A 72,089-nucleotide genomic window follows, 5' to 3' on the forward strand; every position below is an offset into this window, starting at 1 on the left:
TTGCAGAGATAAATTCTTCTGGAATTGATCTGGATAATTGATAACTGGACAAATATAAATCAATTTTGTTTGCCTCAGTTTCCTTGGCTACAAAATGATCTGGACAAGGGAATTGCAAACTAGTCTAGCTGGAATCTATTTTAGCTCCAAAATGATACAATTTTGTGGCACAATAGCCACAATGTATGAATCTACCTGTATACAAATGTATCTTTAAACTAACAGTTAGGAAGAAGCTTGTATTCTTATTGTCCAAAATCCCATGTGAAAATACTATCACCTGCTCTGAACCTCAGCTATTCCCTGTCTAAGAGCAAGGATGAATTGGCCCTGGAAGGACTATTTATACACGAGTGTGCCAGCCAGTATCACAACACAAGCAGTATGGGAAACTGCCCAGGTTAACCAAAATTCACATTGCCTCTGGTCTCCAGCTGATCAGTATTTGCAGGGAGTCCTTAACCACTCCACAACCTCCATATGTTTCAGCTCTTTCACCTTTTCTTCCGCCTGTGACAATGAGAATATTAAAATCAATAGTTCTCTCTCTAAGCTACAAACACTCAAACACTTTAAAATGAAGAATATTTCAGAAGAAAACATACACCAAGCAGAGTATTTGGAAGGTCAATTTTCTAACATCTAAAGCTTTCAGTATAAGTGTAGAGAAATCCTAGTAATCTTATGCTGCAGCAATACATCAATCAAACAGGTAATTTATGATCATCTTTATATAAATAACTCACATTTACATAGCATTTTAAGACCTATAAAGTGTTTTCCTCATAATAACCCTACAAGGGATGAAGTCTAATTATCATTAACCCCAATTTACATGAGGAGAAATCAGCCCAGAGATGTTAAATAACTAGTTTAGATCCGTATTACGTTGATAACTAACTTATTTTAAGTAACTCGTGAATCATAGAAGCAGGGTTCAAATCTTGCCTTGTGACCTTGAAAAAAATTCCACTCTCTTCAGATCTCAATTTCTTCAGATAAAAATGAGGGTATTGGACAAGATGCCCTTTGAGATACCGTCCAGTACTAAATTTATGATCTGACTCATTTCTAAGTAGTGAAAAAGGTTTATCAGAACAAAGAATTGGTCCCAAGTCCCCTCTCCAAATCCTGTGCTCTTTCCTTATTGGTATTCTTACCTACCCCTGAAAAATTCCCAAGTGTAATGGTGTTCATTTGTAATGATGTTTCTTGCACACCATGGATAAAACATGTGTTTGCATTGAATTTCCAGTAGAGGTGACAGATTTATTCTGATCCTTACATTGTCTTTTACTTAGTCCCTGCTGAGATCAGTAGCATTATTAACCTTTATGATAACTGATTCTAGGTTTATAGTAGTGAGATTCTAGAAAAGAATAAAATAACTAGGACTTACAGGTAGCAAACTCATCACTGTGATTCTATTGTCTCAATCTCCATTGGCCATTTTGAATAAGGGAAATCCCTTTATTATCATGTGCAACATAAAAGCAGAATACTTCTATTTTCAGGGAAGAGTGTGAGTGAGAGTGGATGGAATACAGCACTTGGTATAGACAAGCCTGTAATCCAATCCATTAGATTGTGAGTACCTTGACACAGTTTGGCTTTGTGATCTCGCATAAATCACTAAATTTAACTGAACAACCCAAACTCTCTCCCATGCTCCCACTCGCATCAACTTCAAAAATGAGAAGTCACCACAACTTGGAAAAGGGAAGACTAAATCTTGTCTCAAGCTGAGTCATGGCTCACAAGGCTAAAATCAGTTAAAATCATAAGCTCCTTTGCAAAATATTGCAATAGAAAATAAATAAAAGACTAGTCTTCAGCATCATTTCACAGAACAGTATAGAACAGCCAAGAAAATAAGAGAGAATGGCTTAAGATCTGAATAATCCCAAGAGCCTTGCAAATACAGTCAAAAGAAGCACAACAGATGGAATTGAAATGGAACCAATCAGGCCAGCATTTTTCTAGTTTCTTCTTTTGGTAATGCCAGTAACTTTCGAGCATTTATACTAAAGTGCAAGACCAACCTGACCAGAGATGGAAAAAAATCTAAGCTAAAGGTGAGAATTTTTAAGGCATTCCAAGTCCATTTTCAAAATATTTCAGAGGGAAAGATTCCAAAAGAATGGAAAAATATCACAGACTGTGCTTTTCTTTGCCCTTTACAAACTGATTAGTGATTTACAAACTGAATAACAAGATGCTGGAAATATCTAAACAAAAGGAACAAGGTTTTAAGGAATGATATCATTATTATTGGAGAATGCACTGTACCAAATGGAAATCAGCAGCCCTATGACCCCTGCCCATTAGCCCTGAAGTGACACGCTACTACCTCGACATTCAGCACAGCTGACCTCCTGCCTCAGCTTCCTGTACTCTGAGATATGCTGCAGACCCAGCTCATCAAAGGTACATGGCAGCAAGCAGACATTTCCCTGATGCTGAGAGGTCTAAAAATCCCTGGGGCAGAAAAGATTTCATACCCCTTGGGAGCCAAATGAAAAAGTACTAATAGAACTGGTCTCTCTCTCTCTCTCTTTTTTTTTTTTTTTTTTTTTTTTTGCTGAGACTAGTTCACAAAAAATAAGGAAATATACCCAAATCTTTGATTCTGAGCTATGGGTTTGACCACTGGTTCAAAATGGTTCCCCAAGTTGACTTTGTACAGGACATCTACAAAAGTGTTTAGGAAAAACTGGGAGAATATTATTTCTGAAAAACTGAAACAACCTACAAAGCAAGATTCAAGGACTTTTCTCATCTCTAAAGGAAGAGGAGAGGGACAGAAGAAGAAATACAGAATGCATGATAGTTGATGACAGGATAAAATGTAAAACACAATTCCTGAAAAAAATGTAAATTCTATGAGAGCAGGATTTGTTACTCCTTCCCTTCCTTCCTTCCTTCCTTCCTTCCTTCCTTCCTTCCTTCCTTCCTTCCTTCCTTCCTTCCTTCCTTCCTTCCTTCCTTTCTTCCTTTCTTCCTTCTTTCCTTCCTTCCTTCCTTCCTTTCTTCTTTCCTTCCTTCCTTTCTTCCTTTTTCTTCCTTCCATCCTTTCCTTCTTTTCTTCTTCCCAAATATTGTGCATGTCTAACATGTAACCTGTGTTTAAATAAATGTTTGTTGGTTGATTTATTGCTTGTTTATCAAGAATTAGCTATTTCCTTCAAAAAGTATCCACCAAAAAGAATCAATCAAAAAGACATCAGCATCTTGCTTTTTCCTCTTTATAAATTGATGGAATGGTCTTTGTGCTAGGTTCAAATTTGAAGAGAAGAAAGGAGGCATGTAGGATCATAGAACTAGGGATAGAAGGAACTTCTGAGATCATCTAGTCCAAATCTTTTCATTTATAAATAATTTGACTCAATAAGAATTTAATAAGCACTTACTATATATCAGACCCTGTACCAGCCACTAGGGATATAAAGAGGGGATATTCCCTGCCATAAGGAATATGATATGATAACATAGGATAATATTATATAGTACAATATAATGTAATATAATATAACATTATATATCCTATGATAACATAGGATAATATTATATAGCACAATATAATGTAATATAATATAATATTATACCAAAGTGCATTACATGAGAGAATGTCAAGGACACTTAAAGTATGAAGGCATTTATAGTTTTAGAGGGAAATTAAGCAAATTGTCCAGGGTAACATAGGTATTAATAGCAGAGGTAGGATGTTAAACTCACATTTTCTTGAATCCACAAGGCAAGCTCTCTATCTATCTCCTCCTCCCCTCATCATCTCCAATGTTTATATATCTTTCAAATTTGTAAAACATTATATAGTTCATCACTTTTGAGCTTACAACAACCTTAGATGCTAGATATATCATGATCCCCATTTTACAGATGAAGAATCTAAAAATGAGTTTAAGTGACTTTCCAACACCCTATAGATAGTACCAGAGGAGACTGACTTCAAGTCCAGATCTCTAACCATAATACCACAGATAAGAATCATCTGAGCTACACCCATTATGAATGTAACCATGTGATAAAACCATTGATTCAGATTGTCACTCTAAAGTTCTTAAGACAATAAATATAAAACTATAAGGTATAGGTATTATTAGAAGAATTCAAAGATATAAAGAAATAGAGAAAAATGAAATTGTTTTTCCAAGCATATGATGTCAGAAACAAATAATATTGGGAATTATTTTGCTCTGTATAGGGAATAATAATAACAATAATAATTAAATATCACTTATGTTGTTCTTTATGGTTTATAAAGTACTTTACATACATTTTCTCATTTGATTTTTACAATGCCTCTATGGAGTAGGTATTTGTATGGTTTCCTTTTTACAGATGAGGAAACTGAGACCAAATTAAGACCATACCCAGAAAGTATATGTAGGAGGGATTTGAACACATATTTTCCAGGTCCAAGTCCAGCACTCTATGCACTGTCCCACTTAGCTTATCTTGTATACCTCTTAAGAGTTAGAAAGTCACATTCTTAAGGGACCAAGCAACCACTCTTGCCAGATAAGCAAAATCTGTGAATACTTTAAACAGCTGAAATTTCTCCAGGAGCTCTGTTGTTACATGTGGCTGATTTTACTGCTGGAGAGAAAACAGACTTAAAATGCAGAATCAGACACACATTTTGTACATGGACAATGTGGGGATTTGTTTTACTGAATTATCAATATTTCTGATATGAGTTTTCTTTTTTCTTTTCTGATCTCCAAAATAAAGAATCTCCTAAGTGCAAAACCAGATCTCGTTGTGATACCTCTTCTCCAAGGTATCTAAGAGAACATTAGGATAAATGGATCCCTTAGTAGTGACTAATGGATGGACATCTCTGAGAGTGAATTCCGCTTCCATCGTTCCCCAAAGCTAATAAGATATGAACTTTAAGGATTGGTCTTTTTGTACAAAATGCAATGGGTCATATTCCTTGATTTGTGTTCATGCTGTGGTTCCTATTCCATTTATTCATAAACTCACTGAGAGCAGGGACTCTCATTTTTTCATCATTGTACCTCTAGTGCCTTGTACTGAGTAGGCTAATGGTTCAATTGAATTAATTTAAACAATTATTCATTGTTTACTATATTATAGGTACTATACTAACCATGGAGGGGAAAGAAAGATACAAATAAAACAGACCTTATCCTCAAGGAATTTATCTTCTAATGGAAAATAAGATTTAAACAGCAAAACTAATGCAAAATACACACAAGGTAAATATTAAACAATTGCAGAATTTGAGAAAAATTAAAATTAGAGAAATTAGTGGAGCTTTAAAGGGAATTAAGAGTTATAGGAGGGAGAAAATTGAAGGGAGGGAATTTCAGGCATGGGTTATGTTAAGGGACAGATCAATTCTCCAAGAGCCTCCACAGCTGTGGATCATAACATCTGAAGGAGATGCACGGCAGCCTTTGCTGACCCGGGTATTGTGGACTGGGAAATGAGATAAACTGGAGGCAGGGGAAAGAGGAGAGAGGTCAGACAATGCAACAGCCTCTCAGTCACAGAGGTCAGAAAACAACGACTGCCTCTGAGTCATCTTGTGTCATCCTCTCACAAGAGAAGATCCATTCTGGGTTGGACTTCCAGCAGCCACAGTCAGGTGGCTCCCGTATATTCCAACAGCTCTCCCGTGTATTCCAACAGGTAGCAGTGTGATAAGACATGAAGCTGGAAGATGAAATGTCACATATATGGAACTATCAAACAATAAGCATGTATTAAATATCTACTGTGTGCACTATACTATTTGCTATGGATACCAATACAGAGAAAGATATAATCCTTACTCTCAAGATCTTTATATTCCAAAGGAGGAAATAAGTATATGCATAAATATATACAAAATACGTTAAATAGAATAAATGCAAATAATTACAAATGCAAGAAGGTCAGGACTAGCAGTTGAAAGGATAAGAAAAGAAATTTCTTAGGAGATAGAGCCTGAGATGTATCTTAGTTTTTTCAATATATATTAAACATGTTAAAACATATGTCAAATCCAATATGTATAAATATATTTATACAATTCTCTTGCTTCACAGGAGAAATCAGATCAAAAAAGAAAGTAAATGAGTAAAGAAAACAAAACGCAAGTGAACAACAACAAAAAGATTGAGAATGTTATGTTGTGATCTACATTCAGTTCCTACAGTCCTCTCTCTGGGTGTAGATGGCTCTCTTCATCACAAGATCATTGGAACTGGAATCAATCATCTCATTGTTAGAAAGAATCACATTCATCAGAAGTGATCATTGTATAATATTGATGTTGCCATGTATAGTGATCTCCTGGTTCTGCTCATTTCATTTGGCATCAGTTCATATAAGTCTCCCCAAGCCTCTCTAAAATCATCCTCCTGATCATTTCTTATAGAACAATAATATTCCATAGTATTCATATACAATAACCTATTCAACCATTTTCCAACTAATGGGCATCCACTTAGTTTCCAGTTTCTTGCCACTACAAAAAGAGCTGCCACAAACATTTTTGCACATATGTCCCTTTCCTTCCTTTAAGACTGAAATGTATCTTAAAGAAAGAAGAATTCAGAAGCTACTGAAGTTTTTTGAGCAGGGGAATGGCATGGTCAGACATTTTGTAGTAAACATTTTGTAGACAATTTGTAAAATAGTATAGAATCATTATTGATGTTTCATCACAGTTGTACTTGGTGGATATTGCTTTATTGTCTTTCTTTGTGGAGATCCTAGAAACAAGTCACTTTCAATAAATCATCAGACTCCTAAGATCTGTCTCTCATTAGTGTGACTCTCTTATGTCCTAGGTTTTATTCATGTCTTTAATTCATTATTCCCTTCTGCCTTTCAGCAGGAAAGAAAAAAAAAGAATTCTCTTATGATTCCATAACCAATTGAAATAGTATTTTCTGAAATAAACCTATTTAAAATATATGAATGTTAACTGTCCCCACTCACAATTCAGAAGAATTCTACTGTACCAGCTGTTCCAATAAGCATTGGGATTTTTTTTTTTTTGCCTTCTCTAATCTTTTTCTTTAATAATGAAAAGGAACAAAAAAATCCAGATTTTTTCCTCTTTAACCCACTTCTTTTATTTTATTTTTAAATGCAATTTATGAAATAAAACTATAACATAGTATGATAAAAAAAAGATGATTGTACATAAAACTACAAATCTACTATGCACAATTTGCCATTCCTTTCAAATATATAACAAAATTATCATGTAAGTTTCTTTTTTTTTCCTTTTTTTCCTCCTCTCCCGCCCCAGAGATGGTTGCCATCTCAAGCCATTTCTTGATCAGAATCAAGCTCTGAAACATCAACCTTTTGTTCCTGAAGAGGAATTAGGCAAGAGTAATACCTAATATTCAGCCAGATGAGAGGCAGCCCTCGCAAAGTAAATACAGAGTAGTAAATACAGAGTATATTTTAAAGTTGGAAAGACATGTATTTTAATGTTGCTTCTGACAAATACTATCTGACTATGGGAAAGACATTTAATCTCTTATGGGCAGCAAAGTGATATAGAACTGATAGAGTGCTCCACTCAGAATCAGGAAGATCTGAATTCACATGCAGCCCCACACACTTTCTAGCTAGGAGAAGAGGGATAGGGAAAAGAAGCTGAGCAAGTTACTTAATCTTAAACTGCCTCAGTTTCTTCAATTATAAAATTGGGATAATAATAGCACTTATCTTCCGGGTTTGTTGTGAAAAATCACATGAGATAATACTTGTAAAGCATTTAATACAGTGCCTCCCCAACCCCCAAATTATTTTCTAAGATATGAATTGCAGATAGATGGTTCTATTAATTTTCTCCATTTTTTTCTATTTATACCTTGTTTGTTCAGAACTGTTTGCATATTGTCTCCCCCACTAGATTGTGACTTCCTTAAAGGTAAGGATTGTCTTTTCTTTGTTTTTTTTTTTTTTGTATCCCCAGAATTTAGCACAGTATTTAGTGCATAGTAGGCATGTATTAATTGCATATTGTTTGATAGAACTGTACCACAAGCAGGAGTTTTTTCTTTTCTTTTCTTTTTTTAAATAACTTTTTATTGATAGAACTCATGTCAGGGTAATTTTTTACAGCATTATCCCTTGCATTCACTTCTGTTCCGATTTTTCCCCTCCTTCCCTCCACCCCCTCCCCGAGATGGCAAGCTGTCCTTTACATGTTAAATAGGTTTCAGTATATCTTAGATACAATATATGTGTGCAGAACCGAACAGTTTTCTTGTTGCACAGGGAGAATTGAATTCAGAAGGTATAAATAACCCGGGAAGAATAACAAAAATGCAAGCAGTTTATATTCATTTTCCAGTGTTCTTTCTTTGGGTGTAGCTGCTTCTAGCAGGAGTTTTTTCACTAGGAATTCTCTACAGTAATGACATCATAGAGCACATAATTATATATAGATGTGTGTGTGTGTGTGTGTGTGTGTGTATAAAGGTATATGTATATAAACTCATGTTTAGTTATAAAATTTTATATACTTTATATAAGGGTTCATATACATAAGCTTTATATATGAGCTTTAAGGTATACAAAGAGGTTTATATAATCTTATAATCTTCCCTACTTTTCTCCACAACCCTTAAGTTGTGACTTAAGTCTTAGAGGAATTGCTATTTCTATTTGACAAATAAGAAAACTCAGGCTTAGAGACTTTAAGTGAGGATGAAACAAAGTCCAGGAAACTTAGTGACTTTTGGAGGTTCCATTCTGATGTTAAGAGAGACATTCCAAACCAGGTCTCACCTGATTCCGGTCTACTACTGGCTCTATTATACTAGGCTGTGTCTGGATACCATATAAAAAATGAATAACTTGAAATGATTCCAAGAGCTTATTTCATCTTCAATGTCTACAAAGATAGACTAATGATAAGAGTGTTTTGGACCTCAATAAATGCATTTTTTATGAGGAGAGTGCTCTGCAGCAGCAGTTTGAAAAATGTTAAGATCACTGGGGCTAGAAGGCATCATGTCTGGGTTTCAGCCCTAAAGTAATTTGGGGTGAATTATTTTATCTCTTTGACTCAGTTTCTTCATTTATAAGATATGTAAAAACTCTTTGAAGAATATATTATAGTTGCCCCCCAAAAATCCTCCCAAGTACATGGGAACCACTTAAGGTATAGTAGGACCAGAAGCTCTGAGTTCTAATCATTGGTGACACTTGATTATTAGATGACTGTCAGCAGATTACTTGATGAATCAGGTCACAAGCATTTACTTTTTGTTTACTATGTGTCATGCACTGTGCCAAACACTGGAAATACAGGTAATATAATATAATGAATAACTATAATAAATATCTAACATAATATAATGCAATGAAATATAAGTAGAAAGACAGTCCCCTGCCTCAAGGAGTTTCAAAGGAAATTGCATAGGGAGAAATGGGAGGAAGGAACAGGAATGAAGGCAATCAAGAACAGGGAATTGTGGATAAAGATCAAGAAACTCAGAAAAGTAGATCAGCAACGAATGAAGGCATGTCTGACCTGGGACTTCTTTTGAAAATGGAGAATCTTTCAGGAACCATTCGATTAGAAGGAGAAGTCAAAGGGTCAGAATTTACTCCAAATGTAAGAAGTACAAGGAATATTGATAAATATTTATCAACCAGATTTTCAGAAGAAAAAAATGCATATGCAAGACATATTGGGCAACTAAGTGGTGCAGTGTTAAAAAGTGCTGAACTTGCAGTCAAGCTGAATCATTTTCCTAAATTCAAATGTGACCTCAGACACTTACTAATTGTTAGATCCCAGGCAAGACACTTAACCCCGCTTGCCTCAGTTTCCTTCTTAAATATCATAAACAAAATGATGGACCATTCCACTCTCTTTGCCAAAAAACATTAAATGGCATCACAAAGAGTTGGACATGACTGAAATTATGAGGAACAATATAAAAGGCATGCTTTGAATATCAATCTGCATCATTAAGATTTCCTCCATCACTTTTTATCATCTAGACAATCAACCAAACAACAAAGCAAACATTGATCTACTCTGTTTGCAGATTTCTGAGTAAATGCTCACCCTAGGAAAATTTAACAATCGGTTCTTGCAAGCCAGTTGAAGCTCATTCCAGTACACTCATGACACCAGGGATGGAACAAATTCTGGGGTGAGGAAGTTTCTGGGGCATTATAGGAAAAGCCCTGTAGCATTAAGAATGGAGCAAGAAAGGAATGAATATGACTCCTTCTTCAATTAGAAGAGGAACCAGTCAATCAAAGAGAGATTACAAGGGTAGAGGGTATTTTAGCCTAGATATACCCAAACTTAGAATTGAATATTAGTTTGATAAATTTGACAAATGTGTAAAAGACAAATTAAGAGAGGAGAGAAACAAAAGAAATGACAGTTTTTAGGAGGTTATCCTAACAGTCTAGGTGAAAGGTGTAAATCTGACTGGAATTTTCCAATGAGCTTTGAGGTTGAGAGCTTATAATTGGGGTTCCCAGTTTTAAAGACAACCATATCTTTTTCTACCTCCCACAATACATCAGAATTAAATGATGTTTAGTAGTTAACATCAATATATGCTTTCAGGTTCACAAAGGAATTTACAAGCATTTTTTTCACTTGAGCCTCACAACAGAACTGTGAAGTACTTCAGGTATTTTCCATTTTCTAGGAGAAACTGAGTTTAAGTGAGTTGCCCATTGTTATGAAACTATAATGTGCCAGGGACAGTATTTGGACTTAGGTTTCACAAAATTCCAAATCAGGCACTGTTTCTAAGGTTACAGCTCCTGTTCCTATAGCAAGTAACTGGCAAAACATTAGGTATTCTCCTTATGGGTTCCTGACCAGAGTTGAGCTACATGGAGAATCAAAGCATAGACATTTGTCCCTTTCACTTCTTTTTAATTGCTAGAGGATCATTAGGAATACAAGTGGTTTGAACCATTAAAGTTAATAGAGGACATCAGGGTAAAATTGCTGGCCTAGGAATTGAGAATTGGTTATCCTGTCTTGGACCAAACATTCATTGAGAATTCCCAGGCAAATCATTTCAAATGATTAAAAAAAAAACATAAAGTGCTTACTATGTGCAGAATATTGTGCTAAATCAAAAGGAAAATATAAAGTTTAAATCCAAATTGGTCCCTGCCATCATGGAACTCACAATATATTAGCATGGGATAGCAGGGATAAACAGGAGAATCCCTGTTCAAGTTTATCTTCACTCCCATCACCCCATCTCAAATCACTTTGTCAAAGAGGGATACTTCTCATAGAGGTGGACACAAGCACTAACCTTTTTGAGAGACATATGCCCTCAGGCCTTATGGGAATGACACAAGGAGCTCCTGACTGTTCCACAATGACTGGAGCCTGGCTTGAAGATTGTTGACAGAAGCTCTGTCCTCTATAACCATTAAGTTTCTAATTTAATATTTCCTAGCTCTGAGCAAGTCATTTAACCCCAATTGACTCAGTAGAAATAAACAAACAAACAAACAAATAAATAAATAAGCAAGCAAGCAGACAAATAAATAAATAAATGAGAGAGTTTCTGCTCTCTTTCAGACTTTATAGAATCCTATATTCAGTGTTTGAAAGACATGTGGGGGCCATTGAGACCTAACTTCTCATTTTACAAATGAGAAAGTTGAGTCTGAGTAAATGTCATACCCAAGATCACACAGACAGGATTTGCACTGAGGTTTTCCTGACTCTAAATAACATTCTACTGCACCGTGCTACCAAGATTCCCCAAAGATATATTTAACAAGACAGGGACTAGTCCGATAAATTCATTGGTTGGGACAACTCCTAGTAAGAAAATTTCTTCTACCAGTGCAAGTTAATACTTTCTCTGAAACTTTAGATCTGAAGGAGATATTAGATCTCAATTCTTAGAGCTCTGAAAAATTACCCAAAAGGTGACATAGCCAGTATTTGTCAGAGGTGAGATTTGAACTCAGTTCTTCCTAACTTCAAAGATGTCACTGTATTAGCTAGCCCATTTTTCCTTCTATGTTGGATTTTCATGTCCAGTACTTCTTTGCTTTCAGTTTTCAACAATGATATAAAATGCAGGCTCTCCATCCCGCATTCCCTCTAGCAACAATGGTAGCCTGAGGCAGAAACATGGCAGCAGGAGACACAGGTTATCCTAAGTAAGCCTGATACTATACCCCTCATTATTGGCTGTCTTGCTCTTTTGTGTTTCTTTTTATGAATACACTAATTCTGAAAAATAGACATTTCCAGCCTTGACAATTAGGTTGAAGGTCTATATGTTTAAAATCTGAGATTCAACTTACCAGATAGTAAGATTCCACGAACAACATGCTTTTTGAGAGAGAAGAGATCTAGCACCAAGATCAGCCTATACCTGAAAGACTATAGAAAACTTCAAACTGTCTGATCAGTAGATCTGAATCTTAGGAATTGCTCACAAGTGCAGTCCAAGGTAACTGTCAACTGTTTGTTCAATAACCCTGCAAAAGGTCTCTATCTTCCAGGAAGAAAAAAAAATGATCAGTTTGAGGGCTTAATGTTTCCTATTCTTATTTTTGCCCACGGTGGAGTACTTTGTGACTTGTGTTGGTTTGGTAATGGAAAAAAAAAATTGCTATTGCATTTCCCCAGTTTTTAAAGGAAGACTCCAGATCCCATTTCTTCAATGGTCCTAGAAGATCTCTACTTTTTCTCAGAGGTAATTAAAAGAGCATAGCCAAACTCCAGGTGATCATTTCTGCTAAACCAGAAAATAGAATGAGACTGAGGTAACCAATGCCCCAAACAAACCCCAGCATGGCAGGATAGTGCCCTATGGTGCCCATTAGAGCCTTGTCCAGCAACATCCAGTAAAGAAGAATCTATCAGACATTCAGAGGTCATCAGGAAGTATATGTTTTTGTAGAAAGATAAAGACAAATGGCAGTGGATGCAGCAGTTATTAGCAGCTTTTTATCCTGAGCGGAGTTAGTTTCTACTCCATTAGTCTGCCTTGGCCATCTGAATCTCCTAAGTGTGCACCTCTCCAATTGTAGTTTCTGGGTATACCCCTTTCCCACTGATGTGGGGTTTATTATGGACCCCAACTCCTGGATTTTATGGGTAAATATCCCATTGCTTTTTCTTACTATGATTTTTTTTTTAATTAAGTTCCTGTGCTTAGTTAATTCAGTCTTCTGGGTAAATATCAAAGGGAAAGACATTAGTGGGATTTATGAATTGCAGTTTTAGGGATAATAATTTTCAATTATTCTTCTCAATTTCCTTCCCATTGGAGCTCCAGCTTAGGAGTCCTAGGGTTAGGGTTATTAAACACTTCCACTCCAGGGCCCAAGAATGGGCTTTACCCTCACAGATATAATACAGTGGGGGAGTTCCTAAGAAGAATATATTTCTCCTGAATCATCAATCTTTGTATGTAGCTCTAATTGTAGAGACTGATAAGAAGTTCCCTGTGTCATATTCCATGGGACATCCTCTCTTCTGACAAATGTTCATAATCCAACCTAATTAAACTAAGCAAGAGATCCTCTGATCACCTTCTACTATATTCAATATATCATGTTGATACTGTAACTTCCTAGTAATTTTACTCAAAACTTCTGATGTCAGGACCACTTTACACTCTTAAAAATTATAGAAGACCTCCTGAAGATCATTTATTTTGTGGGTATATATAAAACTTATTAGAAATTATACCATTTAATATTATTATGAAACTAGTTTTGACCTCATCGACACTCTGAATCAATCTTTAAAATGCCCAGAAATTCCTTTGTCTGGATCCAAACCATACTTTGACAATTAGTGCCTTATATTATGGGTTAGTTAAGTAGATAGAGTCAGGCTTGGAGTCAGGAGGACTCATTTTCTTGAGCTCAATTCTAACCAAGGCGTGTCACCTTGAGGAAGTCACTTAACTCTATTTACCTTAGTTTCCTCATTTGTAAAAAGAGCTGGAAAAAGAAATGGCAAACTATTCCAATATCTTTGCCAAGAAAATCCCAAATGTGTTTGTGAAGAGTTGGACATGACTGAAATGACCGAAGAACAATAAATTATTGCACAACCTGTTTAGTGATGAGATTTAAAACATATTTGCTTCAAAAATAAAAAGTAGATTTGACTTTATACTACTCAATTGATAAATATTTACTGAGTGCTTATGATGTGCCAGAAGTGAGAGTTAAAACATTGGGCTGAGTTTCGGTTGCGTGACCTTGGCAAAATGACATATCCCCTTATGGAATTTAGCTTCCTCAAGTGTAAAATAATTGAACTAAAGTCCCTTCTAGCGCTGAAAACTTTGGAATCTAAGAACTCATTTTGGAAATAATAGCATAACGACTTAAAGCTGGTTCAAGCTCCAGCCATATATTTTTATTTCTTAACATATTTCTTAGCATGCTTATTATACTCATATCAAAAATGACAATAGTTGATTATTCAAAATTTCCCCAAAGATAAGTAGATCATGAGATTTTATGCTTTTTTGTTAATGTTGGTACAATTTACATCTAAACTTTTTTTTTTCCTGGGTTTTAGTTGTAGCGAATTCTCAGCCCCAAGCTCTGTGACTCCTGGTGCTGGAAGTTTGAAAGTGACTTCCTGTGATGTTCCACTTTTTGTCTTCTGCTGTGATTATGCATTCACAAAATTTAACACACTTATTATCTTCGCCAGAAGCCAGTACTCTCAATAAATAAAACATTCCAGACAAAGATGGTCTTTGGGGAAGGGGATAACTTCAGTTGGGTTTAGGCAAAACCTGGATTCCTGGGAGCAGTGCTGCTTACAGAACCACTTCCTTACCCACCTCTACCCCTAACATAGCCCATTCCAAGCTCTCACCTTTCCTAATCTTATCTACCACTGACATAACCTATTGACTAGCTAAATGGATCTGTGGATTTTTCTCTTTCTGAGCCTTCATTTTGGGAAGGGCTCAAAACCTGAGTTAGATTTGTCTCAACTTTGTCCCTATATTGAAAACCATCCCTCTCCCCCATGCTTTCCTTATAGATCCTAATTTCTCCCTTCTTGTTATTATGTGACATTGGACAAGTCACTAAAATACCCTGGACACAATTATTCTCATCTATAAAATAAAAGTGCTAGATGGTCTGAGGTCCTTTCTGTCTGAAGATCTCTGATTATTTTGACAACTGCCAATAAACAACCTTTCTCCAAATGTTATTATTTAACGTTACTTATTTAAGGTCCCTAAAGGAAGCTCTAGGAAGACATTGTTCCTTATAATTCCACAACAGTTAGCACTAGTGGCCCCTGTGCTGCTTCTAACAGATGGCACCTGCCATGACACCTCTTTTAGTTTTGCATCTCAGTGTTAAATTTCCTTCTTTAGGCTGTTCTCACTATTCCTACATTTTTCCTCAGCTCAGAAGGGGTGGTAGCTATGGAGAATAGCACCTTTTCACACAGGAAAAACCTTTCTGTCAGTTACTTCCTTAGTGTAGTAGGAGTGGGCATTTCGGCATAGCCTTGTCATAACAAGGTAACCGCTAAAATGTTAGTCCAAATGAATATGATTCTACTTTCACCATCCAGGGGTTCTTCATTACATACAAATATAAAATCCATTGTTCGGTGACCAAAGATCTTCATAATTGGTTTCCTCTGCTTTCTAGTACTTTTACAATTTATGTCCCACCACCTACTCTGGTGTTTCTTTTGATTTGCATATTTTTATTTTTAATTATATTTATTTAAATTATACAGTACATATATTTTTTAGATATTTTTATATGAATTTTGTTGGGAGAGGAAAATAAGAACAAAAGGGAAAAAAAAACGTGAGAAAGGAAAAAGAGCAAAGAAAAAAAGGTGAAAATAGTATGCTTCAATCCACATTCAGTCTCCATAGTTCTCTTTGGATGTGGAGGACATTTTCCATCCAGAGTTTATTGGCATTGCCTTGGATTATCACATTGCTGAGAAGAGTCAAGTTTATTTTAGTTGATTTTCACACAATCTTGCTGGCAATATTTACCTGATTCTGTTTGCTTTACTCAAAATCAGCTCACATAAGTTTTTCCAAGCTTGTCTGAAATCACCATGTTCATCATTTCTTGTAGACCAATAATATTCCATTAGTTTCATATACCATAACTTATTCACTCATTTCCCAACTGATGGATAGCCACTCAATTTCTAGTTACTTGCTACTGCAAAAAGAGCTGCTACAAACATTTTTTGCACATGTGGATCCTTTTCTCTCTTTTATGATCTCTTTGGGGTATAGATCCAGTAGGGATACTGCTGGATCAAAGAGTATATGCAGTTTGAACATAATCCCAAATTGTTTTCCAGAATGGCTGGATCATTTCACAACTCCACCAACAATGCATTAATGTCCTAGTTTTCTGATTTCATCTCTAATATTTATCATATCTTTTCCTGTCATTTTAGCCATTCTGAGAAGTGTAAGGTGATATCTCAGAGTTGTTTTAATTTACATTTTTCTAATGATTTGTGCATTTTCATTGCCTTTCCATCTTCTCTGTAAATTTTTCTCTCTCTCCTTATCTCCATCTTCTGGATTCTCTGACTTCCTTCATTATTCAGTTAAAATTGCACTTTCTGCTAGAGGTAGTTCTCAATCTCCCTTAATGATAATACATTCCCCATGTTGATTATAAATTATAATTTATCCTGTATAGAACTTGTTTGTACATAGTTATTTGTATATTGTTTTCCCCCTTAGAAACTGAGTTGTCTGAGAAGAGAATTGGTTTCTCCACTACTTTCTTTGTCTTTCTAGGGCTTATCACAGTGTCCAGCATCTTATAGGTACTTAATAAATTCTTTTAATGACTGCCTTCCCTGGATGTCCTCTGGCTGGCTAAGAATTTGTGAAAGGTTCAGAATATGAGTATATTTCTGTCATCTTTGATTAGTTCTCTATCACTGAGATCAAATTTGGTTGAGTGAATTGTCAGATTGCTATCTCCTTTTCTCCCTGGAATCAAATGATATGTGTGGTTTTACCTATAGCAGCATTTCCAACATCTCTTAAGAACCTGAGAACACATGCCAGCTTCCTTTCATGAGCATTGTCCAACCAATTTCCCTCAGACTAACTGAATGAGATTATTCAAATTACCCATAATTGCTTCATCTTAGATTCAGGGTCATAGAAGTTAAGCATCCCCTAAGCATTACTGTACATTAGTAAGCATTACTCTTAACTTCAGAGTCTTGTGATATGCTATTTTGTATAAGCTATGCTTACTGTACCATCCTGTTAATGTTCCTTCTGAAAAGTTGCTTCAGGCTGGGTGACTAAATTAATTTTCAACTGATAATTTTGAAAGGAAGTACTCTGATGGGGGCTAAAGCCAACAGTACTATAAACTCACCATTCACCGTTCTCCAGTTATTCCTAGAACTCAGAGGAAAAGATGGAGCCAAACTCTGGAGACCTGCCTTATCAGTGGGATAGGAGTGGGAAAGAGAGTTGAGATGAAAATATTCAAAGGTTATCTGTGCTACCCCTCTATTATAATTTGAATTGTATTTTTTTCAATGCAAGAATAAATCTTTATTAGCCAATATGATGTATGAGATACCTGGAGGTAATAAAATTTGAATAAATGCTGCTATCAAAAAGTTTGCAATCTACATGCACACAAGTCAATGTAGACTGTTTTTCTGAGAATCTATAAGGCAAACAATAAAAAGCATTTTCAAGAAGTGAAGAAAAATGACATTAAGGAATCAGGAAAGCCTCAAGTAGGAGGTGACTCCTGAGATATTATCTGAGTAAAAATAAGAATGTAAAATAGAGAAAAGTTGTTACATTACCCTATTCTTTGTAGAGGTGAAGGTCTATGAATAGGGAACAGTCTTCACAGGATTTTCTTGATCATGTTATAAAGATTTCTTCACCCTGGAAGCTGACTCTACTCCTACATTACTTCTTACATTATAAGTAATTTTTTCCCTGTTGTCTCTTCTTCTGATTTGCTGGCTCTTGCCAGAACTTCTATGTTTAGGAGTCACCCCAGATCAGCCATGTCTTCTACTCCTCTCTAGTAAAGAGAATTACTGAAGATTCATCTCCTAAGGACTTTCTCTATCATGTTTCCATGATGGGAAACGTCAATGCTTAAACCCGAACCTTCTAGTTTCCTTTTATATTTATATTGGATTACTTGCCATTTAGGGGAAGAGGATGGGGGAAGGGGAGAAAACTGGAACACAAGGTTTTGCAAGGGCTAGTGTTGCAGAATTTTCTATGGATATATTTTGTAAAATAAAAAGCTTTAATAAAAAAAAAAAAAACAAAGATAAAGTCCTTGAATGTGAATCACAACATAGTGTTTTCACTTTTTTGTGGTTATTTGCTTTTTTCTTTCTCATTTTTCCTTTTTTATCTTGTTTTCCTTATATAACATGATAAATGTGGAAATATGATTACAAGATTTGGATTGTTTGCTATCTAGGGGAAAGAGTGAGAAGGGAGGTAGAAAAATTTGAAACAAGGTTTTGCAATAATGAATGCTGAAAATTATTTTTGCATGAATTTTAAAATAAAAAAACTATTAATAAAAATTGTAAAACAATAAAAAAGAAACATAAAGTCCAAAGAATGGACATAAGGAAGAGGAGGATATCAAAAGCAAGAAGAATGAGTGCTTGTATCAACATTTATGGGATCAAAAAAAGCACAAAAACACATGAGGAAGTACATTAACCATACAGAGTTTAATCTTAATTCCATCAGTTTTACAAAGACTGTACAACTACCATTTGAAAGTATAGGGTTGATTTTCATATCCAGACTTTGTCTAATAGCTAGAGTTCCATTTTCTGGAGAGTCAGACTTAACTCGGACACACTCTTCCTCATAATAGGTATAACAGTCCTGGCAGTGGCTATTCTTATATTTTGCAAAATCATAGTCTTTGGAGGAGATTATGAAAAGAAAGATTCCCAGCCCATTGAGTGTAATGGAGTATTAGACATTATAAGCTATCAGGAGCACTTTTATTTTGTATTGTAAGGATGACCATGACCACAAATCTATCGATGTCTGTTTTTGCAAAAAGCTAAATGCCCAAAGAAGAAAAATGTCTTCAGCAGAAATTCAAAGAGAGAATAGTAGACATCAAAGCCCATGCCCAGCTCATCTTAAAATCTCTGACCCCAGTAGAAACTAAGGTATCAATCGCGTTAACCAGAATTTATTATATCCAACCTTTATCAAAGACCTAAAACTTTTTTTTCCTGTCTGTATTTTGTAATTTAGAAATTATTTATTTCTAAATATATAATATTTAGAATATTAATTAAGTGGGGAACATCATTTTTGGAAATCAAAGAATATAGCTTGTCACATACCACTGGACAACAACCAGCTCTGGGGGAAAGCTGAGCAGAATTCAGAGTCACTTACTTCAGGCTTCAGACAGCACATAACCTCCTTCTCTCTGTGATCTGTATTTCCCTTTACTAGGTATCTTACCAGTGGAACCAGATGGCTCTTGAGAGAAAAGTGAGGCAGGTGAACATGCATATCTCTCTCTTCCTTAAATCCAATTCCATTACATAGCATGACATGTTATAGATGTCATGACCCTCTTCAAGAATGAAGGACATACAACAACTAGATAACTAGGTGGCACAATGGATAGAGTCAAGAGCAACTAAGGTTAAATCTGGTCTCAGACATTTACTAGCTGTGTCACTCTGGAAAGTCACTTAATTCTATCTCACTTTCCTAATCTGTATAATGAGCTAGAGAAGATAATGGTAAATTACTCCAATATATTTGCCAAGAGAACCCCATATGGGGACATGAAGAGTTGGACATCATGGAAAGAATTGAATAATTTCCTTTAACTAAACGAGGAGACCCCATCGAAATAGGTGTTGACATTCTGTGACTTCATTGTCATTTTCTATGTTCTTTGAAAGTGCTATACAATTTTAGATCAGCCTTACTAGTGGTTAGCATACAACTTGAAAATAATGTGGTCTGGTTTCAGTTATTAATAGTTTTTTTTTCTATTATTTTTGTTGCTTAGTACTACTCTGGTCCCGTCCCTACTGAGTAGTATGTTATTGTAAAATATAACCATATTAACATAAGGCTCCTCACGATAAACTTGAATTTATCACCCTCCCCTATATATTCTGCCACATTTCAATTTTTTGGCAAAATGCTAAAAATTACCCAGTAGCAGATCCCTAGACAATATGATCTAAAACAATTAAGTATATTAATTCTTAATACAAGTCAGGAAGTTGTTGTTCAGTCATTTTAGTAGTGCCCTACCCTTTGTGACCTCATTTCTTGGCAAAATTTCTTGGCAAAAATGCTTTAATGGCTTACCATTTCTGTCTTAAGCTCATTTTACAGATGAGGCAACTGAGCAAACGGTATCTTGTTCAAGATCACACAAGTAAATGTCCAACTTCAAATTTGAACTCAGAAAGAGAGCTCCTGACCTGATGGTGGCACCTAGATAGAGTTCTATTCCTACTCTGACACTAATTTACTGGATGACTTTGGGTACTTTTCTAGGAATCACTACAATTCATCTAGAAAATGAAGGGGATTAGGTCTTGCCATCTTTAAATGATTTGATCATCATATACCATTTGTAATTTTTTTCTCCTCCTTTACGGTTTTTGTTTTGATGTATTTGTGCCACAAACCAATGTCATTCTTTCAGACCATAACTCATTGAAAGTTTCATATTTGAAGTTCATCTTTCCCACATATCTTGTTATGTTTTATTGACATGTCCCAATAATTGACTTTAACTAGCTACTGAAAGAGGTAATTATAATACTGACATATTTTTACAAAGATTAAAGAAAGGCTGCCTCCAGTAGGAAATATTTGTTAAGATACTAACCTGAAAAGGATTTTCTTTCATAGGAAACAAATTTTATTTTCCTTGCAAGAAAGTTATTTCTTCCTTTTGCAGTTTAATTTAATCTGTGGATTTAAATTAAGCTGTTGAATGGAAGATATGGCTGTGGTAACCTCTCAAAAATCCCTAACAAGTTATATTGCTATATTTTAATAGATAAATGAAACACATGAGTGACTCTGCATGTTTATGTGTATACACATATATATAGCATAAATATAAAATGAACAAATATACATATATGTATGTATCTTTGTGCATAGACACATATGTGAACATGTATGCATATGTGAAGTATTTAAGGACAAGGAATTTGGGAAAGGAAGAAATAAGCAGCTGGGGCATCAAGAAAAGCTTCACATAGAAGATGATTGAAACATTTTTTAAATCTCTATATGGGTCATAGTGCTTGCTATTTCAGAGAAATAAAAACTCATCATATTTTAATGCCAGAAACATAGACAAGTTTGTGAAATTTCTGAACTTCAGGGTCCTAAGGTTCTTAACTTTCATTATGAGGACCTGGGGACATCAAATAATGTAAGCCCAGTGAGCTATAGCTTCAAGTAAGGAATAAAATCTTCTATGCTACATTAATAATCAATTCTCCCACTATAATGATGTGATTGGCTCTTCTAAGGGTGAATTTTGGAATATTTTCATATTACAGAGTGTAGAGGCTCCCTAGGCACAACTCAATTCTCTTTATGTAACAGGACCTTGGAATATATAAAAATGCCTTGACTTGATAAAAAATGAATACATTTTCATGTAGATGAAAAATGGGTGAATACGAGACATTGGAATGGATAGACAGATGGATGGATGGGTAGATAGACAGACAGACAGATAGATAGATGAGTTAAAGTAAAAATCCTTTTGATATTAGAGATTAGAACAGGACTTGTGATTTCATTACCATAGCATATTCTTAGGTGAGAAAAGTCCTTCTACCAATGTAAGTCAGAAATTTCTCTGCAATTCAGTCTTAGAGGCTGCTATGGGGTATTAAAAAGTTAAATGAATTATCCAGAATCACATAGTCATGAAGTATCACAGATAGTTCTTCCTGGCTTCTAAATTGGCTTTCTACACCATGATGCCTGTCTTTCTATACTACAGGAAGCAGTAGAGATCGCTGACTCCATGGCTGAGGGATTGCTTTGATAAGTGCCATCAAATGTGATTTGCCGTTGGGGCACTGGGCCATGATGCCTATGGCATTGAATCTGGCAGACCCTTATCTAGAATAGCATGAGGTTTGCTTTCAAATAGCTACTGAAATGGAAAATTAGTAAGTTGGAATTTATTCATACTTTCCCTGTCCTCTTCAGTGTTCCATGCATAATTCAGTCAGGAAAAATCAAAGAAAGGAATATAAGTGGACAAAATGTGGGATAGAGAAAGCTAAGAAAGTAAACAAAGGCCTGGCATATCTATATCTCTGCCCTTCTCATGCATGGATACAGGAGTCTGATCCATATCAGGCTAAATCTACATGATATCAGTAAATTCAATTCAACAAGAATTAATTCAGGAACTAGTATGTGTCAGATACTATGTTAAGTGGTAAAGACACTAAGACAAAAATGTAACAAAAAAATGTAAAATTACAATCTATCAGCAGAATGGAAACTTAATTTAATTAATTTAATACAAATATTTCAGGGGAGAAGATATAAGTTTAATAGGAAGTGCCAGTTATAGGATGGGGAATGTCAGAGGTATATCAGATGGGTAAGTTAGACTAGAATAGGGCCATTGGAGAGATGTGGTTGCAATTAATGAATGAGGAATGAGGGAAAAAATGGTCAGGAAAAGATGATTCAGCTTAGGAAAGTCTAAGATTTAGAATCATAAAATCATTTATCCCATGAAACATATATTTACTTGTAATATTCTTCTCTAAAGTATAATGTTCTCTGGGAGCAGGTTTCTTGGGGGGCTTCTGGAGGCAGCCTTAGTTTCAGTTCTGAGTAATAATCACCTCAAATGCAGCCAGGAGTTAAAGTCCAATTGTCTCTTTCAAAGTCTTGTCTCTTTTCCTGGGGTCCAGTTAGCTTTAATAAAAGCTTATCTTTTTCCTTAGTTCTGAGAGCTTAAACTGCCTTCTCTGGCTTGTGAATCTCCTTGACTGAATCCTGGTTGAGGTTCTGAGAGCTTCTAGTGGGCTTGTGTTCTAGTGGGCTTGTCCTTTAGTGGATTTGTCCTTTAGTGGGCTTGTCCTTCTGGCCCTGACAGCTCCTCCTTATATGCCCCACACTGAGTATACACCATTCATTATATCACTAGGAAACCATTATTGTTGTAGGATTAAAATCAATGCAAAACTCGATTTAACCACTGTCTCCTCAATTTCACTTAGTATCTTGTTTCAAATTCTGGCCCACAACATCTCCTTGTAGGATTAAATCACTCATACCGAACCATGCTAACTTAGATAACTATTGTCTCTATTAATTCCACTTTCTTAGTACCTTGTAAGAATCCTAACATTTACTCTTAAGTAGCAGCACCACATGACTGGAAACCCATCCAGTAACATAGATAATGTATGTGCCTTTGACCAAAATTCCAGGGAAAGATTTCTTTAGGTAATAACACCTGGAATACCAAAAACAGAAAAACAAGGAATAGGGATAAGAACAGAAGCTGTAATTTTATTTATTTAGAGAACTTCTAGAAAAGGAAATTCTTTTTTTCAATACCATTTGGCATTATCTCTGTAACTTAGTCTTTTTGTGTATTTATTCATTTATATATTTTTTAAAAATTTGAGTTCCAGATTCCTTCCCTTCCTCCAAACCCTCTACTGCCCATTGAGAAGACAACCAATATGATATCAAATATACATATAAAGTCATGCAAAATATATCTCAATATTAGTCATGTCTATAATTAAAGAGTTATTGTCATTCACATAGCATTTTAAAACTCAGGTCGTACAGTGGATAGAGTACCGGCCCTGGCTTGATGAAGACTCATCTTCATGAAATTCAAAACCAGCCTCAAATTCCTACTAGCTGTATGATCCTGGACAAGTCATTTAACTCTGTTTTAATCTCCTCATCTGAAAAATGAGCTGAAGAAGGAAATAGCAAAGCACTCCAATGTCTTTGCCAAGAAAACCTTAAAGGAGTTCATGAAGTATCAGATACAATTGAGAACTACAACAACATACTTTATTTATTATTATTATTATTATTTCATTTAAGTTTCCAAAGTACTCAGTGAGCCTAAATACCATTACCCTCATATATCAGATGAGGAAAGTGAGTATCAGATAGGTTCTATGACTTTTCCACTGTCACACAACTAGTAGATATCTGAAGTGGAATTCATTTTCAGGGGTTCCTGACTCCAAACCCAGAACTGTCCTTTCTACCACACTGATTTTAACTGAAAAAACTTAACAACTTACCTATTCTAACCCATACCCAAGCAAGAATCCCCTTTCTGTATTATCTCCTAGAAACTGGTCATCTAGCTTTTGGGCAAAGACCTCCATTAATAGGCACCACAATATCCTATCTGTTTCTTCCTCTTATTGATCTTCATTCAGATTCTTTCCCACTGTGCTTATAAAAAATAAAGTGTTATTATAGTCATTGAATTTAGAAACAGAAAGGACTGTTCAAATCCCATCTTAGATACTAACTGTGTGATCTTAGGAAAGTAACTTTACCTACTGAGGTAGGCTCATTTGTAAAATGAGGGTATTGAATGTCATCAGTGTTTGATCCCTAATCCTGTGATCTATGTTTGTACTCTCTGATTTCTATATTTTTTCATAGGAGTATCTATTCTTCATACAGGATTCCCCAAATATTATCTTATCTGTTCCCTGTGAAATAATGCATGGTTTTCCATTGTTGTAGTTCCAATCTTGAGTCACATTTCAGTGTTTTAAAAATCTTCTCATTTTGCTTGTTTTTCAATATCTGTGTATATTATCAAATACCATGCAAATAATCATAACTTCTCATTTCAGTTGTTTCCCATAAATTACAGAGAAAGATGATATATAGGATCATTTTCCTCAGCACTTTCCTTAGGAGAACTCAGACTTTACATCCAGGGGGAAATTTCTATATATTAAAGCTTAATCTATGATTTCATCAGTATAAGGAAACTCCTAGTGGGAAAGCTCCCTACACTGATGCCCTAAGTATGGTCAACCATTTACTTGCTTTACTTTTTTTTTTTAACTATGCATTTATGATTCTGTGCACAAATGCTTGAGATTGGTGTTGTAGGGATGCAGTAATCACAGAATCATAGACTTAGAGAACTGTGGTATCATATAATCAAAACCAATCATTTTATAGGTGAGAAAATGGAGGCCTAAAGAAATGAAATGACTTTCCCAAGAGATTAAGTGACTATCTCAGATTCACATTGCTATTTAATGTCAGAGGCCAGAGATTTGAATCCTGTTTTCCTTATTCTATGGCCAGCACTAGAGGATACAAGCTATTATTGAGATGGAGGAGAGGCAGGGAAGGCTATAGAATAATTGCATATTCTAACATTCTGTGGAACCTATGAGTGTGAAAAAACACATAAGGCAAAAAAAAAAAAAAAAAAAAAAAAATCCAACACATTTTCTCAATTTATAACGCAAAGAATTTGTAGAAAGTAGAATTTGGATGTCAGCTACTTCATCTCTAGCTGTGGCATCTGTGTGTCAGAATCCCCTGGAACCTGCCTCCCTGATAGCTGTAAAAATGATTATTAGGTCAGAAGTGGAAAAACTAGGGCAAGAGGGAAAAAAATATGCAACAGATGTAGAGTCAAAAGACAAAGCAGCTTTATTTTACCAACTTTCCTTCATGAGAGTTGAAGAGAAAATGGGTCTATTTATGGGAACAATAGCTTGCTTTTACCCATGTGCTCTGATGATGAAAAATCACATCTCCAATTTTTCACGAAGTATCATTTGCTCTTCACAGCTATTAATACAGGAGAATTAATAGTTGCCTTATGAAAATGTTGAAGTGCAGTTCTCTGGAATAGCTTGCTGTTTAAGCTTAAATGTCATAAAATATTTGATCATACAGATACCAAACAGCCTAGCATAAAGCTATATATTCTATATAAGAAAAGACATAGAACCCCAATATTCTTGGAAACAAATTTAAGAACAATAGAGGCAGAGATTAAATAATTCGGAAGTGTGGATTGTTTTGTTTTAAAATCTGTCTTTCAAATATCTTATCATTTTTTTGTGTGCAATCTACACAGCTCATCCACAGAAGCAGCTCCTATCTATCTTTCATTGGTTGTTTGAAAATAATATAAAGATATAGAAATTTGTGTAGTAATTTGGATGTTGAATGCTTTAGAATAAATTCAATTAAATTTGGCTGGGCCTTTCCAAAGGTTTCTTCTAAATGAAAATGAAAATCAGAGACTAAGTAAATTGGCCTGATGTCTATATAGTAAAATCTCACTAATTCAGATTTATGGGTGAGAGGACTAGACAACAAGCATTTTTAAAAAGGCTAAATTACTGCATCTTATTTTAGAAAATGCAGTCTCATTATTTTACAGAATTTTATAGTAACAAATTAATTTAAGAAAATGTTGCCAAGCATAAGACCTGCTTATATAAGTAGAGAATTGCTTACCACTTGTTTTTGTTTTTAGATAGAATAAAAGTAAACTATTTTGAGCCCTTCTGCAGTCCAGCTTATTAAAAATTATGAATTAAAAGAGATTGGATTATGATGGCTTAAAGCATACTCATTCTTGATTTTTATTAAATCAGAAAGAATTATTAAGCAGTCATTTTATGTTATGGCTATCATTCTGCTGATCAAATGAAACAGATTATCACTGACATTGAGGAGAAACCACAGAGAAAGTTAAAGGTAAAATTTTAACAACTCTATACTTTGTAACTTTACTCCTACTGATGTTTTCACCAAGGACATCTTTTATGAGTGTATAGACTATTTGTTCACAAAAATTTTATAGAAATGAAAGAATGATCAGTTAATAGATTGTTAATAGATCAGTTAATATTTAATAGTTGCCTTATTTTTGTATTAAAATCATCCATTATCTATTGCATTTTGTTGGAATCTTTAAGTCTTTATGATATCTTGAAAACTAAATCTGATATTTTATTTAAGATTCTTACCATGATCACAAATTTCCTATCTTTGCTTTAAATTGGAGCTAACCATTCTTTGCTTCTTAGTTGTCTTAAGTATAATTCCACTTTCTCATAAAATACATGGAGTACTGCAGATGTAGATTCAATACAGACTATCTCCACTGTCAATAATAGGGATACAAATAACTTTTGAGAATACTATGGGTCTTCTTTAATCAATTTCATGGCTATATAAAAGAGATCAAACAGATAATATACATACGAGAAAAACAAAGTGTTTGAAGAATGTTTGTTTTCCAGATTATGTTATGTAACATTGTACTAGCTACCAATTGTCTTAGTACATTAGCATGCATATCTTGCTAGTCTTAGTCATTGCTAACAAATAAGAGGAGGGACTAGAGATGAATTAAGGAAAAACAAATTGGATTGGATCAGTGTAATTGTGCGGTGATTCAAATGATTTTTCCTTGATGTAAAAGCCCATTGTATTTTTAAAAATAATATTCTTCCAGTCTTACACTAGTCCTTGGCCTACAAATCATGGAACACTATTATCTCTGAAGAACCATAGTAACAAATGGACTAAAAGAAAATGGAAAGGCACACAAAGTATGTAGATTATTACCATATTATTAAGCGATGACTTACATAATAGAAATAACATAAATTACGTCAGAAGCATCATGCATAGTCAGAAAGAGAAATAAGTATGCCATGTCATAAAAATGAGGTATTAGAACACCAATAGTTTAAATGATGCACTGGTATTCAGAAAATATTAAAAGCATTAGAGAAAGACTTCCCATGCATCGAGTGGGTGGAGGGGAAAAGGACAATTAATGCTGGATTAAAAGACATAAATGCAGGGCAGCTAAGTGGCACAGAGCACCAGCCCTGAATTCAGGAGGACCTGAGTTTAAATCTGACCTCAGACACTTAACACTTCTGGCTGTGTGATCCTGGTCTAGTCACTTAACCCCAATTGCCTCAACAAAAAATAAAAAATAAAAAAAAAATAAAAAGACATAAACGAATAGTCCTTTGTTGGGATGTTAATTCTAAAAGTGACTATATAAAATTTTATTCCATGAATTTGACTGTAAAGGACCAACAGATTACTAAAAAGTGAATTTTCAATTTATTATAAAAGCAAAGTCTCAGAATCTATATAGACTGTCTTTCCCAGTCCTAAATTTTCCATTCCAATAACAGTCTTTATTAAGTTTTAAACTTTTACAAAAGCACATCCTGTTTCCAAATGGGCAGGAAAAAATTGATTTTCTAACCATCAAGCATCTCAGCACATTAAGGCTTTGGGGGATTCAGGGCACATTTTTATACACATTTCATCACATCAAAGCAACTTTTACAATTATCTTCATTTTGTTCAGTTGAGAGTTTTGGACACTTAACTTTAAAATGTAACAAAAAGAAAGAAACTTTAACCATTCAATAGCAATTTGGTGGTGACTTTGTCCCAGATTTATTTCTAGATATCAGAAAGAGCTCTTCATCTTAGTTTTCCTGTCAAAGAATTTAGGAGAAGGGCTAAATTCCCTTCTACCAATTCCTTCTATTAATACAAGTCAGCCCCTCTTTTACAAGTCAGAATATTAAAGTTGTCTTGAGCATTGCTAGATTCCAAATGGCCAGTACATGTCAAAAAGAGGTCTAGAACTCATATCTTCCAGACTTTGAAACCAATTTTACCCATTTTTGCCATATCGCTTGTCCTTTTTATCTCCACAATTAGTAAGAGTCATCATTCTCTTCATCAGTCATAGCTGCTTAATTTTTCATGTCTCTTTCTACTACTCTTGCTCAGACTTTTCTTATTGTCGTCTTAGACAGTTGTGAGATTATTATCCACTCCCATTCCCATCCCCAGAACCATAAAGATTCCTTAAGAAAAGGTACAATTTAATTTTGTGTGTGTGTCTTCCCAACATCTGGTACATGCAGTGTCTGGCACATAGTGGCTTCTTATTTTGGTTGGGGTGGGGAATTGAATTGAAATTAATGGTCTCTTTATTGCTCTCTTATCTTGAACTTCTTCACCTTGCACACTATGGCAAAATTTATTTTCCTAAAGCTCAATTCAAACATCTTAATCTCTGCTAAATAAAGTCCAAGCCTCAAGCTGACATTCATGATTTCCCTCTGCCACTTTTTCATTCTTTATCTTCCACTACTTTCATTCATATACTCCAAACCTCAACCTACTTGGACACCAAAACAACTTTTGCATTTCTGCTCCATTCCTTTTTCACATTTGGTATATGCTCTTTTTGTCTTCATTAGTCAGGTCAAATGGCATTTCCCCCCATTTTTCTAAGCCAATTGTAAAAGATTTTTCATGCTTCAAATGTCTAGAGCACTCTGTTTCTTTCTTAAAGCCTTTATCACCTTCCATTCTTTTACTTTTGGAATTAGACTTGGGCTTTTATTAAAATAAGTGATTCTTCCAGTGAGGAAATGCTTTCCTTTGAAGCAGATCACCAGTCACTAAGCAAAAGTATCCCAGTGCATCAGGATATGGACTGAACCTCCCAAGAGAGAATTCATCTACAATTGGTTCATCAACATATTTTCTGTAATTTATCACCTTAGAGAGTTATTCAAGGTACTGAGAAGTTAAATGATTTTCCCAGGGTTACACAACCTAATTGTGTCAGAAGCAGAATTTAGATAGGTATTCCTGCCTCTAAGTACAGTTTTGTATATATTATGCTACACCATTCTCACCTATATATTTTTTGTTACATACATGTCTTATTTTCCTCACTAGATTGTAAACTCCTTGATGGCAGAGACAATTTTTAATCTATCTTTTTATTTCCCCTAGAGCTTGGCACCATAAGAGTACCCCAAAATAGATATTTTCTATGACTTATGTTTGTAGGGTTCATAAATCAGTGTCAAAAATCCTCCACAATTCCTGTATTAAAATGCCAAATACTTTATCATGTTGGATTAATTTAATTTGCATGTGATTAAAAATAGCCTTTTTACCCCCCCAGAGTCTGTCACATCCAATGCTTCTGTTGCTTTTCTCTTGCCTCAATCTCATTTCCTAACTCAAGATTAAATCCCAGGAAGGCTACCTTCATTCCATGGGACTCAGTGCTAAAGAATATCTACCACTGGATGATTTCTTTTTTCTAAGCCTGGTCATACTTAAAGTATTCCCATAAGAGCCAAAATAGAACAACAATACTAAAACACTAAATACTTTACACAAACTAGATCCATCAAATTTGGGATTTAAAGAAGAGTGACATACATTGTGCTCACAGAGAATATATTTGAAATGTATTGATATAAAAATAAACTATACAGCAAAAATAATGTTGAACTTGTGACTTTATTCAGGTCTTTTTGTCTTTATTTGATATATGCTGTAGGACACACAATCAATCAACTAAGACATATTTATTAAGCACTTGCTATGTGCCAGGCAGAGGTAGGTAAGTAGTTCAGTGGGAAAAGAACTGAACCTTGAGTTAAGAAGAAAAAAGTTCAAATCTCCCCTTGAAAACTTAAAAGCTATGTATCTCTGGGCAAGCCTCCCTGGAGTCAGGAAGACCTGAAATCATATCTGGCCTCAGATAATTACTGTGTAATCCTGGGCAAGTCTCTTAGCCTATGCTTGCTTTAGTTCACTGGAGAAAGTTATGGCAAGCCACCCCAGTACCTTTGCCAAGAAAACTCCATAAACCGCACAGAAATGCTTATGGTCCATAGGGCCATAGAGAATAAAACATAACTAAATGACTGAACAACCATGTGTCAGGCACTCTGTGTATCAAATAAGATAACATATGTAAAGTATTTTGCAAACCTTAAAATAATGCATGAATGCTAGCTACGATCGTTTCTATTATAACTGAACTGTGGATGCAAAAAATAAATGCAAAAATACAAAAACAGTCCATGCTATCAAGGAGTTTACTAAGGTCTGGAGAGGTACAAAGACAGAAAGGAAAGAAGGAAGGAAGCAAGGAAGGAAGGAAGGAAGGAAGGGAAAGAGGAAAGAAGAGAGGGAGGAAGAGAGGGAGGAAGGAAGGTACATAGGTAAAATATATTGGATATATAGAAAATAGAGGAAAGGTAACCTTCAAATGAATGGAATGGTTCAGTTCTGCCAAACTGATCAGAATCACTCCCAAATGCTTGGTTTTACACTATTTTGTACTGAGGACCTGACAAAGAGAAACAGAAATCTTCATAAATATACCATGTGAGAATAGACAGTTTCAAGGCAACTTTGAATATACCAAGAATAATATGTCAACTAAGGACACATGTGTAAATTGATAACATTCCTTTAGTTCTCAGTAATTATTCTTATAAAATCTTCTATCATATTGGATCCTTCTCTATACCCTGGCGTACCTCTTTTTTTTATTTATTTTTATTTTTTATTTAATGATTACTTTATAATGACAACATTATTCCTTGCACTCGTTTCTTTTCCGATTTTTTCCCCCTCCCTCCCTCCACCCCCTCCCCTAGATGGCAAGCAGTCCTTTATATGTTGGATATGTTGCAGTATATCCTAGATACAATATATGTTTGCAGAACCGAACAGTTCTCTTGTTGCATAGGGAGAATTGGATTCAGAAGGTATAAATAACTCGGGAAGAAAAACTAAAATGCAGATAGTTCACATTTGTTTCCCAGTGTTCGTTCTTTGGGTGTAGCTGCTTATGTCCGTCATTTATCAATTGAAACTTAGTTAGGTCTCTTTGTCAAAGAAATCCACTTCCATCAAAATATGTCCTCATACAATATCGTTGTCGAAGTGTATAACGATCTCCTGGTTCTGCTCATTTCACTTAGCATCAGTTCATGTAAGTCTCGCCTGGCGTACCTCTTGAATCTCAGTTTTATCATCTCTTAAAATGAGGGTGATAATAACATTTAAAGTATCTCACAGATTTGTTGTGAGGAGTAAATAATTGAATAAAATGGCTGAGATATGTTTATTTTTATAGGTTTACAGAAAGTATCTTTTAGACAATTCCAGTGGCAAAGAGACACATAGAAGTATGATCTTCATCTAGTTCTTTCATGACTTTCATTCTTCCCACTAGGACTCTATTATCCAAGAGTTTTTCATGCCATGTAATTTAAAAGTTTATAAATAATAAGAATCGTAATAACTAGTCTTAGATTTTTGTGGGTCATTGCTAAATTGGTGATAGTTTGTTAAACTCTCAAGAATAATTCAGGGCCTGCATTTGTATTATGGATAATTCTAAAAGTTGATACATGCTCCCCACCCCAATCTGATGACCATTTTCTAACATTAAAAATAGGCATGGGGAAATGCAAATCAAAAGGAAAATGATTTTGAGCAATATACTGTGAGGGACATGAAAATAATACGTGACATTTATTAAGACTCCTTGCCAAGATGGACACCTGAATGGAAGATAAATCACTCAGCTCCCTCATACCTACACAATCAAAACCCTGAACAACACACCAGATCCAATATTGACAAGCAATTGAACAAGAAACTGTAGCTAATTACTTCTTCTACCCTAGAAATGTATAAAATGTCATCCACAAAATCATGGGTAATAGAAAAATTTCCCTTTCAAGAAAAGTAAGTGCCAGGACCAGAGAACAGTGAAAAGAGAATGGCTCTCCTGAGAAAGCCCCAAAGTGATGAGAAAACCTCAGGGTATGGGAACTTCAAGGTTCAGCAGCTATGGACTATCATTGTTCCACAATATTCAAACTCAATCCCAGGGGCTTAGAGTCCCCTAACACTCTGTCTCTAGAAGTCAAAGCAAATTCTGAAGATATAGTACTCTGACCCTCAAAAATCCAGAGGTGTGAAAAACAAGAAGCTGCAGTTCAATGTAAAACCAAAAGAAACCAGAATTATATTACACATGGTTGACTGAACCCTAATCCAGGAATTAAGATGGAGAAATAAATAAATCAAAGAAAACTCTAACTAGCATTAATACACACATACACACACATGCAGCTCTATACCTTCAAAAATATAATTCCATAAACTTTAAGCAGAGACTTAAAGGAAAAAATATTTTCCTCAAATCTATATGAATAACTGGAAGAAATAAAACAAGAGATTAAAAAAATAATAAAGTGAAGGCTCTTAAGGAAAGAATTGAAAGGAAATTAAGTAGCTAGAAATGGTAAATCTCACCCAAGAAATGGAATACCTGAAAACTAGAATAGAATAAATAGAATTCAATTCCTTCATAGGGCAATTAGAAATATTAGAACAAAACTTTTAAAAATAGAAGGAAATATAAGGTGTTTGACATAAAATGACAATTGACATGAAAAATAGGTCAAGAATCAATAATTTAAGAATAACTGGGCCCCCTAAAAGCCATGACTTAAAAAAACTCTAGATTTTGCTCTGAAAAATTATAAATGAAGAAGTCTGAGATCTCCTAGAACCAAAGTGTGAAGCAAAGAAACATTCCAGAAAATAGCTCCTAAAAGTATCTTTGAAAGGAAATGTCCAAGCAATGTTATACACAAAATCCAGAGCTCTTGGCTCAAAGAAAATAATATTGTGAGCTTCCAGAAAGGAGTTCAAATACCAAGGAGCCATTGACAGGAGCACACAAACCTGACCAGCTTCAACAAAAAGTCAGAGATGATCTTGGAATGCAATATGCAACAAAGCAAAAGATATAGGTTTATAATTAACAATGACTTACCTACCCTGAAAAGCTGAACATAATTCTACAAGGGAAAAATGAACCTTATACAGAATATTAAACTAGCACTGAAGCAAACACCAAAATTAAGAATTCTAAAATTCAAACACAGACCAGAAAAATCTAGAAAAGAGCATTTATTTGAGTAATTGGGAAGAAGCTACATAATAAAGTAATGATAAAATTCTAATGAGGAGGAGAAGGCGAAGAAAAACAAGAGTCTTTTCAGAAACTTAATGTCTTCAAAGGATATTGTAGGAGTAAAATAAGATTTTAAAAAAACACAGCATCTCTGAATGGATTACGTCTGTTCTCAGGGATTTGAGAGAATAAATGGAATGCATTTCTATAAAAAGGAGGAGGAGGGGGTGGAATTGCTATTCCTAATAATGAGGTTCATGAGAAAAAGACTATCAAACATGGCAAAAGGGATGGGGGGCCATCAGTGATGGGATGAGATGAGTCGCAGTCTCACCTTAAATGGACAAGGAAGAATAAAATACACAAAAAATGTATCAATAGTTTGGCATAAAATATAATAAAATCAAAAGAGAAATAAGCAGGATAGGGAAAAAGGGAACTAAAAGGGCAGATAATATGGGGGAAGAAAGAGCCTTATGCAAAATAAACTACCTGTTCCTGAAGGAGGAATTAAAAGGTGGAAGAAGTACTAGAATCTAATCACAAGCCTTAAATTGCCTCAGGTCATTGGGGAATATCAGAATAAATTGTCATATATGAATGTAATGGAATATTATTGCACTGTAAGAATGACAAAAGAGAATATTTCAGAGAATACCAGATAGTATGAATTGACAGAGAGTGAAGTAGAAGAGTCAGGAGAATAATTTTCATAGGAACAAGGACATTTTAAAGAAAAACAACTTTGAAAGTCTTAACTCTGATCAAAAGCACTGATGACTCAAATCTATATGAGAACTATGATGAAACATGTTACCTACCTCCTGACAGAAGTTGTGTCCCTATACAAGATGAAGAGGCATATATTTTTGCACAGTCACTGTGTGGATCCATTTTGCTTGAGTAATTTTTCATTACAAAATTAACCTTTCTGTATTATCTCAGTTAAAGGAAGTCAAAGAGAATAGGAATTAGCAATAGTGATATTAAAAAAAATCATCAATACAAAATAAAGTTCAGAAGGAAACATAATCAGGTACATTTTTAAGGGGTATGGTGCATAAGATCAGAACACATACATTTATGTGCATGTAAATACGCATGTATGTATATGTATGTGTATGTGTTTGTGTATATTAAAGGATGACGGAGAAAAGAGCTTTGTAGGAGAAAGAAATCTAAGATCTGGGTGGATTACAGGTAGAACATCCATAGTGATAGATAGATTACTGTAGTAAATAGTGTAGTGAGTGGTACTTTAGTAAATATGAGATTACTATGACAATCTAAAGCTAGAAAAGCCATCCTAAAATCAGTAAGAACACACTATGAAGGAGAGCAATAGGTTTTTACAAAATTATAATATGTCAGAGAGAGGTTCTTATCATTTCTCCTAGACAAAACTTTCATATTTTACAATAGTTTCACATCTTCCTACTATCTATATGAGAGATAGTAGATTTAGAGAAGTATTTGGAGGCTCCAATGAGAAGAAAATACAAGTGTTTTCCAATGGAAAATGGAAAATTATTGTTCTATAAAAACTGATGAACAAGCCAATTATAGAAAGACCTGGAAAAATTTTTATGAATCTGATACAGAGCAAAACAAGTAGGACTAGGGATACATTGTACATAATAATAGCAAGAATATGCAGTAATCTACTATGAAAGACTTTCTGGTTCTCCATGGTTCAGGAGTACAAAGCCTTCCCAATAGACTTTGGACAGAAAATGCCAAATGCATCCAGAAAAAGACCTGAGGAGACTGAATGTAAATTAGCATATGCTATGTTCACTTCTTTTTTTCTGTTTTTTAATCTCTCCCATAGTTTTTCACTTTTGCTGATTTTTCTCTCTCAACATGATTCATAAAGCAATATGTATTAAATATATATATAAACTTACCAAAAAAAAAAAGAAAATAAAGAAAATATTAGATAAGATGAATACCCAAGATGGCAGGGTAAAGGCAGGGATTCACTTGAGCTCTCCCAAATTCCCCTCAAAACAACTTTAAAATAATGTCTTAAAACAAATCCTAAAGTGGAAAATCAACAAAAGGATAGGATGAAATAATTTTCTGACAACTTAGAGAGTCACCAGGAAAGGCCTATCTCAAGTTCAGTGATAGGTAGTCCCACCTAGGGAGCATTGGGAATGAGTGATATACAAGCAGCAATTTCTATAGTTATAAGTTCACAGATGGTAAAGGGGTCAAACAACTAATCAAAAGAAAATTACAGAGGACCCTTTCCTGATACTGGGGGCAAAACCCTGTTGTGTTGACTATAAGCAGTTTCAAGTCACTATCACAGACCAAGTGTAAACATTAGCAAACCAGAACATATGAGCATAGGGGAGCCAATGCCTGTTCACAATTCCTAAATAGAAAAGAGGTTATGTGGTCCCCACAGACTAAAAGGGCAGTGACCACATCCCTCATTAGAGCATCACTTTGGAAGAAATAAAAACTTACAGACCTCCCCCTGAACTAGATAAGAAAATAGCAGCATAAAAAATAAAGCTTGAGACAATGTTCCCTCTATCCTAGGATAGAGCCCACTTTAACATAAAGTTAAAAGTCAAAAAGTAAGCTAGAAAAAGAGCAAACAACAATAAAGAGAAAGGTGACTGTAGAAAGTTTCAGAGAATACCAGATAGTATGACTTGATAGAGAGTAAAGTAGAAGAGTCAAGAGAACAATTTTCAAAGGAACAAGGACATTCTAAAGAAAAACAACTTTGAAAAACTTAACTCTGATCAAAAGCACTGATGACCCATATTTATATGAGAACTATGATGAAATATGTTGCCTACCTCAGACAGAGAAGATCAAAATGCAAACTCAGAAGAAGACAATAAAGTTAAAGCATCTATGTCCAAACCCTTAAAAGAAAAATGTATATTGGTCTCAGACCCAAGTGCTCATAAAAGAGTTCAAAAATGAAGTGAGAAAAATAGAGGAGAAATTGGGGAAAGAACTGAGAGTGATTAGAGAAAATCATGAAATTCGCCAACAGTTTAGTAGAGGCACACACACAATACTGAAGAAAAGAACATCTTAAAAAACAAGGTAGGTTAAATGGTAAAATAAGTACAAAAATCCACTGAAAAAAAGAGCTCCTTAAAAATGAAATTGGTCAAAAAGAAAAAGAAATACAAAAGCTCATGGATGAAAATAATTCCTTAAAAATTAGAATTGAGTATGGAGAAGCTAATGACTCTGTGAGATATTAAGAAACAATAATTTTTTTAAAAAATAGAAGAAATTGTTAAATATCTCACTGGAAACAACTTGCCTAACAATTTATAAAGGGAAATAATCTAAGAATATATGATTGTCATGGAAATACTATAAGAAATGACAAGTAGGATGTTCCCAGAAAAACCTGGAAAGATTTACATGAATTTATGCAGAGTAAAACAAGCAGAATGAAGAGAGCATTGTACACAGTAACAGAAATATTTTTGTTTACTTTCTTTTTCTTTTTTTGAATTTTTGTGTTTTGGTCTGTGTTTTCTTTCATAATGTGACTAATAAGGAAATATGTTTAGCATGGCTGCACACATAAATGCTATTTCAAATTGCTTGTTTTTGCAATGAGGAGGAAAGGAAGGGGAGAATGTAGAACTCAAAATTTTAAAAAACAAATGCTAAAATTTGTTTTTATATATAATTGGAAAAAGAAAATATTTAAAATAAAATATAAACAAATTGAGGTAATTTGAGTGAATATTCCTTTTGTAGGTCTGCTTGAGCCTTGGGAAATAAAATAACAGGAACTAATTCTTACTCCTAGTATCCCTTCCCCCAGTCTTTGTTTCATGTTCATTCTTGCTAATGTCAGCTAAGGTGTTAATTGATAGCAAAAACCTTAAAAATTAAGATGTTTTTCAATTTTTAGGATTATTTTCAGTAAAAAAGGCATTTTTGAAAGTGGGAAAGCTTTCAAAATTCAAAGGAATAATGTTAGAATGAAATAATAGTAGGATATAGGGCTGATATAATAGGGAAGGGTATGACCCAGTTATAGATTAAGAACAGGCAAAATCCTAGTGGAAATCTGACACAGTATGCTCCCTTCAATATATAAACTGTAGTTAACTGGGGAGGGTAGGATGATCATGACCTAGATGTACCCATTCTCTCCTCTGCCCTTCTCACTATCCCCACCCTACACACACACACACACACACACACACACACACACACACACACACACACACACCTTTGCTTCATGTCCTTTTCTTATAATAATCCAACTTCAAGACTAAATCCTGGGGCAGAGCAGAAAGAACATTCCCCACAAGGACTAAGGCAGGTGAGGCAAGGAAGCAGGTATTGCTTGAAGCTTGGGGGAGAGAAAAATAGTTGGGAGGGAGTGGAAAGCACAGATGCAAAGACATGTGGGTTTGAGTCCCATGATAGAGGACCTGCTGTTCTACTCAAACAGAAATGTGTGTGTGTGTGTGTGTGTGTGTGACAGAAAGAGAGACAGACACACAAAGAGTCAGAGAGACAGAGACAGAGAAAGAGAGAAACAGAAAGAGACAGAGAAAATGTTTGTCAGTTTCCCATAACACCTGGAGTCATATTTCCCCATATACACACCTGGAACTGGGGAAATGATCCCTGTGCTAATCCTGTCCCTTCAATGGCTTTAATCCAAGTCTCCCAGCCAGATAGAGATCCCTGCTTACTCAGTCATGTCTTTTTGCTGACATCTAGCCTCCAAAGGCTGAGGCAAACAGATAAAACTTGGCAATGCTCAGGTCAGGCCAGGCTAATAAAGAAGCCTTCTTATTCAAAGACTCAGAATAGGTGATCTTGAAGAAAAAATTGCAGAGAGTTTAGCATCAGAAGTATATACTTTCATTTGAATAGGTCTACCTTAATAGGAACTTGGGAAAACTGTCCCCTATATCAGCATATTATTGCTGTAGAACCATTTGTTTAGCACTGAAAGAGGACCTCAGAGGATGAGAGAGGATGCTGTTCCAAGCATCCTCAGCTAGGGAAGTAGAATGAGGAAAGGACCCCTGCGCTTTCTTCTCCCTCCTTTTTCTCCTGCCTTTACTACACTGTACACAAGCCTATCCCTCTTTATGTCTCTGAAACAACCGAAGTTTCTACTGTTGGGGTCACCAGGGCTTCATGAGGCTTCAGTGATATTGTCATCATGAAATGCTATTACAACTCCCTTTCACCTCCACTCTCCATCTTTCTTTTCATTATGAATTGATTGACAAAGTGGAAGAAGCCATTATTTAACAGTGTTAATAGAAAAAATGCTATAGGGGGAAATACAGTTCAGGGATAAGAGGGGCTTATCTGTAAGCTTATTATAGAAGATCTTAAATCTAAGATCTTAAATCGCTTCACTTCCCTAAATCTCAGCTTCATCTATAAAATGAGTTGATTGGATTTTATGATCTGTAAGATCCTTCCAGTTCTAGATAGATCTATGTTTTAGGAAGCTGGAAAACTGCCATTGCTAGAACAGGGAAATTTCAGCCTACGATACCTATTAGCTTTGTATTGCCCTATGTGGGCATGTTACATAATCTCTGCCCCAATTTCCACATCTACCCAAATAATGTCATCTAACATCTACCCTAAGGGTGCTATTAGAATAAAAATGAGATAATATTTATTAATATTTTATTTAATGTTTTGCATCAATATTCATTAGGGAAATTGGTCTATAATTTTCTTTTTCTGTTTTGACCCTACCTGGTTTAGGCATCAGCACCATATCTATCTTTTGAGAACCTCAACATGGTATAAAAATGATTTTTTTCATATGTTGTGCCAGTCGTATCTGACTCTTTGTGACACACTTTGGGGTTTTCTTGGCAAAGATACTAGACTGGTTTGCTATTTCCTCCTCCAGCTCATTTTATAAAAGAGGAACTGAAGCTAATAGGATTAAGTGATTTGCCAGGGTCACACAGCTAGTAGGCCAGATTTGAACTCAAGATGAGTCTTCCTGATTCCAAACCCTATGCTCTATTCACTGGGCAACCTAGCTGTGTATCAATATTGACTATTGGTATTATTCTGTGAAATATGATCTTATGAGAGAAAATTTTAAGGTTTCACAAGAATGCAACTATGAAAGCAAGAGGCATACAATGAATTCTGGATTTGGAAGAATTACCACATTAAATAAAAATAATGTTTATGCTTATGAGTTAGGTAGTTAGTAATCCTAACTTCTCTTGGGAATTGCTAGCCTTTTTCTTTCTCCCCAGTAAATATGTCCAAATATATATCGATGTGCTCTAAATCTCCTCATTTCTCATGCAAGTATTTGTCCTTACTGGTCTACCATATTTGGACGCTGCACTTGCTATCTTCACTCCTTTTGTTCTAAAAGGTCATGCTTTTTTCCCCCTCCAACTTTCTCCAGCAAAATTAGAAACAAAGAATAGCATGTGCATTGGGTTCATTTTTAACTGGAAATAATCAGAAGTAATTTAAATCACAAGACCATGAGATCTGAGTGGACACTCCATGTCCTAAATTACAGACCAGAGGGACCAGATTCAGCCAAATTATATCCCATGGAAAAAGCATCAAGAATGGAATTACTGACAGACCTTAATCGCCTACCAGAACTAGCAGGTGTTGTTACAATGTGAAGGGTTTGTGTTGCCAAAAACATGCCTGGTCTGATTTTGTGCAGAACCAGGAGGAGGGATTTTAGTGTGTCACTTATTTATTGAACAGCTGCTATCAGCCACTGCAGGAAAAGGAAAAGGAAAGAGCTGGTTAGTCAAGCAAAAAGATCACAAACAGAGCTGGGGTGAACCTTATAGGTTATTGTATATAGTTTCAAGTCTAAATGAGACCCACAATCCTCCCAAATGTCCCTGGAGATTAAAATGGAATTGGAAAGGAGTTTTAAAAAAAGAATGAAAATGCAATAAAACATAGACAATATCTCATGTTTAAATATATCCAATATGACTTGTAGAGATCTTTATATATGGGTTAGAAGCTCCTTGCTTCTATTTGAGGTGGATGTCTCTTCTTTAAAGGTCACTAAAATTACAGCCTCAGCCACACACAAGTCTAGGAGTTAGGAGTTTAGTGACCTAGGGAACTGTGTAGCTAGGTGGTACAATGAATAGGCCACTGGACTTGGAATCAGGAAGGCTCATTTTCTTGAGTTTAAATCTGGCCTTAGACACTTATTAGCTATATAATCCTGAACAAGTAAGTCACTTACCCCTATTTGCCTTAGTTTCCTCACCTCTAAAATGAATGGGAAAATGGCAAACCACTTGAGCATCTTCACCAAGAAAACCTCAAATGGGCTCACAAAATGTTAAACAAGACATAATAAAAACTTGATAAATGATGAAACTCTTGCATGCTATAATCCCACTATTCTTTCCACAGCCAAACCTAGATTTTAACTTGCTAGTAATACCTTCTTAAGATTTTACCAGCCACAACTCCTACCATGTTAGGGTTTTCTCAAAACTAGATATCCTGTGGGAAAAGTTCATAGTATTTTCTTCTCTCCCTACCTCATTCTCTTCTCCCTTAACATAGATTTTGAGCTGTAAGTGACCCTTGAAACCATCTAGTATATCCCCTTCGTTTTCCAAATGAGGAAACCTAGACACAGAGAAATTAAGTGATTGTATCTAAAAATAGAAAAGATGAGATTCAAATCCACATTTTTATTTTACTTCCCATCCATTGCTCTTTTCTTAGTATTATGTTACTAGTGACCTACTTGTCTCTTAGGTCTTTGAACTTAAATAGCTATTGTTGAAACAGCTGTATAGCATAGTGGGTAGAGACAGAATTTAAATGTGGCCTCAGACAATTGCTAGCAAAATAGTTTATTTGTCTCAGGTTTCCTCAACTGTAAAATGGGTTTAAAAATCCAAGGCTCACACAAGGGCATACCTTCTACAAGCTAAGCAGAGTTAGGATTGTCTGGGATAACCCAGACTTAAGTTGTAAACTTGCAAAGGCTCCAAAACTGATGGCCCTCCCCACCTCTATGACTATAACTTTGGGGCTTCCTTCACCAGTATATAAAGATTTACATATTCCCGTCTCTTTGAAAGATATTCAGTCTCCCTCTTCACTATTTATTCTCTGGCACCCTCTTCAAAGGGATATCATCTTATTGGGTCTTTTTAGCCAGTTGTAGCTTCTATAATTTGATTTCCTTTTCCACCTGTTATTCAGACTGTGGCCAACAAAGTCTAGTCCATTCTTACCCATCATCATTATTATACTCTTCATTTTACTCATGGTGTAGTGACTTCATCTATCCTGTTTATTGAACTACCTTCTTAGGTAATAATAATAACAAGGAAAGTCTCAACTGACAAGATTAGGCAGTCCATGTTAAAAATATATTATAGGTTGATTACCCGTAAGGCCAGAGAAAGCCAGGTCTAAATCCATAAGTAAATAAAACAAAAAGATCTCTACCCTCAAAGCCTTCTTTTCTCTGAACATTGATACATGGGGCCAACTTGGGCTCTTAATCCTTAATATATATATATATATATATATAGCTCCAAATATATATCCATTCTCCTACTACTCCTTTAGCTCTGGTGGAAAACACAACTTCTAGCAACTCCCACCATTGCTTGCTCTATTTTCCATAAGGAGAGTTTTTGTTGTTGTTGTTGTTGTTGTTGTTGTTGTTGTTGTTGTTGTTGTTGTTTTGTTTTGTTTTGTTTTTTACTTCTACTGTGCTTGCTATGGCCTTGTTTTAACTCCTGCTTTCAGTGAGTATCTATTTACTGTGGCTTCATCATGTAGCTGAGTCTAACAGCTCCTTTCTGACTCAACTTCCAAGACTTAGGGCTGGCTTCCATGTGAGCCCAGCTAGAGCCCCCAATTTGCTGAATTAAGCTGAAAGATGGCAAGGGCCCATAGAGAAGAATGATTCTCCTAACCTCAACTAAGACTTACCCATTTGGTTCCCTCTTCCCTGAATTGTATTCTACACATTAAGTATTTTTATTCTAATTATAAGTAAATTCTAAAGCATACCAATGTGTCAAATTATTTTAATACTGTCTATATACAGGTAGTCATCCATATAAGCATATAAAATGTATAATAATAAATAACAGCTAACATTTATTCAGTACTTATTATGTCCCAAGCACTGTATTAAGTTCTTTATAAATATTATCTCATTTGAAACTAACAATCTGAGAGGCCAATGCTATTATTATTCTGATTTTACAGATAAGGAAACTAAGGCAGGCAAAAGTTAAATGGCTTGCCCAAGATCATGGAGTTGAATCAATGTTTAAGACCAGATTTGAACTCAAATCTTCCTGATTCCAAGCCTGGCAGTGTATCCATTGTATCAGCTAGCTGCCCCTACAAAGCCATCGGAGTCATATAATGTCATGTATATATACACATGTAGATGTATATACATATATGAATATGCATTTTTTATGCATTCACATGTGTAAGTATATCTATCTTATGTACCACAAGGAGTTATTCTTTGACAGATATATAACAAACAGTAGCAAGGTCAAGTGGAAAGGTGTCTGTATATGAAATTAGCATGCTTTTATTCAAATTTCACCTCTGACATCACCTATGTGATTGTGAACCTCAGTTTCTCCTTCTATAAAATGGTAATAATACTTATAATGCCTTCTCAATAGAGTTACTTGAGGAAAGTGATGTGTAAATCTCAAAGTGATGTGTAAATGTTGTTATTTTGTTCTTGAGTCATTTCAGTCATATCCATTCTCTGTGACTCATCTGGAACTTTCTTAGCAAAGATATTGAAGTAATTTGCCATTTATTTCTCCAATTCATTTTAAAGATGAGGAAACTGAGGCAAACAAGGTTAATTGACTTGCCTGGGGTCACATATATAGAAAGTATCCAAGGTAAGATATGGACTCATGAAGAGACTTTCTATCCACAGTGTCATATATTTGCCCTATGTAAATATTGGCTAAGCTTAAATTATTATGTCTGAAACTGGTAGCACCTTTGGCTAGAACACAGAGAAAAGGATGTTGATTGCCTAGATCATAAATATTACAAGTTAAAATTTTTCCTACCTCCAGGTACAGGCTATTCTTCCCAATCAGGAAGCTTTGTTTTAGATGCCTAAGGTTAATAACCAAAAGGCACCACTTGAGAATGATTGAAGAGAATTAGAACTATTGATACAACTCATTAACATAATCTTTGTATAGGGAAAAGGAGCAAAAAAGAGCTATACTAGGTGAAATGGTCCAAAATTAAGGTCAGCAGGAAATTCAAAATAAATATTTTTGATTAGCAAGGCCTGGATCACACAATATGCAACTTTGATTCTCTTTCATTTAGATATACTATAGAACCATCAGTCATATGAGTTATAAAACTTTCTTTAAGCCATTTCCTAATATTTCACTTTTAGAAACAGCTTTCCTTTTTTTGAGCAAATCCTCAGCCACTGCCAAAGTCCATTTTAGAAGAAGAAACTACAGAAGGCTAGGAAAAAATTCCTATATATCTGGCAACCAGTAAAAGATAAACTACTGCAGCAAAATGTAAATTTTTTTGAGTTTTGTTTATTTGTGGCTATAGTAGGAGGTTTTGTTTATTTGCTTTTTTTTGTACTTAGCCTAGTGTCTAGTGTCTAGATAAATATAGATATGTAGTATTTACATAATTCATTTGTGTTCATCTGAATTAAAACATAATGTATAGAGTAAAGAGATCTCTACAGTTCCCTGTACAGTGTTATAAGAAAAGAAAAAAAAAAAAGATCACTGGATTCATAATCCAAAATCCGGTTTCAAAATCGGGATCTACTACTTGCTATCTGAATGACCTTGGGAAAATCAGGCATTCTCTCTCATCCATGTTTCCTCATTTGTATAAAAAAAAGTGGGACTGGAGAATCTCTAAGTTTTCTCGAGTTCTAATTACTTTGATTCCATGTTCACTAGGGTCAGAGATGGGATTTAACTCCAAGTTGATATGGCTCCAAGCCCTCAGAACTTCCAAGTAGAAATTCTCTATAACCTGCTAAAAACTAAAAACTAGAATGATAATCAGGTTTTGAAACATAAATTTGGGAGTTATAAGCATAAAGATCATAGGAAGTTGTGAAGATGGATAAGTTCTTGAAGGGAGTGAACAATGAGAGAGAGAAGGAGCAAGCTTATGACTGAGTTTGGGGGACAATCTTTCTTTAGAGAGGATAAGGAAAAAGATTCACTAAATAAAACAATTGTGTGCTAACAGAAATTGGAATAAAATCAGTCTTGAAAGCCAAAGAGAGAAAGTTTGTAAGGAACAAATCATTAGCAGTGCCTCATGTAATTAAAAAGTCAAGGAGGTAACCCAGTGTGTGGCAAATATCTGTAATCTGTAAAATGAGGAAGGGAGAGCTTGATGGATCTCTTGAGTGTGGGAGTTCTAAATTGCAGCAGAGCAAAATCGATTGGATAACCAAATTCTGTCTGATTCCAATACACTGAGCCTCAAAAATCAGGGAACCATCAGACTGCCTATAAAGGAATGAAACAGTGGAGCAATAGAGCAAATCAACGATTCCATGATGATTAGCAATGGCATTGGCTCATGAGTGTTGCAGCCTGAGTTAGGGAGACTAAGCCTGAATAAATACATAATATTTAAGGAGGATTTGGAGACAGCTAAAAAAATCTCTTCAATAAACAGTCTGGGAGAAGAACTTTTTATTAAAGGAAAAAAACAAGCCAGAATGGACAGAATAGTCCAGGAAGTATGATACAAATTGACTACACTGTCTTGTGACTTCTCTGACTTCTCCACCATATTCCAGGAAGCTTTCTATTATTATCATAATACTATAAGAACTCATTAGCCATGACATTTCCCCTTATCACTACTGTCTATCTTTATGATTGACAATTGGAACTATAAATTAAACCTCCATACATGACTTAGCTTAGACATCTTCTCATTTCTCACCTAGCTGCAATACCTTGAGATTTCTCTGATTTCCCTACCAGATGCTCAACATTAGGTACCATCTTGGCCACTCCAGCCCTACTCAAATTTCTTTTATGCCTTGGCTTCTCTCATTAAATTGTAAGCTCCTTGAGAGCCGGGACTACCTTTTCTTTATCTGTATTCATCTCACTTAGAATAACGCTTAGCACATGTTAAGTATTTAATTATAATTAATTGAAATTCTTAAAGCTCAGGAAACTTTCTAGACAACTGTTTTTATCTCTATGACTTGAATAAAATCATTTAATCTGAATAAGCATTAGATTCCCAAGATGACCACTTCCATCTCAACCTCTATGCTCTTATTCTCTGCATCAAGAATTTGCTAGAGAGAAAAGCCTGAAGACATGATTCCTAAAATGAGAAGCTGGATAGGGAGAGAAAGTAACCAAGGTGATGAAGGAGATGGCAGCTTTAACCAATAGTTAAAATGAGGTATAAATTGGAACAAGAAAGAAAATTGCTATTCCATAAATCAATCTACAAGTATTTATTATACAGCTACTATGTACCAGGCATTGTGTTAAACTGTAATACAAAGTAGAAATAATCTCTGTCCTTAATAATGATGATAATAATAACAATTAGCAGTTTGTCAACTTAATATTTTCAAAGCATATATATCTTATTTCATTTGACCCTCACAACAACCCTTTGAAGTAGGTATTGTTATTTTACAGATTTTACATTTTACATATGAGGAAACTGAGGCACAGAGCAATTAAGTAACAGTTACAGAGCTAGAACATAACTAAGGATGTAATTGAATTCAGGTTTCCATTATTTTTAAGTCCTGCATCCTATCCACTGTCCCACTTAACAATCTAGAGAATTATATAGCCTGGAACAGACTGTAGGAGTGGAGAGAATTAGCCAGTAGAACTCCAACCCTGCTATTAAAAAAATCTGCAGATGAGAACAGTGGAGTAAAACATAACTTCTAATGAATTTTATGCTCTAGCCATGAGCCAAAAAAATGGAGTAACATTGGATGATACTGGTAATATATCCAAATATACTTTGTACAGCAATGGATCTGACATCTCACTAATGTCATAATGGAGGGCATTCCTTCCAGCAGTGTAGATTGTGAGCCTCTTTATGCTTCTCTCTCCTCTTCTTTCTGTATCCTCTCATAAATTCTCCAAAGGGGATTTATCCAAATACCTTTATCTTGGTCATTTAATTTTATATAATTATAAGTACATCACTTGGGCCATCTGTTATTAACCACATTTTTTATCCAACTGGCTCATTTTCTTTTCCAATCACAGAACCTCTATCTGTCCTGCTACTATGATATAGTATAACATTTTTATATCTAGCATATGTCTCTCATTATCCTTTGAATCACCCACAAGTCTGATTATTCAATAATCATGATGTTGTATAATGTAAAACCATGTAATATTACCATAAGAATAAGTGATATTTTTTATTCACTTGCTTGTTTTTTTTCAGGGAAATTCTTAGGATTGTTGCAAGCACCATGTAATTACCTAAATGCATCCAGCCTACTCTTTTCTTCCTGTTAAATTCTAGGACTTGCTCATTGTCCATTCTGACTGCTTTCCTAGGTTTACTAGTAGTGAAACAACTATTAGTGTGGAATACTCATCCTGCTATATAACACGACAGTTTATACACTAAAATTATCTATATTATAATAAAATCAAATTAGATAACATAAGGTAAAATATGCTACCTTAAAATCCAATATTAATGCTAGCTATTGTAAGATATAGATGTTTACCTGAATTGCCGATGTGTTTGTTTCCAGTGGATAAGCTTGGTGAAGTTTGGAGAAGCATAAGTGCAGAAAGATCAAAAGGCAATCTCTGACAGAAGTCATCCCAATATTTAGTATTGGGTGATACCAATGAGACTGGACCCCAAGATCCCTCCAAAAACAAGTCAAGTCATCATCTCACAGCTTGTATCAAAAGTTTTTCAATGCCATTGGCCTGTGTAAGCTAATCAACTTGGTTATAATTAAGCAAATATTTTACATGCAATGATGATGTTCAGATCTATTCAAATAAGTAAATTGTGTTCATTTCCCAGACAAATTCTTTTTTTACTACAAGGCAGAAAAAGAGGAATCAACCATGTATTTACTGAATTAATTCATTCAATGTAGTAGGCTCCCTAGAGGATTAAAAAAAAGAGAGTATATCTTTAACTTTTAAAATTTTAGATTATATGATTTTAAGATTTCCTATTAAATAATCATCTCATTTTATTTTCACAAAAGATAATGGGATATCAATATGTCCATTTCACAGATGACAAGTTGAGATGCTCATAGAGACCAAGGAATATGCTTAAGGCCCAACAATTCAGAAGCAGCACAGTTGGGAATCAAACTATTTTTCTTTAAGTCTATATTCTTTCTGACTATACATTATGCTCTCAAGAAGTTAAATGTTATAGCAGAGATAAGACATGTATTCCAAGATGCATTTGAGATCAGAATTCAGATCTAGTGTAGATTATTGAGATATTCAATTAAGTTTCAGGTTTACATAAAATACAAAATCATTGATGCTTGAATCAGGCTTTCATTAGTGAAGAGCTCTCAGAAATAATACATATGCTTCAGCTCATATATATATACCCAGCCTTCACCTTTCCAGACCACATATTGTTGACTATTTCTACCATTATCGAATTTACAATAATATGTTAGCAAAGAGTCTCAATGTTGCGATAAATCTGGTTTGGAAATAAGCTATCCAGCATTGCTCCAGATATCCCTCATAGATCACTGTGATTTAAGAAGTTGACTTGGGCACAGTATTTTGTGAATATGGGTCAGTAAAAGTCCTAGTCTTGAACCAGTCAACTTTCATATTACAGATTAATCCAATTTCAAACAAACAGCACAGAAGTTTCTAAAGAGCTCTCTCAAATCAGAATGTCTTATTGCAATTGTGCTAAGGACAAATTATTCAGAACAAAAAATGTAACTACTAAAAAAGCTAACATCTATACTGCACTTTAAAAAGTAGAGATAGTTTTACACATATAATCTCATTGGATCCTCATGAAAGAGGAAACAGTATGGTACAATGGAGGTTCTGTTGAATCTAGAGTCAGAAGACCTAGCTTTACAGCTAAAGTTTATTACTAGTGTTATCTTAGGTAACTTGGGCCAGTTGCTGACCCACTCCATGGTTCATCTGTAAAATGAGTAAGTTTGAGCAGATGGCCTCTAAAGTCTAATCTATGATTATGAAGTACAAACTATTATTATTTCCATCTTATAAAGAAAGAAATTAAGACAAAGAAAAATTGGCTTTACCAATGGTCATTTGGCTAATGTATCTGATGTCAACTTCAAAATGAATTCTTCTTGACTTCCATTCAAGATCTCAAGCTATTACCTATCAAATTGCCTGTCATCAAAACACAGGGTTATAAGTCATTCAGATTAGCTTCCTCCCTGTTGCTAGGACCAAATGAAATAATATTTGTAAACTGCTTAGCACAGTGCCAATTGTTATGTTGTTTCAGTCTAGTCTGATTTTTCATGACTCAATTTGGCAAAGATACTGGAGTGGTTTGACATTTTCTTCTCTAACTCCTTTTGCAAATGAGGAAACTGAGGCAAACAAGGCTAAGTGACTTGCCCAGGGTCACACAGTTGGAAAGTATCTGAGGCCATATTTGAACTCAAGAAAATGAGTTTTCCTGACCCCAAGTCTGGAGCTCTATCCAATGTGCTATCTAGCTTTCCATAATATATTATATGCCAAACAAATAATTAATTTTTGTTTCCATCCTTCGTGAATTGAGATCAGCCATGTCAACAGAGACATTCTGTTGAAAGTCTTATAAGCTTCTGCAATCAGTGCCAAATAGAACAACTATAATAGTCAAGCAAGGCAGAAATAAAATGCTATAAGAGAAGTTCAACAGCTGTGAATTGATTCAAAATGGCACATTTACATCCATTTAGGGAAAGGCCAGAGGATCCATTGGGAGGCATGTGAGAACACAGGGACATATTGAGGAGACTGTCTATTTTATGTAGAGTTTTTTTTTTCTTTCTTCTCTCTAGATTTGGTTACAAGGAGAATGTGGAAGCACAGATATCTCTCTTGAGGAACAAAGAATATCAGGGGGGAAATTCTAAGCACTTTAGATTTGCCATACAAATGGAACATGGACCAGTAAAAAATAAATGAGACTTGGGACAGAACGGGAACAATCCCAGAAGCCCTAAATAAAGACCCCCAGAATTAAGCTTGGTGTAAAGTATAAATGTCTTCAGGCCAGCTCATCAGAAACAGCAAGGAGGGAGCCCAAAGGGTAGATGAATTTGGAGGGATCCTCAGTCCAAACAGGAACTTTCATTTCATAGACAATTTGGAGAGTCTGGGTCAGGCCCAGCTGTATTGCTTGAGATATTGCCCTAGGGAAGGAACCAGCATTCCTGATGAGTGCAAAGTCAGTGGGACAGGGAAGTGCTGGCTATGGGTACTTGCAGGAAGGTGAAATTCTTGGTTTGGGGTTCTAGGTTAGAGGGGAGAACTGAAGTAAAGCCAGAAGCACCATCATCACCACCCACTCCACTCCCAGGACTAGAAGTGATTATATATCAAGTTCTTTTTTTTTAATGATCAGGCTAAGGAGAAATAATTTAGCCATAGAAAGTTACTATGGTAATAGGGAAGACCAGGATTCATCTTTAGAAGAGGGGAGCAAAGTTAAAAAAAATCCTCTCCTCTTCCAAAGAGTAATGTTACATGGCTACAGGCTCAAAAAAGAATTTATAGAAGAATCCAAAAAGACTTTAAAAATCAAATGAGAAAGATTCAGGAAAAACTAAATATAAGAACAATCCAAGAAAAATAAGACTATTATGAAAGGAAAGTCAACAAAGTGGAAAAGGATATTCAGAATCTTAAAGCAGAAAATGATTCTTTGAGATTAGAAATCAGTGGAGTTTTAAGAGGCCATGAAATAATAAAACTGAAAAGAATGAAATAGAAGAGAATTGAAACATAAGAAAAATATCAGATCTGGAGAACAGGTCCAGAAGAAAAAAACATAATAAATGGACTAGCTAAAAGCTGTTATTGAAAAAAAAAGAACTTGGACACAAAAATACAAGAAATAATTGAAGAAAATTATCTTAAAGTGATAGAGCAGGCAGGAAAAATAGAAACAGAAAAAATACACTGATCATCACCTCAAAGAGATCCCACAAGGAAAACAGATAGGAGCATAATTGCTAAATTTTGAAAACCCCTTATCAAAAAGAAAATTTTACAAGAAAAAAATTCAAAAATACTGGAGCTACAAGTAAGAATTGCACAGGATTTATAAGTAGCTGTAATAAAAGATGATAGGTCTTTTATTGACAATCAAACAATTGAGAGTTGTGGCCAAAGGTATTATATCCAACAAATCAAGTATAATATCGAATGAAAAAAAAGATATTTAACAAACTGGCATATTTTCAGAATTGTTCTCAAACAATCATGAACTTGATAGAAACTTTAACATATGAAAGCCTAAATCAATGACTAATTTCAAGAGGTTCAATAAGGACAAACTTTTTTATACACGGATATGGAAACGATATGTATAAGAATGACATTAGTCATTGGATAGTCCAGAAAAAAAGACTGGGGTAAAGCTGATAAGATGTGATGCAGAAGAGAGTATAAATCAATGGAAGTGGGATAAAGTGTTCAGATCAATGAAAAATAAAAAAAGAGAGAGGAAAAGGAAGACACAGGATAAGTGCAGAAAGGTTTTTATATTAAAGAGAGTAGAATAAAATCTAGAGATTAATAGGAATGGGATAAAAAGAGAGGGAAAAGGTAGAGGGAGAAAATAAGGAAGAAATCTATGATGGGGATGGTGAGGAAGATAATAAGTCAAGTTAACAGGTGGAAGTAAAGTAGGAGATTTAATGAGGGTAAGAAATAAGAGATATGCACAAACAAAATAATAATGATCAGGAGTAGAATTTATTAGAAAAAAGTACTAATCATTGTTCTTAGACAAAGTCAAACTTTTGAAAAGATTCAATCAAAAAAGAAAGAATGTCTCTTTTTCAAAGATCTCCCATCAACACAATATTGTATCAGTATTCTCTCCACTAATTAGGAGAACCTCATGGAAAGCGCTCCAGGCTTAGCTAGAAACCTTGGTTAAATTATGATTTCAGGTTTCTCAAAGATTTCAAAATGGTTATTAACAACTACCTCCAACAATTATGATCAGAGGTATCTTGGACAACTCATTTAATCTCTGCATGCTACTGGCAATTCCCTAGGACATAGGCAAATTGAGATCTAGAGTAGTGCAGGGACATCCCACGCTAGGAGTTCATATTAAATTACTTATATTTTTAAATTGTGCTAGGGCATAGTGAGACTAAATATAATATTGATTTTTAACAAAAATAACATTTATGTAAACCTTGCAGTGTGCCAGACACTTTACAATAATTATCCCATTTGTTCCTCACAAATGTAGGAAGTAAGTCTTCTTTTAATCTAATTTTACAAATGAGATAAATAGATGTTAGTTGACTTGACCAAGATTACACAGATTAAAAAGTTTCTAAGACTGCATTTGAACTCAGGTCTTCCTGTCTCCAGGCCCAGCACCCAATCCACTGTCACCTATTGTAGAGATAAGAATATAGATCTGGACTCAAAATCCTCCCAGGAATTTTGGGGAAATGAATTATTTCTTAAATAATACTAGGTATTCAGATTATGTGCTGTGCTAACCCAATTGAATAAAATGCTTTATTTTTTTGTTTTTGTTTTCTCCCTTTCCTTTCATAAACAAAAATGAATGGTTGGAAGAGAAAAAAATAACTTATAAGACTGAGCAGATACACTTAGGTAATATAATCATTGTTTATTCATGGAACTGGGAAGACATTCTCTGTTATCAGTATTTTCTATTTTGAAATTGCTTTTCCTTTAAGTATGACTTATTTTTGAAAATAATTGCAGTTTTGTTCCGTTTTTACCAGTCTGGCTTTTAAGCCATTTTAGATATTTTCAGTGTAAAAAGCATTTGGAAATGGTCTATTTGTTTCCATCATCCCCAGCATACATTAACAATACAGCTCATGATTAAGAGTGAAATAAGCACTCACAGGAATCTTCTGATCTCAGAGTCTGTTTGAGATGTAATATCACTTTGCTTTGGTAAAATTTAGAGCCAAAAATAAGGAGAGGGTATTGTAGGAACAGGAATTTGCAAGACATTGCCAACTTTTGTTTCAATAAGTACAACAAATCACATTCAGGTTAAAAGAGAGATCTTTGGCTTGTGAAAATCAAATGGGAAAAATCAGTTTCCCATGGAAGCAAAAGAACAGCTATTTTTGTTGGTTTCAAACACACACACATGGTCTAGAACACAAATAGAACACAAAGTCCAAACCAGACTTACCACTAGCATATGTAAGCCAATCAGTTTGGTTATAATTAGCTAAATTCTACATGCAACTGTGCTGTCCAAATTCAACTAAAGTAAGTAAGAAGTTGCTTATGTTTCTCACAGATAAATTCTTTCCTTGAAAAAAAATATTTTTTCTAAAGATTCCAGTTTATTTCATGATCTCAAAAAATAGCACTAGACATTCAACATTCATCTCAGTAATGAAATATTGTACATTATTTTCATAATCACAGACTTAAGTGTTAGTCAAGTATGGATTTCATACAAACAGCAATGAAAGAACCTGGATGCAGCTTTCTTGACAGTACTTCTTTTCTATAACAAGTATATTTACACTCCTTATTGAAGATCTTACGCTACATTAAAGTAGCTATTTTGGGAACCAAGAAGCTATATTCCTGCTATATTCGACTCTGGTCACATGACATCAGGACTATTTGGCTCAGTTTGGGGACCAATAGTCTAAAAAAGAATATTGACATGGGAAAGGTATCTAGAGATGGCCAACAAGATACTTACTTAAAGACATTAGCTTAATTCAGGAATGAAATGAAAGATTAGATGATGGTCAAGAACAGAGAAAGAAATAGTAGATATTTGATTTCAGGTATCTGAAGGTACCTCATCAGGAGACGAATTAGGATTGTATTATCCGAGCCCAGAAGACAGAATTTGGAACAGCAATAGGTAAAAGTTACAAAGAGGTACTTAACTTCTAGATGGCATTATTAGTCACTAATATAATCTCATACACCAAAAAGAAAAGGCTTTAGTATGTCCCACATTCATGCTGACAAATACTCCACTCAGGGTGATGAAAAAGTTTTCTATGATTCTGAGAAAGGACTTGGGAACCTTGACATCTCTCTAGGTAGTAATAGTCATCTTTTTAGGCTGAAAATTGTGATTAGTTTGATTTACCTAATCAGAATAGCTCAATGTCTCCAACTCCTGGAGAACCCTGCCTTCATTCTAAATTGCTATATTTCACTATGCTATCATGACATGACTATATCATAATTGAGACAATTATCTATCCATGAAGGTAGATGTGCTCAATTGCATAAAATATTTTAAAATTTTGCTTATAATAATGTAAGAAAAAATACCTAATAAAACATTTGCCCTGTAACTGTGAACCCATAGCTTCTCACAAGCCCCCAATTAGTCAGTATTAATAGAAATTTCATAGTTCTTATTCTATATTTCCCATTATGGAGTGGTAACTGTCCCCACTGTGGGTATTAACAAAATTTCTACAATAAGCGTAGCCAGCTCAGAAAGAGAAAGACAAGGCTAGAATGGGTAGGTATAAGGAACATGGGACAAGGGTCTCTGTCAGAATTATCTGATCATATCAGGTTCTTGCTATTCTTACAAAAAGAGGAAATGGGATGAGGTTAAAATGTTTTCTTACTACAGTATTTATCAATCCCTTTTCTATATGAGAAAAACAAACAAAAGCACAAAAAGACTTAACTGAGGACATATTAAGAAAATATAAAGAATCAAAAAGCAATTGCTGACTATTCTAGGTGGTAGAAGTAATAATTATAATAACCAGCATTTATATGGTACTTTGACATAAAATATTTTACATATATTATGTATTTTTACCCTCACAATAAGTTTGAGAGGTAGACAACATTTTTATTGCCGTGTTGTCAAAGAGGAAATTGAGGCTGAGGGAGATTAAGAACATTGCCCAAGGTTATAAAGATAGTCTGAGGCAGAATTCTAACATAAGTCTTCCTGACTCTAGGTCCAACCTTCTATCCATCTTTCCAGCTGTCTGGACTGAGAGGCCCAGGGGAGACAAACAGAAAACTGCTTCTCTAGAAGCAGTTAACAAAAGAGGTCTGGTAACTTGAAAAAGCAAATCTCAGTGTGGGTATGTGTGAATTGAAGATAACTGATTTAAGAGAACAGGGTTTCCCAATTATTGACTAAGAAACCTGGTTCAAATAGATGAAGCAATATTCAGAGATACTGGCTAAGGATTCTGATTAATAATAATTTTAGATGTCCCTATAAGGGAAAGGCTTCCTAATCACAGCATCTCTAACGCACAGAGGATTGTCACAGGTGATTCTGAAAATAACACATCAATTTATATCTGAGAAACAGAGCAGTTAGATAACCTCTCCTCTTCAGGGAAGAGATTTTTAACCATAGTTATTTGTCCCTCATTTTTGAAGAGGACCATGATATCAGGAAGGTGATGCAATGATATATAAGTGAAAGGAGGAAGGAAGGAAGGAAGGAAGGAAGGAAGGAAGGAAGGAAGGAAGGAAGGAAGGAAGGAAGGAAGGAAGGAAGGAAGGAAGGAAGGAAGGAAGGAAGAGAGCGAGGGAGGGAGGGAGGGAGGAAGGATAGAAGGGAGGAAGGGAGGAAGGGAGGGAGGAATGATAGAAGGGAGGAAGGATAGAAGGGAGGAAGGGAGGAAGGGAGGGAGGAATGATAGAAGGGAGGAAAGGAGAAAGGGAGGGAGGAAGGAGGGAGGAAGGAAGGAAGGAAGGAAGGAAGGAAGGAAAGAAGGAAGGAAGAGAGGGAGGGAGGAAGGAGGGAGAGAGGGAGGGAAGAAGGGAGAAAGGGAGGGAGGTAGGATAAAAGGGAGGAAGGGAGGAAGAATAGAAGGAAGGAAGGGAGGAAGGATAGAAGGGAGGAAGGGAGGAAGAGAGGAAGGGAGGAAGGAAGGAAGGAAGGAAGGGAGGAAGGAAGGAAGGAGGAAGGAAGGAAGGAAGGAAGGAAAGAAGGAAGGAAGGAAGGAAGGAAAGAAGGAAGGAAGGAAGGAAGGAAAGAAGGAAGGAAGGGAGGGAGCGAGGGAGGGAGGGAGGGAGAGAGGAAGGGAGGAAGGATAGAAGGGAGGAAGGGAGGAAGGGAGGGAGGAATGATAGAAGGGAGGAAGGATAGAAGGGAGGAAGGGAGGGAGGAATGATAGAAGGGAGGAAAGGAGGAAGGGAGGGAGGAAGGAAGGAAGGAAAGAAGGAAGGAAGGAAGGAAAGAAGGAAGGAAAGAAGGAAGGAAGAGAGGGAGGGAGGGAAGGAGGAAGAGAAGGAGAGAGGGAGGAAGAAGGGAGGAAGGGAGGGAGAAAGGGAGGGAGGTAGGATAAAAGGGAGGAAGGGAGGAAGAATAGAAGGAAGGAAGGGAGGAAGGATAGAAGGGAGGAAGGGAGGAAGAGAGGAAGGGAGGAAGGAAGGAAGAAGGAAGGAAGGAAGGAAGGAAGGAAGGAAGGAAGGAAGGAGGAAGGAAGGAAGGAGGAAGGAAGAAGGAAGGAAGGAAAGAAGGAAGGAAGGAAGGAAGGAAGGAAGGAAGGAAGGAAGGAAAGAAGGAAGGAAGAAGGGAGGAAGGGAGGGAGGGAGGGAGAGAGGAAGGGAGGAAGGATAGAAGGGAGGAAGGGAGGAAGGGAGGGAGGAATGATAGAAGGGAGGAAGGATAGAAGGGAGGAAGGGAGGGAGGAATGATAGAAGGGAGGAAAGGAGGAAGGGAGGGAGGAAGGAAGGAAGGAAAGAAGGAAGGAAGGAAGGAAAGAAGAAGGAAGAAGGAAGGAAGAGAGGGAGAGAGGGAGGGAGGAAGGGAGGAAGGAAGGAAGGAAGGAAGGAAGGAAGGAAGGAAGGAAGGAAGGAAGGAAGGAAGGAAGGAAGGAGGGAGGAAGAAGGGAGAAGGAGGGAGAAAGGGAGGGAGGTAGGATAAAAGGGAGGAAGGGAGGAAGAATAGAAGGAAGGAAGGAGGAAGGATAGAAGGGAGGAAGGGAGGAAGAGAGGAAGGGAGGAAGGAAGGAAGAAGGAAGGAAGGAAGGAAGGAAGAAGAAGGAAGGAAGGAAGGGAGGAAGGAAGGAAGGGAGAAAGGAAGAAGGAAGGAAGGAAAGAAGGAAGGAAGGAAGGAAGGAAGGAAGGAAGGAAGAAGGAAGAAGGAAGGAAGGGAGGGAGCGAGGGAGGGAGGGAGGGAGAGAGGAAGGGAGGAAGGATAGAAGGGAGGAAGGGAGGAAGGGAGGGAGAATGATAGAAGGGAGGAAGGATAGAAGGGAGGAAGGGAGGGAGGAATGATAGAAGGGAGGAAGGAGGAAGGGAGGGAGGAAGGAAGGAAGGAAAGAAGGAAGGAAGGAAGGAAAGAAGGAAGGAAAGAAGGAGGAAGAGAGGGAGAGAGGGAAGGAGAAGAGAAGGAGGGAGGGAGGAAGAGAGGGAGGGAGGGAGGAAGAGAGGGAGGGAGGAAGGATAGAAGGAGGAAGGAAGAAGGATAGAAGGAAGAAGGGAGGAAGGATAGAAGGAGGAAGGGAGGAAGAGAGGAAGGGAGGAAGGAAGGAAGGGAGGAAGGAAGGAAGAAGGAAGGAAGGAAGGAAGGAAGGAAGGAAGGAAGAAGGAAGGAAGGAAGGAAGGAAGGAAGGAAGGAAGAAGGGAGGGAGGGAGGGAGGGAGAGAGGGAGGGAGGGAGGGAAGAAGGATGAATAGATATTCAAGCCTGGTCATCAGGAAAGTAATGTCAAGACAGGCAAGTGAATTGGATTTCATTGAGTTTTGCAAAGACACCATTAGTCTCACTTTCTCCTCCAGAGCCATCTGAATCCTCTTAACCACAGAAGTTGACTAAAAGAATGGGTGAGAGAATTGTAACCACAATATACTTAGTGAATGTTATTTCAGGGTATTAGTTGATTCTAAAAATAATGAGAATTCCTGATCAGCCAATAATAGTAAAGAGAAGTTCCTGATAGGAAAATACCTGAAAAGAACAGTGGGAAAAATACTGTTAGTAGGGAGTAGTAGAAAGCAAGACTATCAGAGAGCAGATGAAAGAAAAGATGGTCCCCTGGTCCACTGATCACACAGTTTCTCTTTATTTGCCTTTCCATCACATTTCAAGTCCTATGTGTTCAATGTGTTGATATCCTATATATAATTCCTGTGAAAGTCCATTCTTCTTTCTAAATATATATGTACTAATGAGAGTGTGAAATTGCATTTACAGGGAAAATTTTATGTTATTAATTTATTTACAAAGAAGTATGTTATGAATCAAGCATATTCCCATTAAAATGTATGATTCTTGGCAGAACTGTTTTTGCTCTTCTTAATATCTCCAGCAATTATCACAGTGTCTGGTCCTTAGTAAGTATTTAAGAAATAAATACTTATTGACTAACCATAACTGACTGGTAAGAATAAAACACGTTGATGGGGGCCCTTGGGCTATTGTTCAGAGAGACAAAGAGAATATATATTCATAATATTTACTATATTCCAGGCCCAATGCTTACTATGTTTAAAAAAACCCCTATGAGATAGATGCTGTTATTGTTCCCATTTGCAGTTAAGAAAATTGAGACAGAGATTAAGTGACTTGCCCAGGACATATAGCTAATAAGTAAGTGTTTATGGCTTAATTTCAACTGCAGGTTTTCCTGAATCTAGGTTAACTGCCTTATTAACTATACTACTAGCTGCCTGCAGATGATCTTAATTCACAAGATACTTAGACCCTCAAGTAGTTAAATGAGGATGCAGATAAAAGGGGTATATATGGATTATAATTTGATTCTATAGTTTTATTCTAGGCTACAGAACATTTCCTAGAATTTGTTAGCTCTTAAACCTATTGAATTTCCATTTGGAGGCTTGACCTTCAGTGCTTCTTTCATTGGTTGACTTTACTTATAAAGTGGTAAAGAGACTCAAAGCCAAATGCTAGTAAGACAAAGCCCTACTGAAATTTCTGGGGATATAAAGCAAGGCCAAAACAATATTCTTTCCCCTAAAGAACTCATAATCTAACAAGAGCAATGATCCATGGGGAGGGAATTTTTTAAACTATAGACTGAAATAAGATGGCTGCTAGCTGCTGAAGTCTCTTCCACCACTAGAATCATATGAGTCATTCATTTTATGATTCTATAAAGCAGAAATCTGATTTATTTGGCATTTATTTTCTTGCTCTGTATCACTCAAAATTAACGGATTGACAAGCATTATTAAATACTTCCCATGGGTCAGGTGCTCTCTAGGTTCTGGAGATCCAAAAGCAAAATTATAATATTCCCTGACATAAGGGAGCTTAAATTCTATCAGGTGAATTAACATATGTACATAAAAGTAAACATAAAATATGGAAGAATGAAAACAAAATTATTTTGAGGTGGGAAAAAGGGAATTGGGACCAGAAATTGAGAGAGTTCAGGAAAGGACTGTAGGAAGGGATCCTCTTTATCAAAATGCTGCTGAATTTTTACTGAAGGCTTATGAATACAGAAAAAAGGAAGCCGAGTTCCTTGAGACAAACTAAAATTTATGTGAGCTCATTAAAGGTTTATTTTCCACCATTTAAACAATATCCAAATGCTTATCACCAAGTAACGGATACCAATAAAACCTGATCTGAACCAAAGCCAGGAAATCAGAGAATAGTGCTCTGAGTGGGATCAGAAGGCATAAATCCTGTCCACCAAACAGACAGGAGAAGAGAAGGGAATCATAAAGTTTCAATGCAGATTTAAACTTTCCTCCTTAAGGGTATATAAAGTCACACAAATGCTAGCTTGTTAGAGGTGCTTGCAAAGCAATTCATATTTTTTCAATGTTTTCCTGGATGATCATTCATTTGTTTTTCACAGACTTTTCATTACACAAAGATATTTACATATTATGCTCATGTACCATGCTTATATCATTCTTTCCCACAATCCCACACAAAACCAACAAAAATTATATCAGCATGGCACATCATTCCAATGTCTTGGAAATCTGATTATTGTCATTGGTCATTTAGCAAGCAGCTAGATGACTCAGTGGATACAGAGCTGAACCTGGCATTAAGAAGTTGAAGAACCTAAGAACCATTACATAGAAGTCCCAGTCCCTATATTTTTGTCCACCTGCATTTTTTACTTCCTTCACAGGCTAATTGTACACTATTTCAGAGTCTGATTCTTTTTGTGTAGCAAAATTACTGCTTGGACATGTATACTTATTTTATATTTAATTCATACTTTAACATATTTAACATGTATTGGTCAACCTGCCATCTGGGGGAGGGGGTGGGAGGAAGGAGAGGAAAAATTGGAACAAAAGTTTTGGCGATTGTCAATGCTGTAAAATTATCCATGCAAATATATTGTAAATGAAAAGCTATAATAAAACAAGAAGAAGAAGAAAGAAGAAGCAAGAAGAAAGAAGAAAGAAGAAAGAAGAAAGAAGAAAGAAGAAAGAAGAAAGAAGGAAGAAGGAAGAAGGAAGAAGAAAGAAGAAAGAAGAAAGAAGAAAGAAGAAAGAAGAAGAAGCAGCAGCAGCAGCAGCAGCAGCAGCAGCAGCAGCTGAAAACTATCCTATCTGTGTGATCCTGGGCAAGTCACTTAACCCCAATTGCCTCAGCAAACAAAAGAAAAAAAAGAAGCTTTTGAAAACAATTTTAATTTCAGATAATCACTAGCTGTATGACCCTAAGCATGTCCTCAGTTGTAAAATACAGATAACAGCACCACCTTTCTTGGCTACTGCGAAGATGAAATTAGATATTTATAAATCTTTTAGTACAGTGTTTGACACTACATAAAAGCTAGCTGTTATCACTATTTCCCCTTCTTTTACATCCATGCCCTTTCTCTTTTTTAGACCAGGGCTTCTTAAACTTTTCCATTCATGATTTCTTTTTGCCTGAGAGATTTTGACATTATCCCAGGTATATAGGCATCTATAATAAATATACTAATGAATAAATAATAATTTCATGATCTCCATGTTCAGTTACAAGATACTATATATCATGAACCACAGTTTAAGAAGCTGGATTCAAAAGTGTGATCTATCCTCTGCGCCAGTTCTTATCCATAACTAACTCATTCTTTCATTCAATTAGTCAGTCAGTCAAGTCAATTATCTATTTATCTATTTATTTGCTTATTTCAGGGAGAGTGTAATTGAAATCCATGATTTCACCCATCTAAGGAACTCACTGCTTTGGTAAACTTCATTCACAAATGCAGATCTACAACATCTTTAATATTCATATTCTCTGTTTGCATCCTTGATAGGGGAAGTGATTTTCCAGAATGTAGAAATTAGCCAGCATATACAGTGTGACTATATTTTCTAGGACACATCAGAGGCAGGATGGGGACAGGTCTTTCTCTGTCCACCATGACACAGTTTTCATATTCCAGCTTGTCATAGCAGTAGGTATTACTGGAAGTCACCAAGTAATCACTGATCACAGCCAACTAAGTCTCCAGGATTGAATGAACTCTGAACCTTTCATAATAATACAATCGTAGGAAGCTCATTAAAAGGCTTAAGCATTAAACAGAATTATAGAAGGTCACATTGGGAAGGAATTTTAGAAATCATCCAATTCAATATCTTTACTTCATAGCACATGAAAGCAATACCCTGGAGAATATAATGCCTTAGGTCACATGGATGCTAAATTTGAGAACTGGGTCTAGAACCAAAGTTTTCTTCATCTAATCCTGTACAATATCCCTCATACTATGTTACCACAATCTCTGCTTTATAATAATTCTCCTACTAACTATTACTTCTTAAAGATCTTTTTAATGTAGTCATTCTCCAGGTTATCAGTTTCTGTTTTATAAACATATACCTTTCCTATTGCTACATAGAAAAATCTGCTGATTTCTCCTTTATTCTCCCTTTATTCTATGTATTCTAAATAATTATAATTTATTGTTAGGAAGAACAGTGGATTCTATTGAGAAACCTAGGTTTGGATACAACTTCTGATGTTCACATTGGTCATGACCCTGGAAAAGAAGTTTAACCTCTTTAAATCTCAGTTTCCTCAACCATAAATTGAGTTGGGGAGGGCAGGTATTTACTAAATGACTTCTGTTGTCTTCCTAGTTTTAGATCTATGTCCCTCTAATTTCCATGATGCTTCCTCCTTTTTTGAGATTACCCTTTTCAGGAAAGCCACGTACTTATAAATCGTGGATATATCCTTTGGGATTTGGGAGGTTCTGTACATAAAAAATACCAAGTAATACTTCTTTTTAGAAAATATCTTCTACTTTAACTGGCAGAGTTTCATTCCCAAATCAACTGTGCACTCCTAAGGCCACTGACTTCTCAAAGCAAAGATCAAAATTAATTGAAAATTAGAAGACAAAAATAAGAAAAAAATTAAAACAAAACAACTCTGTGACCTATTAAAATAAGCTGTCAGTGGAAGGAGGAACAGATGTTGACATTGATTATAACAATTTCTGAAGCAAGTTTAAGTGATACAAATAAATTGCCATAACAAGGAATCCAATATACCTAGCCTAGGAACAGTCTCATTCAGCAAACAAGTCAATATCTTTGCCAAATGGAGTGAGCTGGCAAGCCAGGGTATTACTCATTTAGAATGTAAAGTCATCTATAAAATCTCTCAGAGAAGGATGATAGACGATTATGAGCTATATCACCTCACAAATAGTGAAAAGAAATGGGAGCAAAAACTTGTTTAGAAAGAGCTTGGGAAAAAACCAACTAACCCAAGCCATCCAAAAGGCATTTAAGGATGAAACTGGAATGAGAAAAGGAAACAGATAAAAAATGGAAAATATAAAAATTTTTAAAACAAACCGTTCTCCATCTAGGTCGATGGATTTACCAAAGTCATCATAGTCCCATATGTCCTTCATGAAGAAGTGGATATGACACTGAAGAAAATAAATGAGAAGAGAAAATAGTCCGAATCAAATACACATACAGGAGGTCTATACTGAAGGCAGCACAATTTCAAAATCACTTAGAGATCAATTTTCAAGGATTTCTTACAGAATGAAGCATACCAATGGCACAAAAATTACTATTATTTATTAGAATTTTATCAGAAAATTAGAAATTATTAGAAAGAATATCAATGACATCCAAACTACAATCCTATAATATCACTCCACTAAAAGTTTTGTAAGAATAATTGATATACATATTCAGAAGATCAGTAATAAAATTATGAGAAGGAAATAGACTTTCAAAACAATATTGTGTATCATAGTGAATTTTTAGCACCATATAATTGATTGAAAATTGCAGAAAATACACTAAGAACTTTTTTTTTAATTTTTATTTAATAATTACTTTATATTGACACTGGTTTCTGTTCCGATTTTTTCCCTCCCTCCCTCTACCCCCTCCCCTAGATGGCAAGCAGTCCTTTCTATGTTGGATATGTTGCAGTATATCCTAGATACAATATATGTTTGCAGAACCGAACAGTTCTCTTGTTGCATAGGGAGAATTGGATTCAGAAGGTATGAATAACCCGGGAAGAAAAACAAAAATGCAGATAGTTCACATTCGTTTCCCAGTGTTCTTTCTTTGGGTGTAGCTGCTTTTGTCCGTCATTTATCAATTGAAACTCAGGTCTCTTTGTCAAAGAAATCCACTTCCATCAAAATATGTCCTCATACAATATCATTGTCGAAGAATACACTAAGAACTTAACACAGTGTCTGGTACATAGTAGGTGCTTAATAAATGTTTATTTATTGAATGATATGAAAAATCTCTATGTGATTATTCTTTGGTGGCAGTGGACTTCATAGAATCAAATGCTAGTTTCAAGATTTTCCTCCAATAAAACATTGCCCTTGGCATGTCAAAATCATATAGTATACCCTAGAAGAAGTAACTTTGATTTTTTAAGTTCTTATATCAAAAAATAAAACAGAATGATACATAATTGTTCAAACTGTTTGCCACTGTCATAAAAGGTTTCCATTGAAAAATTCAAATTGAATGCCAATTCTCAGTTGCTTTAGTTCTTCATTATGGAGAACATTGTGCTGATTTAACCAAATCCCTTCCTATATCGCAAACATAACAAAGAATCCTAAATGAGATTTATAATCATTGCCAAGAGTTTGACCTGACTATCCACACAAGAAAAACAACCTGGATGAATAAATGGATCAATAAATAATTAATTTTAAAAATGAAAAGTATTTATTAATGAATTAATGATTTTTTTCATTTTACTTATGAAGAATGATTTTTGTGCACATTAGCATTTATATGGATGACCTATAGAATTAATTCATCACAACATCCCTCTGGGACAATCATTGTAAAAGGAAAATGAACTAGATATTAGATAGTAGTAGAACAGGTTGAATTTCTTTGATAAATGGCTTAATTCTATTAATGACACCATGTTTCTCCCTAAAAGAAACCTCTGCATCCCTTTTTTAGCCATCAATATTCTTCTGGTACTATAGCCTACTACAACAAAGTGCAATTACCATCATCATCATTATAGTTATTATTGTTGTTGATGCTATGACTTACCTGGGGTGCACAGAGCACCAACTAGGCCCTTGGAAAAATGCAAAATTCCAATATAACAAAATCTCTGACTTCAAGAGCTTACAGAGAGATACTACTTTCACTCAGTTGTTCTAGGGTCAACATGCATGAAAACTTTATATTAGGTGCTATAAAGTTCTATATGATATGAAGTATTATTATTCAGAGGTTTATGCGTACTTTAAGAGCTGTTGTGTCAGAAAGTTTTTTTTTTTTTAATTATTATTATTTCACAGCCAAGACACATGGGGAAGCAACCTTGCAACAGTATTGTAATAAAAGATAATTTATTTTTAAAACTCCTATTTCTCTTTTTCTTACTGACAATACCATTTAAGTGGCTTAAATATTTGCATAATTATATATGCTGTAGTGGCTTAATTCCCTCAAGATAAAAAGGTATATTATCTTTCTTATACAGCAGGCCCAGAATGATATTGGTTCACATTTCTACTCCCTAAAGATAAAAGTCCCAGAGACTAATTAGAAATAACAGAACCAAAATATTCATCCTACACTAACTATAGTGGGATTTTTGTACTATAGTGAGGTTTGTATTACCACAAACTGGGTATTTACCTGGGGCTAAATAGAATAAAATAAACTCTCAGGGTAAGAAGGAGAAAATATTATCATATGGAGCTAAGGCAGAACTCTCAAGACACTGGATGAAGGCTAATGCTGAGTGGATACCAATCATGGAGACAGTGTTGAGAGAGAGGAGTATATATAGACCCAGAAGTATGAAAATAGGATAAAATAGGTGATAAGCTCTTCCCTACAGACCGACCCATTTGGTATCTGCCTATTTTGACCAATGGGTCAGATAGCAAGTTGTAATGAGTTAAGGAGTGGTCCTAAAATACACTTCCATGGATACACACTGGATGGGTGGCCATGGGTGAGACATTTAATAGGCAACTCTAAGACAATAAGTTTAAGAAAAGGGGCTAACCTGAGTTGGTAGAAAAATTTTCCTTATTTCCAATGAAATTTCCTCATCTCACTGAAATCACAGTCTCAAACCTTTCCCCTTTGCCATTCTTGGTGATTATTTTAAAAGGAGAATATAATCTTGGAATCAGGATTATTTCATTTACTGTATTTGAATCTTCAGTAGCTAGCATTGTTGATTGATTCTTTATTGCTGATATACCAAAGCATTGTCAATAATTCTAAACTCAATATTCCAGAGAAAAATCCCAGGCATCTTATCAGACTAGTGGTCTTCCTATATTCACCTGAAAATGAAGGAATTTTAAAAAAATATATTGTACACTTTTTAGTTAAAATAAATTCTCAGAAGGCTAAAATGGTAAAGAAAATATTGAAGATCCAACTAAAACTAGAAAAGATCTTCATTATTTCCTGGAGGTCAAATAAATGGAGAAAATATCAACTATAATCTGTCAGTTACACAACTTTCAAGAAATTGGCCTTTACTTCCTAGTTATACACACCTAACCTTAGTCATATTAAGGTCACCATTTTGTGTCAAAAGTGGTTTTGCTTAAATCATTTATGCTTTAGCTTGCTAACGGAGGTTTATTCAGTGTTGCAGCTTCTTCTGTTCTCAGGAAAATTACAGCCCGATTTTGAATGTCATTTGTTCTTCCAGCTATCATCTTTTGACAGATTTTGTACCAATTTTTTAGTCTTCTCATGGCTCATTTTTAACTTGGTACTTAGAAGCCAATTTATAGTTTCTTAGGCCTCTGTAATATCTGTTCCCCTGTTTTTCTCCCCTTATAAATCTTTTTATAAACTTTCAAGACTCAAAATGTTTTCAAATTACATTGTATATACAGATACTTTGCATAGCTAATTATACCTCCTCGTTTCTTACATATGTTCCCTCCTTGTTACTCATATGGCCACCATTCTTGTTCAGGGTCTTATCATCTCTCACACAGATTATTCCAGTAGTTTTCTAACAGACCTCCTTGACTCTACTGTCTCCCATTTCTAATTGTTTCTCTAAACAGTTAAGCCTTTTACAATCTGGCTTCAAGCTAATTTCAAGAAGAATTTTATAGTGGATCCACCCACCCAGCACCTCCATGGAATCTACATTTCATCCAAACTGGTCTAGTTGCTGTTCCCTTGTGGTAGGCCAAGATATTGGTAGAATTGGGGAGATTCAAATTAACCTTTCCCCCAAAATATACACATTGTGCCACAAAAACATACTATTTCAAGTAAGGGAATTGTGGGATAGATCTGGCTACCCCCAGATAGATTGACCCAGGTCCCAGCTATGGGTCCATTAGAAAAGAGGAGTATAAAAGTCATTTTTCAGACTTTAGAAAGAATTCTGGAGCCATGCAGCCATTTTAAAAAAAATTCTTTTTATCCTCTATACACTCTCAAATCACTTTGAAAATTGTTTCTATTTAAGGATATTGGAAAGCAATTTACTAAAAGGAATGTTTAAAACCTCTGAGTTATCAATTATGGGGCAGCTAGGTAGAATAGTAGATAGACTGTTCACCAGAATAGACTAGTCAGAAAGACTCATTTAGCTGAGTTAAAATCCAGCCTTATACATGAGATGTGTGATAACTGAGCAACTCATTTAATACTGTATCCTCAGTATCCTCACCTGTACAAAGAGCTAGAGAAGAAAATGGCAAATCATTCCAGTATCTTTGCCAAGAAAAGCCCAAATTGGGTTATGAAGAATCAAACATGACTGAAGTAATTGAACAAAATCTCATTTTTACCAAATGCAAGCTAACAACTCCCATATGCTCATATAAGATATTACATTTCCCCGCCATGTCTTGATTGTCTTCTGTTTCTCTCTCATACCTGGAATGTGTTCTTTCCTTATCACCACCTCTTAGAATCCCTAGTTCCTTTCACAACTCATCTTGAAGGTCACTCCTTTCAATGGTTCTTTTCTGATGGTCCTTTTGTTAGTGTTCTTCCCTATCCCACCCAAAACAATTTTGTTTGTATTTTGCATCTACATCTCTGTATACATTTTTCTTATCTCTAAAAAAACACAACTCATTGAAGCAGGGACCATTTCCAAGGTAGCTAGTTCTAAGACCTCATTGTTTTATTTCCCCAGTACCTATCTCTCTTCCTGGCATACAATAGTTGTTTAATAAGTTTTTTGTTGAATAGATAGATAAATCGATAGATAGATAGACATTCACACATATAGATACATATATATTTGTAAAATTATTCTATGCATCTTTTTATCTTTCTATCATTTAATTCCAATTGCCTCAGCAAAAAAAAAAAACAAAAAAAACAAAAAAAACAAATAAATAAATGCCCACATTAGCTATAAAAGACATATGAAGAAAAAAAAAATGCTATCTGCATCCAGAGATAAAAAATTGGAGTTAAATGACTTGAACAGGGTCCCACAGCTAGGAAGTATTGTGTCTGAAACCAGATTTGAACTCAGGTCTTCCTGAGTTTTATATATATAAAGACAAAATAATTTAAACATTCAAAGTCATTCTTAAGACAATATCATTGCTACTGTATGCAATTTTTTCTTGGTTACTCATTTCACTCTTCATTATTTCATGCAATTGCTAGCAATAGCAATAAAAAAAGAAAAAGAAATTGAAGAAAGCAGAATAGGGAATAGTGATGAAACTCTCTTTTTCAAAGCTTTCAGTGAAGAAGCAAGCATATAAACTTTGAAGTCAACTCACAAGATTCAAAGAAATATAAAATGATAAACATAAATGATCAATCATAAAGAATTATGATGAAGAATTAAACATAAACTTTTTGCATTCAAACATATGTTTCCCTTAAGAACCCTATCAGAATCAGGGATCAAAGAGAGAATCTATGTAGACAGAGAATCTGAAAGTAGTTCTCCTATGTTCTAATGATTTTTTTTTTAAATAATGGAAAAAAATGGGCATGAAGAACAGGAAGGAGGTAAAGATTAGGGAAAATTGTACCATGTAATAAAGATGCATACATGGAAGTCCATACAAACAAAGAGGATGGATTGAAGAAGAAGGTGAAACTTGAACCTCAATCTTATTTAAACTGGTCAGAGGAAGGAAGAACACACAGTTGGATTATATGTTAACCAGGGGGAAAACAGGAATGAAAAGAAGAAGAGAGGAGAAGTAAATTAAGAAAGTAATTAATCCAAAGCAACGCAAACTTTGACTGAGGAAACACAAAAAATATTTTTATTAATTCTTTCTGTTTTGAAAAAGAATTGTAAACCTGGGGCAGGAGGGCACCCAAGAATTGGGTAATGTCTGGACAAATTATTGTATATTAATATGATTAAGTACTAATATGTTGTAAGAAATTATAAAAGTTATAGTTTCAGAGAAAATGTATGAACTGATACACAGTAAAATAGTAGAACCAAGGAAAAATATACATAACAAAAATGTTGTAAACTTGGGAACTCCATTAATATAATTACTGGCCAATGTCAAGTGACCTACTATGAAATATAAGTTTCATGTCTTGAAAAGAGATGATAGTTTCAGAATACAAACTGAAATGAAGTTTTTAGACATGGCTAACATGGGAATTTTTTTCTTCTTTTTTTTTTTTTTAAATATACAGGCTAAAAAAGGAGGAGCACTTTGTTTTTCTTTCCTTCTCAATGCAGAAAGGGAGCAAAGCAGGAGGGATAAAATAAAGATTTTCACTGATTGGAATAATTTAATTTAAAAATAAATAAAGCCTGTATCCCTTTACTGGGATCCATTCAATTCACTACAAAGCAAAGTTACTATTTCAATGATTCATTAAGTCTTTCTCCATTTCTTTTCCCCCTTATTTTCTTCCTTTCCCTTCTTCCTTTATTTATTTTGTGTTGATCCAAAGAATTAAACTGAATGTATAGAAGTTCTGAAGAGGTAGATTTTGGTTCAGCATTACAAAGAACATTCTAAGAGTTAGATATGTTTAGCCATATCAGCCTGCAGCTGAGATAATATGGCCTCAGCAATGAAGATATTCATTTAAAGTCCAATTGTCCATCTTTTGGAAATGTTACCTAATATTAGAGATGTTGAATTAGACAACTTCTAAATTCCTTCCAATTCTAGGATTTTATAATCCTATGATGATTTCATTTTCAGTAGTCAAGTCCTTATGTATGATTTGAGTTCAAATTTTTTTTTTGTATCTTTCACCTAGCTAGCTAATTATCCATTTATCATATACCATCTATTTATCCATCCATTTATTATATACCATCTAGTTATCATCTATCTGTCTAACCAACTGTTGTCTTGGAGTTGCTTTTGTTGCATTGATATTAAGTGACTTGCCCACCTCATGCTGTAAAGGTTAGAGGTGTGATTTGACTGCAGTTCTGCTTAACTGGGACTTCCGGTTAAGATGGCGGAGAGGAGGCTCACAGCTGCATAAGCTCCACGCTTTCTCTCACTATCCATTTCATTACAAGCCTCTGAATTAATGCTTGACTGAAAAAAAAAACCACAAATAGTTACCAAGAGAAGCCATCCTTGAGATTCGCCAAGAAAGGTCTGACTTTACTGGAGGGCTGGGGCGGTTTTAGATCGGGCGCAGGCTGAGGGCAGCGGCAGTGAGAGCACGGGAGCAGACTGGAGAGGGGGTGGGGAGTGATCGCAGCCGTCTCTGCGGGGAGAGCTTCGCTACAGGTTTGGATACTTTGCTCCGGCAGCAAGTCAGCAGCCCAGCAGAGAAGCTAAAAACACCGGGGCTGAAGAATACAACCCCAAACAGCTGGAGTCTCTCGGGACCTGGCCACTCCGCCCCTTCCCCCCCCCCCCCCCCCCCACAGTGACTCAGCACGCTTTGGGATCCCAGAGCGCAGGCGCAGCACAGTCCTGCTAGTGCCTCACTGCTGCCCCCTGCAGTCTGTAGAGGAAGCTCGGTAACATACCCAGCCCCTCCCCCAAAGAAAGACTCCAGTTTTTTTCTGTTTTTCTTTGCTAGTTTGTCTCTGATTATTAGACAGAATGAGCAAGAAACTGAAGAGGACTTTAACCCTTGACAGCTTCTATACAGATAGAGAGCAGACTCTAAATCCTGAGGAGACTAAAAACAGACAGTCCCCAGGTGAATCCCCAAAGGAGGAGATCATCTGTTCCTCAGCACAGATGAACCTCATAGAAGTGATTAAAAAGGCTCTCACAAGGGAGCTAGAAGAAAAATGGGGAAAGCAGAGGGAGGCTTGGCAAAAGGAGAGGGAAGCTTGGGAAAAAGGAGAGGGAGGCTTGGCAAAAGAGCCTGGAGAAGTCAGTTAAAGAGAGAGTGGATAAAGAAACCAAATCCTTGAAAAATAGGATTGGTGAACTGGAAACAGAAAACAGCTCTCTAAAAAACAAAATTGGTGAAATGGAAAAAAATTCCACAGAACAAAAGAACTCAATGGGACAATTAGAAAAAGATCTTTAAAAAGTGAGTGAAGAAAATACTTCACTGAAAATCAGAATTGAACAAGTGGAATTGAATGACTCGAGGAGACAAGAAGAATCAGTCAAGCAAATCCAAAAAAATCAAACAGTTCTGCCTAACTTCCAGTTCAGTAATCTAATAACTACTACTCACACATAATAGGATTTATTCACTAAACATTTTATATTTGAATTTTTTGAACTAATTATAGAACTGTAGAATCCTAGAGTAGACAGAGCCTTCCATCCCAGTCTCCTATCCAATGCAGAAATTTATGAAGTATGAAGTATCTTGGATAAATCAGGATAAAAGAAAGGAATGCTTTTACCTAAGAGAAATAATGATTGGAAGAATTTAGTACTTATTGGCTGGTATAAGAGGGAAGCAGTAGCACGAATAGAGGTCTAGAGTTAAGAAAGAGATGACAAGGAAAACCAACTTGGATGGAAAGGAGTGTTCCTTTATCAGGTCATGAGTTTTTGTTGTGTCATGTGTATCTAATCTATAAGCCATGAGTTTTTAAAGGAAAGCCGGGACTAGATTATTGTATAAGGTCAATGAAAGGGCTTTATCTAATGATAATGATGAGTTTTTATGGAGTTGAAAGAATCACAGCACCATCTTACAGAAGTCTTTCCCCCAATCCTTCCCCAGATAGCTCTATGAAATAATGTGCAAATTCTTACCCTCTCTAGCTTAACTTTCTTCATCTGGAAAATGGAGACAATGAATAATAATTGTTAGACAGATCTATGGGTTATGGTAAAGTTCCAAAAAGATGGTATATGGGATGGACTTTGCAAACTGTAAAGAATCCATATTAATTGCTAAACTGATAGTAATATGTAACATGAATCAAAACAAGAAGATAATGAAAAATTTAAAAACAAACATTGGAGAGTTTTTCTTTTCCCTACACTGAAACTAAGCAAACCCTATTACTTACTGAATGAGTACAAATTGCTTCATTGTGATTTTTTCACTTTTTCTTTTAGACCACCCCCCTTTGTTTTTCTTCCCTTTTTCTTTCCTCATTCCCCAC

At 35.4% G+C, this 72,089-nt stretch overlaps 1 pseudogene; it reads left to right on the forward strand.

The window, feature by feature from the left end:
• The first annotated feature begins 9,526 nt into the window (after nucleotides 1–9,526).
• Nucleotides 9,527–19,252, forward strand: LOC127544017 (neurensin-1-like; annotated as a pseudogene).
• The last annotated feature ends 52,837 nt before the right edge of the window (nucleotides 19,253–72,089 follow it).

The sequence above is a fragment of the Antechinus flavipes genome, chromosome 1 (genome assembly GCF_016432865.1).
Source record: "Antechinus flavipes isolate AdamAnt ecotype Samford, QLD, Australia chromosome 1, AdamAnt_v2, whole genome shotgun sequence".
Classification (NCBI taxonomy): Eukaryota; Metazoa; Chordata; class Mammalia; order Dasyuromorphia; family Dasyuridae; genus Antechinus; species Antechinus flavipes.